Source organism: Magnolia sinica, chromosome 18, assembly GCF_029962835.1.
Source record: "Magnolia sinica isolate HGM2019 chromosome 18, MsV1, whole genome shotgun sequence".
NCBI classification, from domain to species: domain Eukaryota; kingdom Viridiplantae; phylum Streptophyta; class Magnoliopsida; order Magnoliales; family Magnoliaceae; genus Magnolia; species Magnolia sinica.
This window is the reverse complement of record NC_080590.1, coordinates 48,938,677-49,010,765: the sequence shown is the minus strand read 5'-3', so window position 1 is coordinate 49,010,765 and position 72,089 is coordinate 48,938,677. Positions and strand designations below refer to the sequence as shown.

Sequence of the window (72,089 nt, the reverse complement as noted above, 5' to 3'; positions counted from 1 at the left end):
AGGGATTTCATTTCTATGGATTTCATCTTAGGGTTACTGAAGACGAGGAAGGGGCATGACTCCATTTGGGTGATCGTGGATCGGTTGACGAAATCGGCTCATTTCCTCCCGATTAGAGTCTTAAACTCTGCAGACGAGTTGGCCAGGCTGTACATCAAGGACATAGTATGTCTGCATGCAATGCCTATTGAGATCGTGTCGGATCGAGACACATGATTCACATCTATCTTCTAGACTCGTATCTAGGAAACAATAGGTGTGAAACTGAAGTTCAGTACCACGTTCCACCCATAGACGGATGGGCAGACGGAACGGGTGAATCAGGTGTTGGAAGAAATGCTGCGAGCTTGTGTGCTTGATTTTAAGGACAGTTGAGATGACTGTCTTCCTTATGCTGAGTTCGCTTATAACAATAACTTTCAGGCGAGTATTGGCATGGCCCCCTACGAAGCACCGTATGGGCGTCCATGTAGAACACTGCATTACTGGGCAGAGGTTGACGAGAAGAGTTTGATTGGCCCCGAGTTAGTGCAGGCGACCTCAAAGAAGATCGACATTATCAGGCGTCGACTCCTAGCAGCAAAGAGCAGACAGAAGAGTTACGCCGATACGAGGCGGTGACCGCTAAAGTTTGAGGTTGGGGACCACGTATTCCTGAAGGTTTCTCTAATGAAGGGAGTCCTCCTATTTGAAAAGAAAGGGAAGCTCACACCGAGATTCATACGCTCATTCTAGATGCTAGATCGAGTGAGTGTGGTAGCGTACCACTTTGCCCACACCACTTGCAGGTGTGCACAACGTATTTCATGTATCGATGCTGAAGAAATACGTTCTTGACCCTTCCCACATTATCAAATTAGAGCAGGTACAGTTGAGTGAGGATGCTACTTATATACTATGACCGACGTGTATCCTAGACAGGAAGGAACAGGTGCTGCGCAGTAAGTTTATCCCACTTGTGAAGGTACTGTGGACACATCACACTGAGGAATAGGCTACTTGGGAAACAGAAGCCGAGGTCCATAAGAATTACCCTCAAATTCTCAAGGAGTATGAAAAGGTAATAATTTCAAGGATGAAATTTTTCTTTAAGGGGGGTAGATTGTAACGTCTCGGAAAAATCTGTACAAAGACCTGAGTACCACATCAGGTAGAAATCACTAAAGATCAAATTCTTTAGAAATTAAATGAAAATTAATTAAGTACTAAACTGAATTGATCAGCGAATTAGCTCGAATCACTTTCTATATGAACTGCAAGACCCAAAACCATTAGAATCGCTAATTCAACATTACCTAGAAACCTAGGATCAATCTAAAACCCAGTTGCTCTCGGGAGTATCTTGAAACTCCGTATCGGACCTGGACCGTGAGTCGAAAGTCCGATTACCACGAAAATATATGGTTATGACTGCCTTACTGTGCTTGAAAATCATCTCGGAAATCAAGTCCAAATAGTATCTAGAAATGCACAATTTGAGCCCGGAGCGAAGTGTGTGACAAACACGAATATCCTTAGAAAATAGACTCAAACTTAAGTGAATTAGGTCATTCGCTTGTAGGCCAAATATAAGGTTTCAGACCGTTAGATTCTAACCCAACTACACCCTTAGATCAGGAAAATTTTCCTTCACATGTCAGTGTACTTGTGGCCCTGATCGAGTGACGATGCCTGTTGAACTGAAACTGGTCCCCCGCGGTCGATCTACAAACCCGATCGGACCGAAACTTTAACCTGACATTGATCCATTGTCAGGGAACTTTCTTCAGACTGTATGCAGGAAATGAACTTCCATATAAGCTCCGTTGGCCTAAAACATACAACTTTTGGCTATAACCTAAGTATACCATAGCCCTGGGGCCATTGACATCAGTTATGGGCCTATATAAGTGCCTTAACCCACCCCTCTCTCATTCCATACGAAATTCCTAACCCTAGGAGAGAGAAGAGAGAAAAGAGAAGGAAAGAGTGAGGAGAAGAGAGATAGTGAGAGATAGTTACTGGGATTCGTTCCCACTACTCCACATGTTGAATCATCTTACCTGTATCGCTGCTCCGTCGAATACAAAACCATTTTTGGGTAAGAAATCCTAACCCTAATCTGCTTTAGCTATCCAAATAAGTAGATCGGTAAAATAGCTAACCTATTTCATAATTTAGGTAGTCGTCGTGCCGTAGACAAAGGCGTAGTGTTTGAACTGAGTTCGATACGAGTATACCGATGAAAAGTGTAGACTATAAACGTTTAGGTTATGGTTTTCAAGGCTTTTAATGTCAGTAATGATTTATGACTGACTTGATTATTATCACATATGCTTAGATGCAATGTTTTCCGCATATTACATATATATATATGAACTGTGTTGAAATTAATGCATTCCATGTGTTTGTTGAAATGTTTGTATGATTGTTGTTTGGGAATACATGATTGTTGTACATGTGGCAACTTCCTTGCGAAAGGATTTGCTATAATATACGTTATAACTAATTTATTATATGTATGTTGATATGTGTAGTCTAAGTGTTTGATAAAATACCTGAATGAGAAAATGTTTGTTGAAATGTATTTAATGAGGGTATTGAGATAGGATTCTCAATTACCTTATCTATAGCTACAGTTTCCTTTATGTAATCTCTCATACTACTATGTGATTTATGGATGAAATATCTATGTATAATAACATATGCATTATGTGTTTGTTGAAAGGCTCAAATGAGATTTATGTTTAAATTGGTTGTCACATGCTACTTGAACTATCACATATGAATGCCTATTATGTTTGAGTACAATTAGGACAGCACATAGTCCAGACAATCGGTAATGGTTTACGATTAGTAGCCGAACTAGTTTCGCCACGACGGATACGTTCGATGAATCCGAGCCGTATGGTGGTTAAGCCACGCGAAGTGCTTACGCGGTCCATGTCAATTAATTCAACGTACACTCGTACCAGTTGAGCTTGTCAAGTAACCCAATTAGCCTAATGTATGTTCACCATATATGGACGCTACTGTTTGAATCTAAGGTACCGCTTACCATTGAAAAACCCGTTTAACCTTGGTACCACGATCCGCTAAGACTCATGAACCGAGCATGGTGGTATGGGACACTGTGGTCGAGCTGTCGACCTACGCTGGGGTGACGAGCCTCTCCGTAGTGTCCAGTGAGCAAACCAAACTCATGAGCCAAATATGGTAATATGGGACACTATTTTTGAGCTATCGGCCTACGCTAATGTCACACCCCAAACTCGAAAAACTGGCTCATAAAATTCCAGATCACCGAATCCGTTGCCGACAGCCTCCGTAGTGCCCCATTCTCGGCTCCCGGCACTCATGTGATAGATTCTGATCCTGAGATTTTACAATGAGGATTTTCAGTATGAATTTTTTTTGTAATAGAGCATAACCAAATCACAAAACAACATCACCACATATCCACTAATAAACATTTGAATACAATGCTAAAAGGGAAATATATATGTATCAAAATCAAAGCTTCAAAAGTCCGCTGCACGCTCTAAGTTCAACGTTACTGCGACCTAACGCCACTTGCATACATCTATCATGCATAAGCTTATAGAAAACTTAGAGGGTGGTGAAAGTGTGTGTAAGATAAGTGCCAAGTATATAATAAAGCCCATAAATCATACATTATCGGAATAAACGAAAATACTGACAAGATCATAAATCATATGATATCAGAGTAAGCGAAAATATACTGGTAAGTCTATGAGTACTATCAGCCATACCAAGGCTATGTGATGCAAGGCATGAATGCTATCGGCCATACCAAGGCCATGCGATGGAGGCTTATATAGTCAAATGTCGTATGCAAGATGCAAAGCAAGCATGTCAAGTCCTTCTAAGCCATATAAGTGCAGAAACATAGCAATTCAAAATGCCATATGTCGTAGATGAAATATAATATGCGATGCGAATGAAACGACCAAGCTGGAGTGAAGTCGGGATGATAGTGCGTAGTATCGCAGGCTATGAGGTCCATCATAAGGGAATTTTATCCAAACCAGTCCCATACCTAAATTTGGATAGTCAAACATAATGTGGTAAACTCCTAATCTCGGTTAGTCGCGCGCCCAACCGAAATCCTGGCCATGCGAAGGTACACAACAATTAATTACGCACTACCAGCCCAAGTGGATAATGAATAGATGAATGAATGAGTATGCAACTCCTGCACAGTAGCCTGCTAGGACAGTAGCCTGCCAACCATTGGTAGCTCGCACAGTGTGATAGCTCGCCCAGGCCTCAGCCCCGCCCACATCACACCTGCCCACATCAGCGTCCGCCTACATGCGCCCGCCTACATGTACAACAGTGACGAGGTGTTATAATATCATGTCAGTCCTCATATCAAGTCCACATATCAGTACAGTTCCTCTCTGGGGGAATCACCGGGGTCTATTACACTCCACAAGGACTGCCGCCTCCCTAGCCACACAACCCAGTGAGTGAAAGAGACAACACTATCCGCCTGACCAGTACTCTGCCAATACCTACCCGACTCATCGATAGCGGACTTATTTGTGAGCTGGTCAAACTCAACCTAGCTTATAACCCTCTCACTTGGGCGGATAAGGCCACACCCCCTCCCAACCGACCACGACACAGTGGGAGACATGGCCTACTAGTATTAGGCACTCAGGTGCTCATAAATCCACTCGGTCTAGACGTTGGGGGCGTCTCTTAGCCTCGGAGGTTCTAGGACTTTCACTCAAGGACATTCTAAGTGCCCACAGTGCTAAAACTAAGTATTTTCGGTATACCATCTGGCCATCCATAATGTGCCTATAGAGGCCATGGCCCTGATGTCGCTAGGGCGTATAATAATTATGTCACACAAATGAGAGATGCATGAGTCACACAGACCAATCATGCATCAATCTTGTGCATACCGTGCGCTTATGTAGGGCAACTCTGTCTATCAGGGAGCCTCATGAACAACCTGCCCTATGACATATGCAATGGTCAATCACATCTCATAACAAACATGCAGATGATGCGTATGGGCATGTATCATGATGCTATGCTGTCACATACTCATAATCAGTATCAATAACCGGCATCAACAATTGGCCTCGACAATGTGGACATTTAACCAACATTGCCCCCAAGAGATGGCCCACATAGAGCCTAACATATAGTGGACCCATCGCCTCACAAGGGGCCTGATATACAACACCATGGGCCTCACTCAAGAGCTTAGTACACATTAAGATGGGCCTTTCTCATGGGCCCAACATACATCACAATGGGCCTCATCACATAGGCCTCATATACATCACATTGGGTCTTAATCACGGGCTTAATACACATCATAATAGGCCTCAAATGCAGGTTGCATATACATCATATAGGTCTCAATAATTGGCCTTAGCAATCGAAATTGTCATTGACAATCGGAATCGATATTCGGCCTCGACAATCGGAATCAACCTCGACAATCAGGATCGGCCTATACAATCGGAATCAGCCTCGACAAAAGGAATCGGCCTCGATAATCGAAATCGGCCTCGATACTCGTCCTCGACAATCGGAATCGGCCTATACAATCGGCCTCGACAAATCAGAATCGGCCTTGACAAATCAGAATCGGCCTCGATACTTGGCATCGACAATTGGAATCAACCTATACAATCGGCCTTGACAATCGGAATCGGCCTCGATACTCGGCCTCGACAATCAGAATCGGCCTATACAGTCGGCCTCGACAATCAGAATCGATACTCGGCCTCAACAATCGAAATCAGCCTCGACAATCGGAATAGGCCTCGATACTCATCCTCGACAATCGAAATCGGCCTATACAATCAGCCTCGACAAATCAGAATTGGCCTCGATACTCGACAATCGAAATCGGCCTATATAGGCCTATCAAAGGACCCTAGGGAAAGTTACAATGCGGACATTTAACCAACATTATTCTACAATGTGGACGTCAAACCATCATTGCTCCCAAGGCATAGCCCGGCATAAACATCATTACATAAACCATGGTGGAATTACACATTGCAATGGACCTTATGTACATCCCATTGGGCCTCGATCCATGGGCTTAGATACATCGAATGGGCCTCATAACATGGGTCTCATATATATCAAGGTGGGCCTCAACGAATGGGCCATAACTACATCAAGATAGGCCTAATCATATGGGCCTCAAATATATACCAAGGTGGGCCTCAATGGACGACCATAAATAAATTAAGATGGGCCTAATCGTACATCCTAAAAAAAATCATATTGGAGGATCATTTAGACCATACCACAAATAGCAACGGAGATAATAATTTTCACAGTTAAATAAACCACAGGGCCCACTATAAAGTTTATTTGCTAAACAATCCAATCATAAGGTCATAAAGACCTAGATTAAGAGGGGAAGACAAATATCATATGGGTCCAAACCCTATAGCCCAAGGGTTTTAATGGTGGACATTCAAACCCACTATTTCCTGTAATGTGGTCCACCTGATCAATAGCTGGATGGTGTGGCCCACCATGATGTATTTTGAGATCCAACCTATTCATAATTAACATAGTGATAGATGAAGTGAAAATAAATATCAGCTTTATTGAAAACTACTGTGGCCCTTAGGAGTTTGAACGGTGGATATCACTGTCCTCATTGATGGTGGGGTCCACTTGAACCTTAGATTTGACTTATTCTTAGTCTCAAGTCTGTAAGACAGCTTGCCAAATGGTGGACAGTTTGGATGCAACACAGGCATCATAGTGGGTCCCACCGTCCAAGGTTTGGACAGTGTGGATCAAACCCACCCAGCTGCTGACACCATACAGCAGCTATGTAGCTGGTGAGCGATAGACCAGCCAATCAGTTTCCAAAGAGGTGGGTCCCACGTAGGCCCACCATTAAATATAATATATTATATTATATTAATATATTAATATTGTTATTATTATTATATCCAACCCAAGGTCCAGACCTTGGACGCTTGGACGGACAACATAGATATAACATATGCATTATGATGGGATTCACACACGTGGAAGGTGTGGAATACATACATCAATGGGTCCCATGTGGGGCCCACCATAATGTTTATTTTCCACCCAATCTGTTGGTAAGGTCACACAGACCTAGGTAAAGAGGAAAAATAAACTTCATAATGATCCAAAACTTCTGCAACTCAAAAGGGTTAAAATGGCAGACGGTCAATCACATTGTTCCCTATGATGTGGGCCACCTGAGCACCACATATGACTAATTTGGGGTGGCCCACGGTCTCAGAAGGAGGCCTACCAAATGTACGGTGTTGATGTCAACACACATCAGGGTGGGGCCCACAGTAGGGACCATGGGTCCTTGCCTGTTCGTCCGTCACTAAACGCAGTAGGTGCTGCCTACGCGCCCTCTGGCATCAACAACGTCCTACTGCATATATATATATATATATATATATATATATATATATATGGATTTTTCCGAGTGGGGCTCGCATCGTGGGGATCCACCCCACCCAATGGCTCCTATGGCTCAAGACAAGCCAAACAAGCCCAATATTGAGCATGTTTCGGTGTATAGAAACATCGGAGTGGCTTTCAATGGTAACAATACTGTTTTCTATACTATGGCCCACCAGATAGTCAGATCAGCTTCATTTTTCGGCTCAACGCCTAAAATGAGTTAGGAAATAGGATGGACGACGCGGATTGAATTCATACATCAAGGTGGGGCCTGCGTGAGCAGCCTTCCCCAAAGCTTTGAATCAATTTAATATTTATATTATTTATTTTTTGTCTCTTTCTGTTGCTGCCTACACACCCCACTGTCTGCCCTTGCTCCCTGAACACGTCTAACGTCCAGGGACACTGGACGGATGGTGTGTATACACATTTCATCACTGTGGGTCCCACATGGACGTGGCCCACGTGATTTGGGTCAATCTGATATTTGTGCTTTCCCATCATCCCAAGGCAGGGCCCACATGGCTTGGATGGTTAGATAATACATACATTAAGGTGGGGTACATCCGGGTGGGCCACACAACCACATCACACACAAAAAAATGAAAGAAAACAGAGGGAGAGAGAGAAAGAGAGAGGGACACGTGTGATGGAGGGCTCCGCCACTATGAGCCCTCCCTTGTATTCAATCATACATCAAATGGGTCCCAATACATGTGGGCCCACCAAATCAAAGATCAATGGTGGAGATTCCTTCTACACTAAAATGGAAGATCTATATGACCTCTATTCATGCAAGGAAAATAAATATCATGATGGGGTCCATGGAGAATGGCCCCATCATGGAATGATCATGAGAATCAAGGTGGGCCATCGGCTACACATAGGGTCCAAAGTGAGATCCATACCATCAATCGGTAGGCCTCACTTGGCCCATCACCAAAACATAAAAATCTAGCCTATAAAGCACCCACCGTTCGATCTTCTTGGTCCGATGGAACGCCGATCTCCTTGTGTCTCACTTTTATGGAAGGTGATGAGAAGTGAATGGCTAGGATGAAGGATTTCAGGGTGGGAAGTGGGCCACACTCATCTCACTTTCTCTCTTGAAAAACCATGGACGTCCACCACTTTACTTGCTTGGAATTTGTGAAGAGAAAGAGAGAGAGAGGGTTGTAAGGAGAGAGTGATGGGTGATGGATGTGAGGTGAGTGATGGGTGAGGTGAGAGACTTGTTGACTTTTGGGGTAGATTGCTTGACTTGTGGAGAAAGAAAGCATGGGTTGCTCTTGTACTTGACATGAGGTGATTCATTGATTGATTGAGTGATTGATTAATTGATTGATGGGACATATTGTAAAGATTCTCTTGCGATTTACAACATGTGGCGTTTTCTTTAAAATAAACACGGGCCCACATCTCCTGGCTTGGGTATCGAATCAGTGCGCGAGTCCCAGCGTTGAAACCGCGGTGACGGTGCGGTCGTAATAGTACAAGTCTCGGATTAAGCTGACTCAAATCTACAGAATATGACTTAGGATCTTGCGCAAACGTAGATTATACGTCATGGGTTACCAGAATTCGATGGGAAGGATCGCGGCAGTAGACGGAACAGTACAGACTAGGATACGGGCCTTACAGCTAAGGTGATGAGCCTTTCCCGTTGTGACCTCAAGTATAAAATAGGCCTACAATCGGGTGACGAACCCCTCGTAGTGACCTTAAGTGTGAATTAAGCTTACACTGAGGTGACGAGCCTCTCATAGCAACCTATAGTATAAACTCGCGAACTTGCCTATCGTATGTGATTAACTAAGATTGACGACCCTAGATGGATCATTGTTTCGGTAAATGATATAAAGGGAGGTACCTTAGCTTTTTGAATCTGCTGTATGAATGGGTCTAATTAAGAACTTGGCTAACATGACCATGTACCTTATTACATGTGCCTTTGGAGTGGGTGTTGAGTACAGTGGGAGTTTAGCATGCGCAACCATGAGATGATGTCACAGAGGGAGTGCAGGCGAGGGCATGCATCATTAATACATATCATCCTTGCATTAACCAGAGTACTTAGGAATATTTGTTGTATTGCTTTATCATTACTACTTGACTGAATTAATAACATGTTAACCTTTGCCTTATAGCTCCACTGAGTTGATCACTCACTCCCACTCTGGGAAAGTGTTTTAAAACACTAACCAGACTCTATTGTAATTTCAGATGATGACGAGGCTTACAAGTTGGAGCCAGCCTTTTTCGACGATGAGGAGGAGTTCTCCTACATGCAACTCTCTGGCGGGTCTATGTAGACCTTGAGTTGCATCAACGGAGCTACAGGGATATGGATTAGATGACATTACACTTTATTATTTTGTACATTTTGGAACTATACATGTAATTATTTAACCTGGTATAATATTCATACTCTGGGGACCTACAACCACTTATATGCTTTATATACTTATCATAGTCTTCCGCTTGCGTAATCTAATTGTCTCTGGAGTATGATATGCTGATTTGGTATAATCTCATTCATGTTTAATGCACTAATACGAACAACATTTAATCATCATTATCTATGTTGCATAAGTGATACGTTGGAACTAGAGAGTTGCGAGTCTGCTCGACCCTCGATTTTCAGAGCGTTACATCCATCATCCAAACTTCATCATCCACCATCAAAGGTTGAGCATAAGAGCTAAAGAAGCCAAGGGACCAAGAAAAAGGCCAATCGGTGGGTGATCGTAGCGTAAGATCTTGATTTTTTTATGTAAGGCCCACTTGTGTTGGGACCTATCTTGATGTTTGTGTTGTATCTAAGAGGGGCCCATAGTGGCGAGGTCCCTCCAATATGTCGTCTCTCTCTCTCTCTCTCTCTCCCTTTCTTTCATTTTATGGTGATGTAAAGGCCGTGTGGCCCACCCGAATGGACCCCACCATGATGCATGTATTATATCCATGCCATCCATATGTTGGACCCACCCTGCTGGACTGTCCAGCGGCAGGCCGCTGACCTGTTTGTCTGAACAGGTTCAGATGAAGGGAAAACTCAAATATCAGATTAATCAGTAGGGTGGCCCACACCCACCCTATATGAGTTGTATGTGCACCGTCCAACAACAGGCGCTGCTGGACATAGGCAAAACACAAACTTCAGTTGATCCAAATCTCTGATGGGCCACACCACGTGGACCCACCCTGCTGTATGAGAAATCCAGCTATCCGTTATCAGGACGTGCGAACTCCCCACCATGATGACAATGTTTTATCCACCCTGTCCGTCATTAGACATTGGACAACCCTGATGAAGGGAAATACAAATATCAATTTGATTTTTAATCGAGTGGGCCACGTGTACGTGGACCCCACCTAAGGTACGCATTTCATCCATGTTATCCACCATTTGGCTATGGACAGTGGAGGATTCAAATCTTTGGTGGGCCATGTACGTGGACCCACCCATCATGTATATGTTATATCCATACCATCCAGATAGCTTGGACAGTAGGGGCCTCTAACGTTTGAGTTTTATACTCACCGTCCATCTGTGGGACCCTCATGAGGTATATGTTATATCCCTACTGTCCATCCATTGGACGTGGACCCCACCATGGCAGTGTGTAGGGCCCACCCTGATACCATGTGTTACATCCACACCATCCAATCCATGGATGATGGATGTGGACTGGCTGGAATACCTCACGCATCAATAGCTGTTATACTGCATGTCAGCAGTTTTGTGGCCCATCATATTATATGTGTTATATCTGAGCCGTCCATCTGCTGGACGCTGCAACATTGACATTAACAAGTTTTGTGGATTTCATTCCTACCGTTTGCTCACTGGACGGGTGGGACCCACATTGATTTACGTATTTTATATATGCACCATCCATTTCTAGACGATGCCATGTGGGACCAACCATGATGTATCTGTTCCGTCCAGCCATCCAACTAAACGTTTTGCTGGGTGGGGCCCTCCTCGATGTATGTGTTGTATTTGTACACCATCCATCTGGACGGTGCTGCATGGGCCACCTCATGATATATGCGTTGATCCACACCGTCTATCAGGTGGACCACACCGTAAAATAGTGGAGGATTAAACGTCTACCATTAAAACCCGTTTGGGGTCACAAAAGTTCTAAATCAACATGGAAATTGTTTTTCCTCTTAATACAAGTGCTTGTGACCTTATGATCAGATTGAATGGAAAATGAACGCTATGGTAGGTCCTGTGATTATTTAACAGTGAAAATCATTATCTTCACTGTTATTCGTGGTATGGTCCAGATGATCTTCTGATGTGATTCAATTTTGGGTAATGCTCTAAAAAGATCTCTAAAATAGATGAATGGTGTATATGGCGAGGCCCATTGGTGCAACTCATGGATGTGGCCCACTTGATGTATACGAGGCCCATTAGTGTGACCCATGTGATGAGACCCACCTTGATGTATTTATGGTCATCCACGAGGCCCACCTTGATGTATTTATAGCACATCCATGAGGCCCACCTTGATGAATTTGTGGCCCATTCGTTAAGGCCTACCTTGATGCAATTGCGGCCAATTTAATGAGGCCCGATGTGATATATATTGGCTCATATGATGAAGCCCACTTGATGTATATGAGGCCCATTGTGATGTATTTGAGGCCCATGAGTTGAGGCCCAATGTGATGTATATAAGGACCATGAGTGAGGCCCAATGAGACGTATGTGAGGCCTTTGTGTGGGATCGAATGTGATGTATATAAGATCCATTGTGATGTATAATTCCACCATGATGTATGTAATGATGTTTATGGCGGGCCATGCCTTGGGAGCAATGATGGTTTGACGTCCACATTGTAAGAGCAATGATGGTTAAATATCCACATTGCAACTCTCCCTAGGGCCCATTGTTAGGCCCATACTTGTGTGTAGACCGTCTAGGCCCATGTTCGTTATGAAGATAGTTCATCACCATGTAACATGCTTAGTATAACTCCATGATTCATGCCCATACGCATCATATGTATGCTTACTATGAGGAGTGACTGATCATAGCATATGCCATTGGGCATATTGTTTATGGGACTCACTAATAGGAGTTGCAAACATGAGCGTGTGGTACGCGCAGGATTGCTACATGACTGGACAGTGTAATTCATGCATCTCGCATTTGTGTGATATGATTACTGTACGCACTAGCGACATCAGGGCTGTGGCCTCCACAGACATGTTGTAGATGACATGTTCAAACATCAAAAATACTGTTACTAGCATCGAGGAGCCATAGATGTCCTTGGGTGAAAATATCTAAACCCGATGGTATCAAAGGATGACTCCAACATCGAGACCGAGTGGATACATGAGGCATGAGGGGGCCAAATACAAGGAGGCCGCATCTCCCATTGTGTCATGGTCAGTTAGAAGGGGGTGTGGCCTTACCTGCCTAAGGGTAGGGGGCAATTGCTAGGCTGAGTATGACTAGCTTATAAATATGTCCGTTATCGACGTACTAGATAGGTATTGACAAACTATTGGTCAGGCAGATAGTGAGGTTTCTTACGCTCACTTGGACTACATGCCTAGGAAAGGAGCAATCTCATTTGGAGTGTAATAAACCCTGGTGATTGTCTAGCTTGAAAACTGTACTGATATTTGATGCTTTAGTGATGAGTTACATTGATATGTGAATTCAGATGAGGACTATATGCTTGAGTTGCATCTCGCATCGCATGGCCTTGGTATGACCGACATTATTCACGCCTTGCATCGCATGGCCTTGATATGGCCGATAGCATCCATGCCTTGCATCACACAGCCTTGGTACGGCTGATAGTATTCATAGATTCGCCAACATATTCTGCATTACTCTGATTTTGTATTCTGAGCATACTTATATTGTGCACACACTCTCACCACCTTCTAAGCTTTCTATAAGTTTTATGCATGATTGATGGGTGCAGGTGACGCCATACCGTAGCTGAGCAGGACTAGGAGTTGCTACAAAGTTTTAGGAGTTTCCGTTATTATTATCATTGTATTTTCCTTTATGCTCATTGTACTTTAAAGTTTTTTTTTATTATAGTAGATTTTCTGATGGTGTCTTGGTTATTGTTCGTGGGTTATGCTTATTGCAAATCAAATTCATGCTAAAAAAATCCTCCTCGTAAGATCTCAGGATCGGGACCTGTGTATGGGTGCTAGGAGCCGAGAATGGGGTATTATGGAAGCTGTCAGCGCCAGATTTGGTGATCAGGAATTTTGTGAGCCCAGTTTCCGAGTTTGGTGCGTGACAGTATGTGAGGCCCATGAGTGAGGCCCAATCTAATGTGTATGAGGCCTTTGTGTAAGGTCATGGGCCCACTATATGTTTGGCTCTATGTGGGTCATCCCTTGGGAGCAATGTTGGTTAAATGTCCACATTGATGGACAATGATGGTTAAATGTCCACATTGTGACCTTCCTTTAGGCATTTGTTAGGTCCATTCTCATCATTCTCTAAGTAAGTTGACCTAAATCGTTGGGCCCCATTGATGTCTGCACGGTCCATCTATTCATATTGGGATAACCCAAGATGTTGGGCCCCCATTGGTTGCTTGTAGGATTTCTTCTTTTAATCTTGGAGTCCATCTAGGACTCATTTGGGCCCCCTAGGGCATCTAGCGGGCCATATAATAGTATGAAGAAGGAATCATTTTCGGATCCTTAGGCTTATAAGTAGGTCATCTGGGCCCAACCTTGGTATGAGGAGAGTTCATCATCGCCATAGACGGATGGATCCGTGCTTGCGGATTTGGTATATCCACAATTGAGGGTCGATTGGCTGCTCACCTATGGACCCCGCCTTGCATATAGGCTGATTATCGATGTCGATTATGAGTATGTGATAGCATAACATCATGATTCATGCCCATATGCATCATCTGTATGATTGTTATGAGATGTGAATGACCATTACATATATTATAGGGCAGGTTGTTTATGGGACTCCCTAATAGGCGGAGCCGTCCCCCATGAGTGCACGATATGCGCAGGATTGATGCATGATTGGACTGTGTGATTCATGCATCTTGCATTGTGTGTTGTGATTACTGTACACCCTAACAATATTAGGGCCATAGGCTCCACAGGCATATCGTGGATGACAGGTTTGGACACTGAAAATTTTCTTTTTACATGGGGCGCGAAGGATGTCCCTGGGTGAAAGTCCCTAAACCTGACAGTACTGGAAAATACTCCAAGGTTAAGACCGAGTGGATGTATGAGCGCACGAGTGTTGTATACCAGTAAGCCGCGTCTCTCATTGTATCATGGTCGATTAGAAGGGGATGTGGCCTTATCCGCCCGAGTGAGGGGGCTTTAAGCTAGGCTGAGTCTGACCAGCTCGCAAGTGGGTCCGCTACTGATGAGCCAGGCCGATATTGGTAGGCGGGTAGTGAGGGCTCTTTCACTCACTTGGTTGCGCAGCTAGGAAGGCGGCAGCCAGTGTGGAGTGTACTAGACCTTAGTGATATACATATTCCAGAGATGAGTTGTACTGATATGTGGTCCTTAAGGAGGACTGGTATGCTTGAGTTACATCTCGCATATGACCTTAGCCATGTAGGTCTTACATCGCATAGCCTTGGTATGGCCAATAACATTCATGCCCTGTATCACATAGCCTTGGTACGGTTGATCGCATTCATGGACTCATTAGCATGTTTCTGTATTATTCTGATATTATATTTTTGCATTGCTACCTTGCGCACACACTTTCACCACCCTCTAAGCTTTCTATGAGCTTATGCATGATTGATGCGTGTAGGTGACATCAGGACGTAGTCATAGCTTAGCAGGAGTAGGAGCGTGCAGTTGAGCTTAAGGAGATTTGTTATTGTTATCATTGTATTTTCCTTTATACACATTATACTTTAAAGTTTTTGATCATAGTGGATTTTATGATAGAATTCTGGTTATTGTTCGTGGGTCATGCCTTTGGTTATCTTATTACGAGACAAATGTACATTGAAAATCCTCCTTGTATGATCCTAGGATCAGAACCTCGTATATGGGTGCCGGGAGCCGAGAATGAGGTACTACGGAGGCTGTCGGCATCAGATTCGGTGATCGGAAATTTTGTGAGCCCGGTTTCCGAGTTTGGGGCATGACAACATGTATCTTCGAAGCACACCACGGTGAATCTCGCAGAATTTGAGTACAATACTCTATACTAGAAGTTATTGCGAATTGCAAATTGGCTCAAAACATACTAGCACTGACTTTTGTCTTTAAACATTTGCCCTACGACTATCTCCACTTGTTCACCCAACGAATCCATATATTCTAGCATTTTCGCATTGGTGAATGTCACATCATCAAACGACATGGAAACTTGATGAGTGATGAAGTTTGATATTTTGGAAAGTTCTAGAAGTGGAACGTCGCTTTCACATTTGATGTATCTTCGGGTGGTGGATGATGACTGCAGATCTATTGTTGTTGTTAAAGGCGGTGCCATGTAATCATAAATGAAGTCAAGGTCACGTGCATTGCTGACTTGGCTACTCACAAAGTTTGATGTTTGGGGAGGCTCAGGCAGTTGATCATTTGTTCCTCCCACTTATAATGGACTTGGCTTATATTCAAATTCCACGTTATGCTCCTCAGCTACACTGCCCATGTGTGTTGTCATATTAATGTGTTGCATTGTCTCGATGACTAAAGGGATGAATTTTTCCAAATGCTTCAACTGTGTTCTCAGGAACTCTCTCACGTCATCGTCGTTTTTGTTTTTGGTTGGAGGGATTGATTCATTGGAGCAATGATACAATACTTTCATCCTAATATCACAATTTGTTGGTCTACTCTTAATAATCATGTACATTCTGGATAGAAGCTCCTCGTACGTAGTATCGACACATAGCATAATAGTTTTCGTACTTCTACTCATGTACGTCCATCGCTTGTTTTCACATTCTAACTCTCTGCCATAACAGTAGATGATTCTCGTAGCCATTATTTGAAAACCAATACAATGACAATTTATCAATGAATCATTAAACAACAGAAGCTTGCCATAAGACAAAACTCAATTAAATAATAGAAGACCGATAACTCGCTTTCCCTTATAGATGAGAATAATATAAAGCTTAAGGAAATAAAGAGTAAGCAACTCGTTAAAATTTTAAGTAAATAACCAGAGCTTATATGGATTACGCCTTCAAAGGTATGAATGATTTCATGTGGTATTTTATTAAATTGAGGCTATCTATCATGACATAGAGCGGGGCAAACTGAAAAAATGAGCGAGGTAACCTAGAAATTGAGTGGGGCAAACATGAAATTGAGCGGGGCAAACATGAAATTGAGCGGGGTGAACTGAAAATTGAGCGGGGCAAACATGAAATTGAGCGGGGTGAACTGAAAATTGAGCGGGGTGAACTGAAATTTGAGCGGGGTAAACATGAAATTAAGCGGGGCAAACATGAAATTGAGTGGGGCAAACTGAAAATTGAGCGGGGTAAACATGAAATTAAACGGGGCAAACATGAAATTGAGCAGGGCAAACTAGAAATTTAGTGGGGCAAACTGAAAATTGAGCGGGCAAACATGAAATTGAGCAGGGCAAACTGAAAACAGAGCGAGCCTAGCATGAAATTGAGCAAGACAAACATCAAATAGAAGAATCTTAGCATGAAATTGAGCTCGGCAAACATAAAATTGAGTGATCCTAATATAAAATTGAGCTGGGCAAACATTAAATTGAGCGATCCTAGCATGAAATTGAGTGAGCCCTAACATGAAATTGAGTGAGCTTCAAATGGAATTGAACGAGTTTCACATGAATTTGAATGATCAACGCATAAAATTGACTAAGCCTAACAAATGAAATTGTACGAGCCTGACATGAAATTCACAGAACCTAACATGAAATTGATCGAACTTTACATGAAATTGAACGAGTAGTCGATCAATTGTCATCGACTTGGGCTCATCTCAATTTCTGTGAGTTCTTCTTCAAATTCGAGCGTGTAATAACTAAGTTTGACCAAGTACCCTCGGTAAATTGCTAGCTGAATTTCCACAGGTAGTCACTGAATTGTCACTGCACTATCATTCAATACTAAAAAGGAAAGTAACTATAAACCCCACTAGTGTTTTTTTTAAAGATCTGTACCTTCAACAACCATAGTACCGATTAAATGCAAATTGAGGAAGGGTGTTTTGGGGTGAGGGAATATTTGAACCTTCTCAAAGATTTCGGTTGCAACCAGTTTGAAGGATTTCACATAACCCTAACCAAAATGGAAAATGGTAAATGTAAAATGATAATATGTAGATGATAAATGGAGATTTTAGTAAAGAAAATGAGAAGAAAAACATGCTTACAAGTATTTTTGGTTGAAATGGGGTAAGAAAGGCATGTGTTTTGAATATGCATGGAGTCTGTTTAAGAGAGAAAAAGCATCGACACTAAAGAGCAAAGGTATTTTCGTTGTCAAATGCTCTGGCCGTACATATAAAGTCTAAGCGGAGAAGTTAAGGGCCCATTTGGCCGGTCGGATTGGAAGGGATTAGAAGTTATATCCTGGGATTGGCCGTGTGTGCCAAACAGAGTCAGTGATCCAATCCCAATCCCATGGGTCTTAAGATAATCCACTGACAACACCATCATTACCTTTAAATCCCATCCAATCCACCTTAATCCATTCAAATTTGCGAGAGACGAGTTTGGTTCGAGGGATTGGATGGGATGGGAAGGTTTAATCACAAGATTGCCCGGGCGTGCCAAACAGACTAGATATAGCAATCGAGGGATATAGCAATCCCATGTATCTCAAGACAATCCACTGACAACACCATCATTACCTAGAAATCCATGCCATCCACCTTAATACCGTACAATCCCTTTCCATCCACCTGGCCAAACGGGCCCTAAGGTTTGTATCTTTTGTAAAAGACACTGAATAAAATGTGAGGTCTACAGTGATAATTTTCTCCAATGTAAGTATAGAAAATACACCGTATTAAAGACTCATGTGGTCTCCAACAACGTGGACAGTGTAAATTTACTCCCCAAAACACTAGCGTAAGTTTTCTACATTCTGTTTATACACACACACACACCCTTTATCCTGGTGAGTTATTTGGTGGATTTGATAGAAGATACACTTTTGATGGCTCCACACAAACCTATGGTTTGCATCCCATATCCGTTGATCTATAAGGCGTGGCCCATCTGAGCTATTGATTTATCTGACTTTTCTCCTTAGGTCTAAAGTTAAGGATAGAATCTTATAGCTGGACTAGATTTTAAATACAGAACATGATCAGCTCCACGGAGTTCGGTGCATTACGCACTATCTAAAACAGCTGTTTGCATCAGATCGCCGAGCGCGGCCATTTGTCAACTGGAATTTCCTGCTACAGCCGTTTTATGCGGCGCGTAGAGCCCCAAGCTCTCTGAGGTCCACCATCTTGTATACGTAACATCTAATCCGTTCATCAGGTTATTTCCTCGTTTTTAGTTTGTTGAGCTAAAAAATAAGCTAAATCCACAGCTAAGGTGGGCCAATCACAAGGAAACAACGGGGATGTAATGCCAACCATGTGTTTATGCATGGGGCCACCACGCTGTACGTGTTCTGTATCTTTTTGCAATCCCGTTAATCACGTGTAATCCATCACGATTAAGTGGATATATATTTTTAGGAGAAAAAATTTAATTATTACCATTTTGTTGCTCATATAAATTTTATTTCCGTCTGATACTTTGTATGTATGGTTCAAATAGTAATTCTCGTCTGATGGACGGAGCAGATTTACATAGAACATAGTGAGCCCCACAGATCTTCGGCATTTTATGCACTGCGCGCAAACCAAGTGTTGTAATTGACTCCTGCCATATTTGTTATATGTGCCCCAACACGTATTTAACGGGCGGAACTCGAAATCGGCAGCATTAATAGACAGCCCAGGAGATTTGGGTCCTTACTCTTACCCAGGTGGTAGAGTCCCTGGCGTTTCAACACCGGGACAAGGGTTCAAGTACCCATGGTGGTGAAATCCCACTGTATGTAAAAATTAAAAAGGCCAGTAGATTTGTTCGAATGGATACCGGGAATTCCAATATTTTCGGGCAAAGCTTATATTTCAATACACTTATTATAATCATTGTATTAAATATATTATATATACATGCTTTTGAATAACATTGAATTCTCAATTTGTGCCAAACAAAAAATGCATAATAAGAAGATTTTAAATATCATGGTTTCAAATTCACGTGCAGGAATAAGCGTTTATTGTTGGAAGCTTCTTCCGGCCACAAAAGTTTCGGATCAAATTGATACTTGTATTTACATTCGTAAAGAATGCGTGCGTGATATTATAAACAAGTGGGATAACAAATAGACAAGAAGGGATGACAAATAGACCGGAAGGTTTTAACCGCAGACATCATTATCCCTGCTGTTTTCTTGTGCTGAACATTCGATCTGCCTCATGACTTAAAATGAGCTGTCAAATTAGATGGACGGCGTGGATAAAACACAAACATCACGTTGGGGCCCACAGAGCTTTGACATCAGCTAGCTGGCTGATGTTGGGTCACTAGCCAAACCGACAATGGGAACACGTTTCTGGTCCAACCATTTTCCAAACTGACGCGTTTGATGGGGCACTAGATTCCATGGATTGAGGCCCACGGCCTGTACGGTCAGATGATCTGGCTTGAAATAGGACAGAGATCAAAGTGTTAGGATTTTCTGATCTACTAAATAAGCAAGCCGTCCCTCGTAGGTACTGGGCCCCATCACATCAACGGTACGGATCCAAAAATCAAGGGCCTTGGGCGCACGAAACCATGCGCTTGTTAGTCCTTCAATATGTGATGCGGTAATCGCGCGATTAAAGCCGGTTGGTGCCGGACGCGAGTCCGGAAATTCTAATCCAGTTCTGAGTGCCCAACTTTCAATTCCCTCCGTTTCCGTCACGCCGTTCAAAGGGCGAGAGACAAGCATGGAGAGAAAACGGTGAATGAGGAGTTCTTTTTTACATACTCTGTGAACACGAAAGATGTACACGTGGCATACATCAAACCGTTTAAATAGTGCGATCCACTTTAGATGACAACCTCAGAACTGTATCCATTGTACATTCTTCACATCAGATTGATAGAGTTTGTTCACTGAACATGGACCAAGATTTTTTTTTTCTTTTATAGACGTCCATTAGGTGTCTACCAATCAGTAACTTAAAAATCAGAAAAACAAGTAATATTTTTGGTTATATCAATATATAGTATCACCAACTAATTGGACGGTTTAATTTGAGTTCCGTTTATGCCAAGGTACAAATATTAGGTACACGTGCATGGAGTAGCATAGGGTGCCAGAGTATCGAAGTTTTGTTTTCTGTTATTTATATCCACTGCCTTTACATTTTCCTGAAAACTTTCATTTCATTTCATTTGGCAGCAGCAGAGCAGAGAGCGGGAACTTCTCCAAGCTCGCGAAAACTCGAAAAAAATGGCGTCCGAGACCTCACCAGACATGGGAGAAAACGCCGCTGCTGAGAAGCAGCAGCAATCTCAGGCAGAAATTCGAGCTGACGTCGTCTCCGTTGATCTTCCTGCGCCTAAAGGCTGGAAGAAGAAGGTCCAATTCATCTCCTTTCCCTGCATTTCTATTCGTTTTCCATCCCCTAACGTCTCCGAAACGGTGAATTGTCCCGCTTCCCCGCTTTCTGCAGCTTTCTCTTATGGTGGCGTTTTCTTCAGGATGACTGATCTTTTGCTCTTTTTTGTACTATAGGCGAGAAATTGGCGTTTTATCTCGAAAATATGGCAGGAGAGGGTTGAATTAGGGTTAAGGTTTTTGAATTTGTGTTTAATATCGGTTCGGTTTGAGTTTTCACGTTTTTTTGTGGTTTGATTAGGTAGGGAGTGGATTTTCCCCCCTTTTTATTAGTTAGGTTTTCTTGACTTGAATTGGACATGGGTAGGGGGCTTGACTCGTAGAAATTGCAAAATTAGGGTATAATTTTTTAAAATTTCAGTGCGGTATTTCACTTGGAGGAAGACCATGGAATGTCAGTTGTTAGGAACGAGAAGTGAATTTGTTAGGTTTTTGTTGAGTTGCTTCTCTCTCTCTCTATATATATATGCTATGCGCTTTGTCTGTTATGTTGATTTCCTATTTTGTGTTTCTTTCGTTGTCTGGTGTTAGATCTGTTTTTCTTTCTTTTTTTAGGAGATGGGGTTTAGCTTCTTGTTGAATTAAGTTAAATGGCTATTGAATGTTTTCGAAGCCTGCGGTCGGTTTTTAAGAGTGAAGCTGTGGCCAGTTTAGTTTATAACTATCTGCTGAATGCGATTGGAGGTTTTAACCAGTCAACAACTAATGATGTTTACAATTCAAGCCATCTTTCTTTCAGTTTTAATCTAGAAGCGTTTTCTGAATGTTAGTCAACTCAGTTGATATATATATATATATATATATATATATATATATATATATATATATATATCGAGGTATGATGTTCTACTCTATCATGCATTTGAATAAGTTAATTTATGGCCTGGTCTTGAAATGAGTTTAACTGTCCCTGCACTTGAATTGTGATATTTGTAATCCATCAATTCAAAGTGCTGTTGTATAACCTGAAAAAGGATGGTAGGCTGTATTAGTCTACCCTTTTTCTTCTTCATTTTTAATATTTGGACACTTCCACATGTTGTTTTTGATGTGATCAGCAGGATCAATTGAGCAAGAGATACTGTTGTTTTTCCCTTCTTGTTTCAAGTGTCGCTTAAATTTTTATGCCTCTTTTCTCTTGTTGGGTTGGTGTTGAGGGTGAAAACTGCAGTTATTTTTGTTTGTTTTATGATTGATGATGAATTAGTTCTGTTTTGTATATTGGCAGTTGTTAGCCTCAATCAGGCACTGTAAATTGTGAAGATTCTGTTGTGGTATAAATCCATATGGAAGCTTCTTTTTTACCTAATGACATGTGATGGTAGTGCATGCTCTCATAAAGGTGGAAACTGATTGATACTTTGAACCTGTTAGTCTATTACATGTAAGTTTGTTTTACTGTTGCATGGAATGATCCGAGCGTGGAATCATCCAGGTGAGCTATCCTTTTACGTGCTTAAATGCTTTCTTTGGGGCAGGATGGAGGGAAATATACATGTTTGAACAAGTGAAATTCTATTATAGTTGATGTGAAATATTGAGATATGACAAAACAATTACAAATAAGAAATTAATTGTACAAACCTTGTATCTAGGTGCCACTCCTGCTTGTGTCATGCTTTGGACTCCCGCTTCTGTGTCCTAGGCTATTTATACTTACTAACATTTTGAAGCAGGAACTCTCTTATTCTTGCTCTCATATCTCTTAATGCTAAGCTATGCGTTTTGTGCATCTATAAACCAAAACGACTTCCATTTTCTTTAATGAGATCAGTTGCAATTTCTTCTTTATCATGGAATACGTGGCATTCCTAGCTTCATATATGTGGGATATGCTTGACAAGATAGCTGGGTATCAGTGTTCCAATTATGACCACATTGAAAATTCATGTATTTTCTAACATGCTTTACTGCCTCGCAGTATGAAATGGCATTATGGTGAACTAGCATATAGATTTCAGAATTCAGATATGTGGAAGTCACAAAATATGCAAAGAATGCATAATGTAATGTACTGTGTAAGTCTTATCTTATTAATGTGACCATGTTAAGTACCACATCACATGCATTTACGATAATATTGACATAATTCTTAGGGTGACTCTAGTTCAAGCTGGAATTGGTCGTTCTTCAGGGTTGCAATATTTTGGTTCAATTTGGTTTTTGGGATGTGTGCATTAAGTTTCTTGTACTAGTTTTCTGCTGAAAGAGGAACACTAATTGCTATATTCAATGCTTTGAGTGGGGTCATGTTGGCCTTGGCAAACCCTCTATTCCATTATTCTAAGAGAATTCTGGAGTTGTTCCTATCTTGGCACAATCTTTTCAAAGTTCAAACCATGCTGATTACTTCCTATAGTCTTTATAGCGAGGTTAATCATAAGCTCTCTACATGAGGGAGTTTTTCTTTTATTTTCTTTATGTTTCTCAAGTGAGAATCCTCATAAAAATAGCAGTTCATAATGTTTTTATCATTTTTTCCCCTGTGGCCCATAGCTTTTGGATGGATGAGTCGACAAATGCCTAGTCTATTAACTGTCCAGTTGGTCTTTGTATTTAGAGGAGCACAACCTATGTCAAGTTAACCATGAGATTTGTGATTTTGATTTGTGGCTCAAGACTTTCCTGACTTTTAAAAACCTGAGATTTCAATTTGGACTCTTCTTCAAGTTTTTTTTTTCTTTTTCCCTAGAGCTTGCTTGAAGACCAAATAGGGAGTAAAAGCAAATGTATATTAACATGTTTTAACAATAATTCTGCCCTTTCCCTTATTTTCATTGTAAAATGGTGGTTGATCATTCACCATTTATTTGATAAATGCTGACACTACAAGCCTCAAGGTTTAATGGACTGCAAGAAGTGGGAGTGGAATTGGGAGTAGATTCAATTCAAGTGAGCGAGCTGGGAAATGACATTTATGAGAACTGTATTTCAAGTGAAGTGGCTGTAGAAGCTATTGTACAGTAGTTTAGGTCGAATTTGTTTGGGTGCAAGTCCTTTGCCGTGTTACTCTAGCAGGATCCTTAGAGATAATCACCTCCAATATGAGGATATCAGTTTTCAATGTCTTTCTTTTGGGAGGATATGATGGCCACGTCCTGATTCATGGTTCTTTCACTAAACGTGCATTTGCTCTTTTGCATTGCTTGATTATGTCTTGTATGAAAAAAAGAGTGTTTGCATAATGTGTTCTTTTGCTCTTTGGTTAGAAGGATAAGGCTCCTTTAGCACATTTGTTATTTGGTAGTGCTTTGGGGTGGTTGGAGGGAGTGGAAAACCAAAAAAGGGTTCTTTGACTTTGCACCCTAACAAGTAAATGCCATTGTGGGATTTTTAGAAGAAATAATTGATTTCATTGCCAATGTTGATGCTTATGGCTTTCTTTCCTACTCCACAATTCTAATTCAAGTTCAAGAAAAATAAAGATAATAATAAGAGTAAATCCTAGTAATCAAAGGAAATCCATTGCCATATTGAGTAGGAATTACTAGAAGAATGACTCATCCAACTCATGCTTGTATTAAGCGTGAATCTAATGCTAGGCCCAATAGAGATAGAGTGGTGCCTATTAAAGGAAGGTATAAGTGTTGCAACTTTGCAAAGTTAAGTGGTGAACATCTGACTAGTTTGGTTCATTGTGTTGAACAAAATTTCAAGTTTAGAACATGCCGGAGGATTAGAGGTTTTATTAGCATCCTTCCATTCAGATGGAGATGTTAAAAAAATGTGAGTGAAAGATCCTACTGAATTGAATTTGGTCCATGAATCTAAGAAATAGTGAGAATTCTTGATCTCTCTCAATATCTCTCTCAATTCGAAGATCTAGGATTTGAATTGATGTCATTTCATTGATTCTGCCCTCATCCAAAAATTGCACATAGTTCCTTATGTTGTTGCCATTGAATTGCAATTTCTCAATTATTATATGATGATTTCTTAACTTTCCATATATAGAAACAAATATATTAGAAATGACATCTCTTATGTCAATGATATTGATACCATCTTCTTCGATTGAATGACATCTCTTATGTCAATGACACCAAAGGGATATTAAATGAATGGAATTGGGATATGCATGGAATATAATGAAATAGAGCCATTTTGAGGTTCCCTACGGCCTCATAAGGGGGATATGGCAAAAGTGGTAGACGCTACGGACTTGATTGTATTGAGCCTTGGTATGGAAACCTACTAAGTGGTAACTTCCAAATTCAGAGAAACCCTGGAATTAAAAATGGGCAATCTTGAACCAAATCCTGTGTTCAGAAAACAAGGGTTCAGAAAGCGAGAATAAAAAAAGGATTGGTGTAGAGACTCAATGGAAGCTATTCTAACAAATGGAGTTGACTGCATTGGTAGAGGAATCGAATCCGGCTCTATCTGGAGGCACGCTCTTCATGAAACGATGTATTTCTTCCATTGATAGCGATTTTGTAAGCATTTGATTATCCTCCTTTGATACAAGGATGCACGTTTGGCTTTTCTTGAATGAATCCCATTATTCTCTGTCGATTCTTCCTCATTTTCTTCCTCCTGTTCTTCCAAATGGTCAGTCAATTTGTATGACCATCGAGGAACTTTTTACCAATTTCTTCTATTCGAATAGATTTATTTTGAATTGTTTGATCATTTGGATCAGTTGTAACTACATCGGATAGAAATGTGACGCCGGCTCTTGTTGCATCACAAATCTCCAAGTGTGCAATGTATCAACGATATGGGAAAATGCAAGTGACCTTGCCATGGGTTGATTTCACAAAGGCCTTGTGCATCCCTTTTGGACCTACTAAATCCAAAGATTTTGAACCTACACTCCTGTAATTATAACAGACGGATGATGCAAGACAATTAACCACTTGCTTTAAAAGCTCAAACTGTTAGAGCATGGCGAATTAATCCCTTTATCTCATAACCCAGGTCCCACATCTCATGGGTTAGGACCTCGGCCGAACCCCCCTCGTTGGCCCCAAATCACATGGGTACTGCCTCAAACGAGCCACCTACCTTAAACGGGTGGGGCCCGCCTCACACAAGCCACCCGCCTCACATGGGCCGCCCACCCCAAGTGTACCCCTACATACCAAGACCTCCCCCGTGGGCCTTGCCCACCCTGAGTGTGCCCCTACATCCCACAGGCGACCCCACTTGAGCCCGGTGTGAAAATGTCCATGCATTAATCACTCCCGGCGAGGAGTCTCAAACACGAGACCTCCCGCTTTGATACCAATTTGATGTATGACAATTAACCACTTGTTCTACAAGCTCGAACTGTTAGAGCATGGCGAATTAATCCCTTTATCTTATAGCTCAGGCTCCACATCTCATGGGTTAGGACTTCGGCCGAGCCCCCCTCACGGGCCCCAAATCACATGGGTACTGCTTCACATGGGCTGCCCACCTCGAGTGTGTCCCCGCATCCCACAGGCTACCCCACTCGAGCCTAGTATGAAATGTGCATTAATCACCCCCGGTGAGGAGTCTTGAACACGAGACCTTCCCCGTGGGCCTCGCCCACCCCAAGTGTGCCCCTGCATCCCACAGGCGACCCCACTCGAGCCCGGTGTGAAAATGCCTTTGCATTAATGGAGCTTGCGACTACCAAACTAATTTCAAGTGGCTTGAAAATCGGTTTGAAGGATGGATGAAGAAGGCACTTGTATGTTGCTTCATCGGATGGCTAAGGGAAGAGACTGAGGTCGATATTCGAATGTTTCTACCCATTACTTTGGTGGGCACTTGGGTTAATATGCATTTAAGAAAAACTCTTATAGCTTCATTACATTGAGCGACAAGGTATTCAATAATGGTAACAATGATTGTAAGAACCATCACCATTACTGTTACAATATAGGCTATAGCGGCCCTTATGGCAAAAAGAAAAGAAGAAAAAGAAAAGAAGAAAAAGAGAAGAAGACTCGTAATGGCTATTATGGGCTTACAGCCTTGTAACGTGGAATGCTGTCAATTGTCATCATCACGTAACGGCCGTTATGTAATTGTTTTTTCACACAATGTCAAGCAATGTGACAAATATTGACGAGATTTTGAAAATCTCGCATTAATATTATTAAAGATAGAGGATATTATTGTGAGGTCTATAAAATCTCGGCAGGTTTTAAAATGTTGTGATAATATCGCACAATTTACTCGAAAATAACAAAAAGCTTAATACTATGTTATTTAAAGAGTTATTTCACAATATGTTATATAAAAGGGGCTCTTTTCTCTCTCTTTCCTCTTTTATTTCGAAAAACTCTCCTCTCCTCTCTTTCTTCATTCTCTTTATGTTCTACATGGTATCAGAGCTGTCTTGATCCTGATCCATCCTTTCTTGATTTCTTTTCTTCTCTCCTCTCCTCCAACTTCTTCTTCATCTTCTTTTTCTTATTTTTATTTTTATTTCTTGTTAAGTCTTGTGCTAAAATTATCTTAAGAAACCCAGGGTTTCTTTGTGGGTAATGGCTTCTGTGTGAGGGGTGTTTGAGATTTATTTGGTCATCGCTCCTCGTGTGGTGTGAAGACGTGGGTTGATTCTCCAAGGTGTGGTGTTCACTCTATGGGAATCGTTCAAGTATTTGTGACTCGCGCTAGGTCGGCTTGTGTTTGTGCAAGGCGTGTGGTACTCCTCTTTCCCATTTTTTTAGTGGAGGTGAGAAGTGATTTGAGAACTAGATTCCTGAATCCATCCTATTTTTTAAGGGCCCAAATAACCTCTATTAAATTGAATGGAACAAATTATCTTCAATGGTCCAAGTCAATTTGAATGTTTTTAAGAGGCAGTTGTGTTGGGCACGGTGATAGAGGTAATTAAGGAAGCCGTGGTGAAGTGGGAGGAGGTTGTGGACCTCAGAAATGCAATTCAGTTGAGAAGTGTTGGGATCTTTGTAGAAAGGCAACATGGGTGAATCAAGCATCTCATATTGTACACAATGGATCTTAATCAACTAGTTCCATTTTTACAGTGGAATTGCTATGCACACTTGAGGAGATGGTTAGTCTTACACAAGAAGAGTATTCATAGTTGATGTAGATTTGCATAGAGATGAAAAAGAGAAGAAAAATGTTGGGATCTTTGCGGAAAGCCAGCATAGGCGAATCAAGCATCTCATATTGTAGGCAATGGATCGTAATTAGCTAGTTTCATTTCTATAGTGGAGCTGCTATGCACACTTGAAGAGATGGTTAGTCTTACACAAGAAGAGTATTCAAAGCAAGGTATCCCAAATCGGTTATGATACGGCCGTATTGGCCGATACGTAACGGTAACGGCCAACACCGTTATGCGATACGGGGTCAAAACGGTCGTTACGAAATTCTGTGACCGTAACGGTCGTTACGGACCCGTAATGGCTGTTACAGGCCCTGGAAAAAAAAAAAAAAAACTTACCTTTTTTTCCTTTCTTTTCTTTTTCTTCTCTTTCTTCTTCTTCTTCTTTTTCTTCTCCTTTTTCTCGTGCAGCTGCGGCTGCGGCATTCTTCTTCTTCTCTCTCTCTCTCTCTATTCTTTCCCTCTTTTTTCTCCTCTCTTCTTTCCCTCTTTTTTCTTTCCGGTTTCCCTTCCCCCCCCTTTTTTTTTTCCGCATGTGTCACGCTAAGACGAGCGCTTAGCTGCTGCTGTAGGTATGTGTCATGCTAAGACGAGCGCTGACACTCCTTGATCTCCGAGTTGTACGAACGGTTCAAAGGAGATCAAAGTTACGTGGGCTCCACAATGATGTATTTATTATATCTACACCGTTCATCTATTTTTAAATATCATTTTAGAGCATTACCCAAAAAATGAACCGTATCTAAAGATCGTTTGGACCACACAAAAAATAGCAGCAGAGATGATAATTTTCACCGTTAAAAATTTCTTAGGATCCACTGTGATGTTTATTTTTCATCTAACCTATTAATTGGGTCACATTGATGTGGATGAAGGGAAAACACACATGTCAACTTGATTTAAAACTTTTGTACCCCCCCAATAAAATTTTAATGGTGAATGTTTAATTATTGTTGTTTCTTATGGTGCAGTCCACCTGAGCTTTGGATGTGCCTCATTTTTGGGCTCATGCCCTAAAATTATTTGGCAAAATGGATGGACGGTGTGGATATAACACATTCATCATGGGTGGGGCCCAAAAAACTTTGACATGTGTGCTACACTTCACAATTCGAGTCCCGCCTAATTCGAGCCCTTAAAAAATTGTACACTAGACATATATTAACTTAAAATTTACCAATTAAATTATGGACTGCAATTGCTAACTCATAATGTCAAAATCAAATTGTTTGAATAGTTTTAATTGTTAATTTGTGGACTTTTATTTTTTAAAATAAGGCCTTTTGATTTTTTTTCACGATTCACTATCCAATAAATGTCCACCAATTCATAAGTGGGATAATGGCAATAAATTGCATGAATTTGAGGCTAATTTGGGGCATGGATTGGTCCTCCAAGTCAGCCCCAAATTGGCAACGCCATCTACCTAAATTTAATTTCATTTTTTTAAAGAACTATTGGGAGAAATGATATCAAATTGTTAAGTATATAAATTAAATATTTAGAAAATTAAATATATGAATTTTGTAGTCAAATTCAGGTTACCTGGTTCAAAAATTAATCAGACAGTCCGATACAACTTCTCACCAAAGAGTGGACCGTTACACCACCATAAACATGTTCCAATTTATAAATGAATGCATATTTGGAATGCTTAGAATATTGTGGATTTAATCCATATTTTTTTGGCAAAAAATTTTTTTTGCGCCGTTACGCCCCCGTATTCGTATCGGTTTTGGAGGGCACCGTTACGCCAACCGATACCGATACGAGATACCTTGATTCAAAGTTGATGTAGATTTGCATAGATGTGAAAAAGAGAAGAAAAGATGGGTTATGGTTGCACCTTCCCACTCCCTTTCTCTTATATTTAAGTGATAAAAAAGCAAATATGACAAAAATGGCCTTGATACACTAAATATTTTGTCTAGCATATCCCAAGACAAAACACTAGCAATAAGTGGCTCATAGGCCCATAACCAAATCCAAGTGGGCAATAGGTGCATACCCATAATTGTTAACTCTCCCCTTCAAGCAGGAGCATAGATGTCTTGCTTGTCCACCTTGGAAACAAGTTTGTCAAAGTGAGATTTTCCAAGAGCCTTGGTGAATAAATTTGTGATTTGATCATGAGATAAAATATAAGGTGGGTAGCTCTATCCCTAAGATATCTTGTCTCGAATGAAATGCCAATAAACTTCTATATGCTTCATTCTCTCATGAAACACATGGTTATTGGCGATATGTATCGCAGCTTGATTGTCGCAATGTAAAGACATCAGAACTTGAATGTCGAATCCCAATTCCTTGAGAAGAGATTTCAACCATATAAGTTGACAATTTGTATGGGTCATTGAGATATATTCAACTTCAACACTTGACTTGGCAACCAAATTCTGTTTCTTACTTTTCCAAGCAACTACAGTTCCATCGAGGAAGGTGTAGTAATCCGAAGTTGACTTTTTATTGTATCTTGACTCTGCATAATCTGCATCTGAATAACTGACCATTTAAAGATGACTATGAGCTCTATAAAGGATATCATTCTTAGGGGAACATTTCAAATGCATAAGGATCTTCGTAATTGTTGTTAGGTGTGGTCTCCTTAGACTTCGCATGAACTGGCTCACCACACTAACTGAAAAGGCAATATCAGGTCTGGTGATGGTCAAATAGATGAGTTTGCCAACAAGTCTCTTGACATATTAGGGTCTTTTAACGATTCTCTTTCTTTAGCTTTTAATTTGAGATAACGGTCCATAGGTGCATCAACTGGTTTGGCACTCAACATCCTTATCTCTTTTAACAAGTCACAAGTATATGTTTTCTAAATAGATTTATTCTAACTTTTGATCTTGCCACTTCAATGCCCAAAAAATATTGAAGAAAACCAAGATCTTTGATTTGAAACTGAGTTTTAAGATATGCCTTTAGTTTTTCAATACCCTTGAAGTCATCACCAATCACTATAATGTCATTGACATACACAGCCAGTGGTATGTAGCCAAAGATTGAGTGCTTTGAAAAGATTGAGTGATCTATTTTACTCCTTTTTAATCCAAAAGATACAACCACGCTATTAAACTTCTCAAACCAAGCCCTTGGTGATTGCTTCAACTCATATATAGATTTGTCACTTGCATACTTTAGACGACTCCCCCTATGCAACATATCTAGAAGGTTGCTCTATGTAGTCTTCTTCGTGTAGGTCTCCATGCAGGAATGTGTTCTTCATATCCAACTAAAAGAGAGCCCAATCATGATTTGTAGCTAGTGATACCACAATTTGAACTCAATTAAGCTTAGCTAGTGGGTTAAATGTATCTAGATAATTTGCCCAATAAACTTGAGTATATCTCTTACCGAACTACTTGGCTTTGTAATGATCAAATGATCCATCATGTAGGAACTTAACTGTATACGCTCATCTATACTTGATTGGACTCGTTCTTATATGGAGATCAGTCAGCTTTCAAGTATCATTGGAGTACATGGCTTCCATCTCTTCATCCATAGTTCGTTTCTAATTTTCATTTGATAATGCCTCTTGGATTGAGTTAGGAATGGATGCAAAAGATAAGGTAATGGAAAACTTATGATAATTTGTGGACAAATGGGTAAAGGTGGCATAGATGGAAATAAGATGAGTAACACAAGAACGTTGCCTTTTTGAACTGCAATAGGAAGTCATTAGCAACCTCAGGAGACCCAAAGGAACTAAGAACATCAATTAGTGCAGTAGTTGATTGTGTGGACTGAAGAGGAATAGTCTATAATGCCTGATATTTTCTCATTTTGCTGTAACAAGTCTATGTGAAATTCTTTTGAGGTGACGATGGCGGTGGCATCTCAACATCAAATTTTGAAGGAAATACTTTTGACAATGGAGCTTTCATAGATGTCGCTTTAGCAATATGCTTATCTTTAACATAGAATGGAGCACTTTTAGAGAAGGTTATATTAACAATCACAAAATGCTTTTTAAGAGTGGGGGAATATTGTCGATAACCCTTTTTTAGTACTAGAATATTTTAGAATAATACACTTAACGGAACAAGCGAAGTGTTTATCCCAACTGGACCCAAATATGTGAGCAAAGTACAACCAACCACTTCAGGAGGAACATGAAAAGCTGGTTGATCAGGAAACAATATAGAGAATAGTGTTTTGACATCTAAAATTGATGAAGGCATTCTTTTGATCAAATAACATATAGTAAGAATTGCATCACCCTAAAAGATCCACAGAATGCTCATTCCTAGTAACAAGGCTCAAGTCACTTCCACCAAATGTCTGTTCTTGTGCCCATCCACCTCATTTTGTTGGGGTGTAGAAGCATAAGAGGTTTCATAAGAGAATAGTGGATAATGCCCTGACTTTGTAAATATGTTTAAAATCCTTTGAAATGAATTTCATGGCATTATTTGACCTAAACTTATACAATTTTACCTTAAATTGATTCTTTATTTCATTATAAAAATTTTGAAACATGAAAGACTTATTGACTTATGATTTATCAAATATAACCATGTCATCCTAGAGTAATCATCAATATAGAGAACAAAGTATTTAAAATCTAATAAACTAGGGACTCGAGTTGGTCTCCACATATAACTATGGACTAATTTAAACAGAACATCACATCTTGAATCAATTGTAGATGGAAAATGAACTTCATGATGTATACTCAGCTCGCATGCTTTGCACTTCAACTTTGACATCTTGGTAAGCGATGGGATGGGAGTTTGTAGATTCTAGTGACAAGGATCTCCTAAACAACAATGCCATTGAATTGTCGAATATGAAGGAAGCGTTGCCTCCCTTACTGGTTCTCTCACATAGTAGTACATTCCATTTCTCTTACAACCTCCACCAATTGTCATACCCATCTTGAGGTCCTAAAACATACAATAAGAAGGAAAGAAGGACACGAAACTTTTCAAGGCCTTTGTAAGTTTACTTACAAATAAAATGCTAAATGAGAACTTAGGTGCATATAGATTTGATGACACGAAGACTCGTGTATTGGGCTGGGCAGTACCAACTCCAATAACATTAGATAATGTACCATCAGCTAAAGAAAATGATGTATTTGACAAAATACAAGCAAAAGAAAAAAAAGAGATTATGATTACCAGAGATATTGTCGGACACCTCAGAGTTTATGATCTAAGAGGAGGCATGATAAAAGACACGCTTTACCTTATTGAGCCAAAGTGGTTGTAGAGCCACTAAAAAATAAATTAAAAAAAAAAAAAAAAAAACCCATGCATGTTCCTCTTTGTGATAATGAAAACCAATTTGATCACTGCTAGGATTGGATGAAGCACGAGTAGTGAACCTACTATCGGAAGAAGCATCCTCTACTACAAGGGCTTGATTATTTTTTGTGAGTTTTCCATGAAGATCCTAACAAAAGTCACGGTATGATTTGCTAGGCGACAATGAGTACATTTACGGTTTTCTTGACCACCATGACTGCCTCTAATTCCTATCAAAAATCTACCAACTTTGCGACCATGAAAAGCACCATGCTCAACACGTCCACCACAACCTCCATGTGAATTGGACTAATTGGATGAAAAGGTCAATGCTGATTTATCATATGCCTTAACATGAACATTATTGAATTCGTTTACTAAGGAGACTATCTGGAGTCTTGCAATCTCTCCTAAACTCCTTCAAAATCTGATCCTTTGCCGATTGGTACACTTTTGGTAGTCTAGACAAAAGTTTCGCTATTTTTATTTCCCACTGCTTCTCGTAAGGACGATGTCTAACGGTATAGGATGATATATGGAACTCTCTTCACACATTCCAGTCAATTTTGTGAAGTACTCACCAAGGGGCTCATCCTCCTTTTGAAAAGTGAAGATCTCATATAATTGATACACATGAGAAATATTTTGTTTTTAGGAGTACATCTTCATGGTATCTAAGACCTCTTTTGTCATGTTTAGGAATACTAGATTAGAGCTTGTTTCAGACTCCATGCTATTCCATAACCAAGATTGAATTTGGCATCCTCATGCATCTTTTAGATTCCTCCAGTTTAGGATCCGTAGGGTATTTATCCTTTTTGCGAGCTAAAGAGGAAAACCTCGATAGACTTGACCCATAGTTGATACTTCTTCCCACTCAACTTAACAAAGGTTATTGACACATTGAAGAAGGGTCTTTCGATTTCCCTAAGAGATGAGGAACCACCAATTATATCTTTAGGTTAGGTAGACATTCCACAATAAACTTCAACACCAATTAAAAATGATAGTTTTTTGAGGAAGATCCACACAACAACACATCCAAAATCACAAAACACAAATTTATGGCCTAGAATAACTGTAAATCATGCTAAAACAATTCTCACGTCGCACATGACTTTATGGGTAGGAATATTCAACCAAAAACTACTACACAATGCAACCAACATAAAAAACAACTTTAAACATCACCTCTTGAAAAATTAGCAAGCTTTCATTATCCGTTAAGGCATTTACGCTCATTTTTTAGAGTGTTTCCCTTCTACTTGAAGAATGATGCAGAAAAGAACATGTTTGTTGCACAAAAAAAGTGTTTTCCCTTAAGGCCCGATTAGTCACCTGGATTTCTAGAAGATTGCCAAAGTTAAATCCAACCACCTGGGGTGGATTAGTGAAGATTATGGGGTTCCAATCACTTCTAACTGATCGTTGATGCCATGTAGATTTGCATAGAGATGAAAATGAGAAGAAAGAAAGAACAGAAAAGTTGGGTTAGGGTTGCATGTTCCCACCGCCTTGTATATTTAAGTAATAAAAAGCAAATATGATGTAAATGCCCCGGATACAATAAACATTATATCCAACATATCCCATGACTAAAAACACTAAGAAACAAGTGGGCTGTAGGCCCATAGCCAAATCCAAATGGGTTGGAGGCCCATACCTATAACCGTTAATAGTTGAAAAACCACCAAAGCAATCCACTCTTGCGGCTTCTATTGTGACTTCTACCATGTAGTCATGTTTGTGACCTTACGTATGGCTTATTTAGTATCCATGAGCATCAGACTATATGATCGGTGACGTTAATGCTTTTTCTTCTATTAGTACTGCGTTAACTGGTTCATTCATGATGAGGACATGGACAAACAAATGCTGATGGATTGGGTTGATTTATTTGCTGAGGAGTTTTGGGATTAGGTTAGAATGTGGAAAGAGGTTCAAATATCTTTTATAGTGGGCCAAATCTGTAGATTTATCAATGGACCACGCATTGTGGCACTCATGGTACACACTTTTGAGTCACAAAGTGGTCTTTGGTAGCATTTACCTTAAGTATGAATTTCATCTTATTTTTGGATGATTTTTTTTTTCCGCTTTACTTATGTCTCACTTAAGTAGATAAAGGTATGTTAGTCATTTTCTTTTAAATTAAGATGTAGGGATGAGATTATCACATCTAGCACATAGTTTATACTTAATGTAAAGCCTAGATTAGTGTTAGGGCTTTTCTGTTGTTTTCCTTCATATGATCAATAAAGAGAAAATGTCAAGCGACTTTTGGGACTTCTTCCTTCTCTACAAGCCTTGGTCGTGAACCCTTTTCTAGGGTTTGGGCAAGTGCTTGTTTTTACAAGTGGGGCGTGTGATTTAGGCCATCAAAACCAGCGAGAGCTTTGATTATTTGTTGGTTATTGAATTGTTTTTCCTTTCAAGTGGAAGAGTCTCTATTCTTGGATTGGGTGTGTTTGGGTATGATATGGTTGTAGGGTTTGATATAATTACATGCGGATTGAGGAATCTTATTTATTAGCTGTACCAATCCATCACCTCGGCAAATGGTACCTATTCCAAAGTGCATGGAATGGGAAGACTGCTCATTTGAACTCCTCTCTCATTATCATTTGTCCCGTGTCCCTAAATTTCTTTTAAATCTTCTATCAGTTAGCAAGCTCACAAAATCTTTTAACTACTCTATGACGGTCTGTCCTTCACATTGTGTTTTCCAGGATCTCAAGACGAAAGAGAAAATTAGTGGAGGGCATGAGCAAAACAGGTTGATACTATCTAAACCGTGAAGCTACTGATGTTGCATCGTAAAAAGACATCTCTCCCTATGAGTGGCACTGCCGTCTTGGTCATTCGTCCTTGAAAGTTCTTAAAAGTGTTATTGATTCTTTATCACTTGTGTTAGTTCTAGAGTGTGAAGTATGTGATCTAAGTAAACATCATCGTGCTACCTTTCTACCACGTGAGGAAAAACATAATCTATTTCCTTTTTCTCTAGTAAATTCAGATGTTTGGGGACCGATTAAAATTCTTAGTAGGATTGGGAATTAGTATTTTGTTACATTCGTTAATGATTTGTCATGTATTACTTGGATTTATTTAATGAAAGAATGATTTGAATTATTCTCTATTTTTAAAACCTTTCACATGGTGGTGTAAAATCAATTCAAATCAAAGGTGTTTATGTTTCGTTTCAATAATGCTAGGGAATATATGTTTGATTCTTTTTGTTTGTGTTTCTTTAAAACATGTATATTGCATCAAACATCGTGCGCAAATACCCCACAATAAAAAATGTAGCATAATGGAAAAATTGCCACTTGTTAGACGTAACTTGGCCTTATTATGACATGTTTTTTGATAAATCAAAAGCCCTTAATGGGTAAGTCACCTTATGACATCTTACTTCCATGCTCTCTACCATTTTCTTTACCTCCCAAAGTCTTTGGATGTGTATGTTTTATTCACCGGTTGGAGTCAGGTCATGATAAATTAAATCCTAGAGCCATCAAATGTGTCTCAAACACAGAGGTTATCATTGTTGCAACCATTCACTCGGAGAGTGCACATGTGCCACTTTCTTTGAATCCACTCCATTATTCTCAAATAGCAATAAATTTCTTGACATGGAGTTGTCCTTATACCTGTTACAGTTGACAAAGACAGAGGTCTATCTCCTACCGCTGTACCTCAATTGAAAGGTTACTCATGTTGAAATTGATAAACAGTGCAACCATTCACATGTGCCACGTACTTTATTTTCTTTTGAACCTTGTGATCCATCGGAGTCTCCAGGAAAGTTTGATATTCTTGTTTTCCTGAGGAAAGGTAAGTGTGCATGTATTGATCGTTCTATTTCTAAATGTGTGTTTCCAATGTTTGTCTTTCAATCTTCATAAATTCGCTCTATCCTTGTCCTCTCATTCTATTCCCATGTCATATCAGGAAGCATTATTAAATGAGTAATGAAAGCGGGTTATTGGTTGCAGATGGGTGTACACCATTAAATTCCAACCTAATGGTACGTTTGAGCGGTTAAAAATAAGGGATATGCTTAGACACATGGTGTTGATTCTACTGAAACATTCACTCCCGGTTGTCAAATTGAATTTAACTTGTGTTATTCTCTCTATGACCATAAATCATAGTTGGCCCCTCTTCCAACCAAATGTTAAAAGTCTCTTTCTTCATGATGATCTCACAAAAGAGGTATATGAAGCAACTACATGGATTTGTTGCTAAGGGGGAGTTGGACAATTTATGGTGTGAAGTTGTATCAAACAATGGCTTTGTTTGAAGCCATGTAGATCTTTGTCTTTGTACGAAGAGCCATGTTAGGCCTTATTGTGTTAGTAGTATATGTTGATGATATTTTTGTTATAGGAAGTGATGATAAATGAATAAAGGACCTAAAGAAGTATCTATAAAGACACTTTCTCCAAAATATTTAGGACATCTTCGATACTTCTTAGGCATAGAAATTGCCAGATTAAAGAAAAGGAATCAATTTGTCTCGATGAAAATATGTTTTGGATTTGCTTATAGAGACTGGTCTTCTTGGTGCTAAGGCAGTAGATACACCAAGGAGGTATCGAAGATCGGTTGCTAAACTCATCTATTTAACCATCATCTGGTCGGATATTTTTTACTCTATGAGTGGTGAGTTAGTTTATGAGCTCTTCGAGGGCATCAACATGGATGCAATCGTTCGAATTTTGTGATGCCTTAAAAGAGTATTGAGTCAAGGAATTCTATATAGATGAAATAATTATCTTCAAGTCATAGGATGCTTTGATGCAGATTGGATTGGATCCTTGGAAGATAGATGATCTACGACTGGATACTGTGCGTTTATGGGAGAAGATCTAGTCACATGGAAGACTAAAAAAGCAGAGTGTTGTAGCTAGATCGAGTGTCAAATCAAAATATAGAGCCATGGTTCATACTGCCAGTGAGTCGGAGTGGTCAAGAGATTGTTAGAAGAAATGAGGTTTGTAGTGAATCTATTATTGTAGTTATTTTGCAAATCAAGTTGCATCCTATATTGTCAATAATCCAATTTATTATGAAAGAACTAAACATATGGAGGTAGATGCCACTTCATATGTGAGAAGGTCTTCAGTGGCAAAATCTCTACACCATATGCCTGGTCACATGATCAACTTGCAGATGTATTCACTAAGGCTCTTCCTTATAGTTGGTCTATGTGTATATACAAGCTTGGTGTTGATAACATCTATGCTTCGGCTTGAGAGGAAGTGTTAATATATGGAATATCGGTTGTACAATTGTATGATCCATCTCAAGATGTGTGGATGTGGGCTATATATTTCGGCCCACTTGGAAGGTGGATATGGGCCTAGGCCTCCTTTTATCTCATTGTTTAGGGTTTTAGATTGATTCATTATTTATATTTGATTAGGATTCACTATTTATGTCCAGACTAAATCCTCTCTGTCTCTTTTCTTCTCAGAAACTCTCCTATCTTTTCTTCTTTCTCTTAGTATTCTACACCTCTTGTAGTTTACTATTTCCATTTTCCCTCCTATTTCCTGACAATGACCATTCTTCCTCCCAACCCCAATTATGACGATTGCCACGTGATTTGTTGATGAAGCATTTTTATGGATATGAAATGCCCAAAATGCCCTCTTTTGGTGAAATGCCCCCATTGACGAAACCTCCACTTGCCCTAAACCTGCCACCTACACCGCTCATTCCACCTCCATTGTCGATCCACCACCACTACTACCAAGTCCCCCATCGACTTTGGCACCATCATCAAAACTATTGTAGCACCCGCACCCATCACCTTGGGACATGAGTCTTGGGTATGAGCTTGTAAATATAAAAAAAAAAAACCCATCAAAGATAAGGAAATTAAAAAAAAAATGCATTAATGCAATGGATTTGAAAAAAAAAAAAAGCCATATGAGAAATCTTCTCATTTGATTGATTTTCTTGATTTAAAAAAAAAAAAGTTTTCTCTACCCTAAGACATGTCTTCCTCCTCTATGAAAAACTCCAGAAACCAGCCCCATCAACCCAATACTCCCACCTCCATACACTGAATCCACTTTCTTAAAAACGTGCATTTAGAAAAAAGATTACAAGAGAGGTGATATTTACCAGCTCTTTTTCGAGTTCCACAATATCATCCATGTAGTGGTTTCTCTTCCTAGTGTTGCTGGCATAGAAGACAAACCTTCTTGATTATGGATTTAATTGTCTTCTTCTCCCCTTCTTCTTACCCCTCTCCCTCTCATGTTGTTTTCCCTTTGTAAAATTGCAGTTTCTCTAGATGTTTCTACTCTATAGACTGAGGTGGTGGGTTTGGCAGGGCAACTAGTAGCGGTGTGGGTGCTACATTGCTTTCGGCAATGGCGCCGGAGTTGGCGGGGCACGTGGTGATGGTGGGATTGGCGGCCGCATAGGTGGTGGGATTAGGGCAAGTTCGAGTTTTGATCGCGGGGTTATTTTGGTCATTTCATATCCACAAAAACACGTCATCAACAAATAACGTGACAACCGTCACAGGAGGGCGGGTCAGGAAATAGTAGTGAAAGGATATGGAAAGTGCTTTTTTTTTTTGGGGGGGGGGGGGGGGGGTGGTTAGCTATATAAATAACTCATATTATATTGAAAAATTTGACTTTATTTATTAATTTAAAATAATATTTTTGAATTTATTATTTTCTATGAGCTTTTCTTGATAATCTCCTAAGAAAAACCTTAATTTCAAAATCTCTAAAGAAATTGCAGGGAATGAAATTTGTTATTATGGCATCGAGGAGACCTAAACAAAACCCAATCAACAACATTACTAAAATGATATCCAAAGCAGGAGCTGCTCCCATAAAAAAAATTGTCATGGGTAAGGGCTTGTGTTACAATTGTGGTGGAAAGTTTGCTCCAAGCCATCATTGCAAGTTGCAACAATTGTTCCCACCATATGGCAATCTTGAAGAGGAGATCGAGTAGGAAGAGGGATTGAAGGGAGATCCAAGGTACTCAATAATGGTAATGGTGGCTGGAACAATCAACTTAATGGTTGTTACGATATGGGCCATAATGGCCGTTACAACTCTGTAATGGTAATTTTTTTTAAGGAAGAAAAATGCATCGTCCCCTATTGGCATATAATGCCCGTCCGTTATGGGCATTACAAGTTACGGGCCATTTTTTCAAAAAGGGAATTACAACCCTGTATTGCACAACTCCCTCTGTTATTGTCGAGGTATTCAGTAACGGTAACGTTGGCCGTAATCATTATTGGTATGATCCGTGATTGTAGTATTTGTCTGATACTATCAACATCACATGTGGGCGATACGAAACTGAGCTTAAGTTCACTTTCTTCCTTGTATCATGTGATATGTTCCAAAATATTGCAATGTATCGATGATATACTGATACATTGCAATATTTTGAAAATCTCTCAGTTATAAATTCCTTTGTATCATCGCTGCCATTGATAGGTATCGTTGATATGAACGTCGGCCCCTACTGCAAAGAAAATTGAAAATTTGCTAAGATTCCCAAAAATCTTTTTTTTTTTTTAAATTTTTTTTTTATTTTTTATTTTTTATTTTTAACCTTTGATTTGGTTACCTTATTAAGGTGATTTGAACCATTCATTTTCAATTGTTTGGAGTGAAAGGAGATTTAGGTGTGAAAATCGAGATAGGAGCGTGTGGTATCGAAAATGAAATCAATAAGCTTTTTGGTATTTGAATAGTTTTTTCCTATTTAAATCACTTGGAACAAGTGGAATGAAATTCATAAATTTGCATGCTCAATCCAGGGTATCCCAAATCGGTTACGTATCGGCCGTAACGGCCGATACGTAACGGTAACGGTGGGACCCATTACGCGATACGGGGTCGAAACGGCCGTTATGGAATTCTGTGACCGTAACGGCCGTTACGGGCCATAACGGCCGTTACAGACCCGTAACGGCTGTTACGGGCCCTGGAAAAAAAAAAAAAACAAAAAACAAAAAACAAAAAACAAAAACCTTACCTTTTTTTTCCTTTCTTTTCTTCTTCTTCTCTTTCTTCTTCTTCTTCTTCTTCTCGAGCAGCTGCGGCTGCGGCTGCGGCTGTGGCTGCTTCTGTTATTCTTCTTCTTCTTCCTCTCTCTCTCACTCTCTCTCTGTCTCTCTCTCAATCTCTTCTTTCCTGTTTCCCTCTTTTTTTTCTTTTCGTTTCCCTCTCTCTGTTTTTTTTTTTTTTTATTTATTTGCCGCAGCTGACTGCGGTACGTGTCACGCAAAGACGAGCGCTGACAGTCCTCGAGCTCCGAGTTGTACGAACGGTTCAAAGGAGATCAAAGTTATATGGGCTCCACGGTGATGTATTTATTACATCTACACCGTTCACCTATTTTCAGAGATCATTTTAGAGCACCAGCCAAAAAATGAATTATATCCAGAGATCATCTGGACCACACCAAAAATAGCAGCAGGGATAATGATTTTCACGATTAAATAATTTTTAGGGCGCACGTAACGTTTATTTTCCATCCAATCATATCAGACCCGATTGGGCCTCACCATAATGTATATATTTTATCCATATCGTCCATCCATTTTGCAACGTCATTTTAAGTCAGGAGTCAAAAAATTAGTAATATCCAAATTTCAGGTGGACCACACCATAGGAAATAGTGGTTATAGAATGCTCACCATTAAAAATTTCCTAAAGTCCACTGTAATGTTTATTTTCAATCTAACCTGTTAATTGGGTCACATTGACGTGGATGAAGGGAAAACACCCATGTCAGCTTGATCTAAAACTTTTCTAGCCCTCAATAAATTTTTAATGGTGAACGTTTAATTATTATTGTTTCTTACAGTGCAATCCACCCGAGCTTTGGATGTGCCTCATTTTTGGGCTCATGCCCTAAAATTATTTGGCAAAATGGATGAATGGTGTAAATATAACACATTCATCACGGGTGAAGCCCAAAAAACTTTGACACGTGTGCTGCACTTTACATCCGAGTCCCTCCTAATTCAAACCTTAAAAAATTGTACACGAGACATATATTAACTTGAAATTTGACAATTAAATTATGGACTGCAATTGCTCACTCACAATGCCAAAATCAAATTATTTGAATAGTTTTAATTGTTAATTTGTGAACTTTTATTTTTTAAAATAGGGCCTTTTGATTTTTATTTTTTTTTTATGATTCACTATCCAATAAATGTCCACCAATTTATAAGTGGGATAATGACAATAAATGGCATGAATTTGAGGCTAATTTGGCGAATAAATTGGTCCTCCAAGTTAGCCCCAAATTGGCAACGCCATCTACCTGAATTTAATTTTATTTTTTTAAAGAACTATTGGGAGAAATGATCTCAAGATGTTAAGTATATAAATTACATATTTAAAAAATTAAATATATGAATTTTGTAGTCAAATTCAAGTTACCTGGTTAAAAAATTAATCAGACAGTTCGATACAACTTCTCACCAAAGAGTGGACCGTTACACCACCATAAACATGTTCCAATTTATAAATGAATGCATATTTGGAATGCTTAGAATATTCTGGATTTAATCTATATTTTTTCATATTTTTTTGGCAAAACAAAAAAAATTGCGCCGTTACGGGCCGTTACGCCCCGGTATCGCCGTTACGCCCCCGTATCCATATCGGTTTCGGAGGGCACCGTTATGCCAACCGATACCGATATGGGACACCTTGGCTCAATCATGAATTTTGGCCTTCGAATTTTTAATTTCGGGAAAGTGGAAAATATCTGATTTTTTTTTTTTTAAATAAAAATAAATTTGGCCTTCAATTTTCGACTTCCATGCATATCTTCCATGATCTATAAATCATATATGAACTGGTTTTGAATATAATTGCATCACTTCTCCTGGACAATTCCTAGTTTAGGCTTGTCTACAAAGGAAACCTCTTATGTATACTTGTTTTTTGTTATCTTTTGAGTTTTTAGTGTATAATAATGCCTTTTTCAACATCTCTTGAAGTTTCATTGAAAAATTCAACCAATTTCCCAATGTTTCCCCAAAACAGTGATACATTACACAATACATGCGATACCTGGTATGTTTTTGTATCCCAAGGGTGCGATAAATCCGTTGATACCAATACGGCCATTATGGCTCCATAACATGTTATGTATTTTTTTTTATTTTTTTTTGTGTTGTAAGAAAATTTGTATCGGCCCTATAATGGCCTTTACGGCTCCATAACATGTAATGGTTCCCATCATTACTGTTTAGTAACCATTTTTTAATACCACGGGAAGATTGAACCTAATAGGACCTAAGAGTAAAATAAAAGAAAAATATAAAACAAAATTCAAGTTCGATAGGAATTAGCATGATGGGGATTAGATTAGAGCAGGCAATATTTCATATTTACTGCTATCATTGGGATATCCAAATCTTGGATAAATCCAAAGTTTTTCTATTTATTTAGTTGTTATAAAATAATAAAGCAGAGATTAATTCCTGTAAACCATTCAATGTCTTATGCAGTAGGAGGTAGGTTCACTTCAGAGAGGATCAAGCACTTGTCCCTGCTCTTAGGGCAAGGACCATATCAACTGGTATCACAGCATCAAACATGGGGATGCCCAAACATGTGATTTGGGCCCAACAGATGGAGTTGATGGAGGCCAAGGTTGAAAAGTTGGAAGAACAAGTGCAACAAAATTCTAGATTGTTGTTGGATATGAGGTAGAATGTTCATTTGTGTACAATGTGCATTTGTGGGGCCCAACAATCTGATCTGATTGCCTGTGGGAGTTGTTTGCATCAAGGAATTGTGTTTGGGGTATTCACTTGCCTATGGGGGCTGTTTGCATCAATGGAGATTGTAGCTGGGGTTTTCACTTGGGTTCAAATGAAGAGTACCAGGGTGATGGAAGCTCAATGGCAATCTGGGTCCTCATTTTTCACATTTATTGGAAATCAGTTGAGGATGGCCCGTGCTGGCCTCTTAGGTGTCAAAAGCTCTAATGAGGCTGTGCTTTCTTAATTGCTGGAACGAGTTTTAGATTTTTTTTTTTTTTTTTTCCCATCTTCACTCCCTTCATGTTGAACATGTTGAAGGCAAATTGCTTTATTCCACTAGGTGAATGATGATGTCCTCTCTCATGTAGATTTGCAAAGGATGTCTGTGACAAATCTCTCATGGAGGTTTCCTTCCATTGTATACCCAGCAGCAAACAGGGTCAAGAACATAATGGGGGTGGTGTGACAAGACCTTTTTCTGGAGCAACCGTTCTTTCTCGTCATTAACTTTTAAGTGTTATTTTGTGTTTGCACGCGCGCGCTTTGCGCATCATCTAAGCCTGATCCCAACTAATTGGGATCGGATTATACGAATCCCGTTCTGGCATTCCACTTTATCAAGGACCTTACCCTCAGTTAACCACAGGTCATCAAACCCTTTCTTACTGCCTCCAACCATGTTCTTTTGGTCTGTGCCCTTGCCCCTTTGTAGCCTACAACTTCAACCAACTTATTATTTCCAGTCATGTACTTTCTATGTTCCCTTTTGGCTTTGCATTTACCCTCTTATTTCGTCAATCAAAACTATGTCATTTGCACTGATCCATAACCATTGAACTGTGGACTCAATGCTTTCCCCTAGTGTTTGTGTGTGTTGCTTTGCTTTTTTTCTTTTTTTTTGTTAAATAATAATAATTTTTTGTTTAAATTTAGTGAATCTCAGAAATCTGATCTTGTAATTACGTGTATGTATTGCTTTGCTAAATTTTTTTTTTATTACTAATAAAACTTAGTGTTTGTATTTAACAGAACACAGAGTCTGTCTTTGTAATGATTGGTGAAACATGATATGGCTGTGACAAGGCAATGATGATGACTGCGGTGATGATAGAGACAGCATAGTCTTTCAATAAAGAGTTTGATTTTAACTGTATCCTAAACAATAAGAACCCAAATAATACTAATTTGATGTTTGTAAAGGTGATCTAGTATGAATTTGAAGATTTTACTAGGCTTCTCCAACTTTTGGCAAAGGCTTCTCCGGTTTCTTCAAGCACGGATTCGCTAAGATGGTTAAAAAATAAAGTAGGAAAATTTTCAGTTAAATCGTTGTATCGATCTCTAACTGAGGGCGAGGGAAACATTTAGATATCTTCGACAACATATGTATGTCAATATGGGGCTCCGTTGAAGGTAGTGGTTTTTGGATGGCTAGTTGGAAGGAACAAGGTGCTAACAATTGATGATTTTCGTAAGAGAAATATGGTTCTTCCAAATGTATGTCTTCTTTGTCTCCAAGATGTGGAATCAGTGAATCATTTGTTCCTATTATGTCCTTTTGCAAGGGAGGTTTGGAACTGTTTCTTTCAGTTTTTTGGGGTACTATGGGTGCTCCCGGCCACTATAGACGATTTTCTGCTATCTTGGCATGGAGGGGTCATAGGGAATTCAGAGAAAAAGACATGGCGACTGACTTGTCTAGTGGGTCTTTGGGCACTATGGCTAGAAGGAAATGGCTGATGTTTCAAGAACAAGAGCGAGAAAGCGATTTATGTTTTTTAGGAGGGCTAAATCTATTGTTATAGAATGGGAGGTAGGGTCGAATAGTTTGATTCAACTTCTGTTGGGGTGCAAGTAGTGTTTTGTTTACTGGTTTCTAATATTCTTTTGTACATATTGGCCTTTTGCCTTTTAATGAAATTATCGCTTCTCAAAAAGAAGAAGAAGAAGATTTTGGATGAAATCATTGTTGCAGTAGCTGGTGGTCTGGATTTATTATACATCAATCCTTGCCAATCTTGTGAGACTTGATGGACAGATCGATTATCTTTAAATGTCTGGAAAAGCAAATGTTACCTTTGACCATGAAGATGTGAGGAATGCTTTTTAAACAAGAGGGTTTCAAAAGTGCAGCTGTAAGGGTTATATATATATATATATATATATAAGATAGTATCCAGATTTGTAAAGATTAGTTGATTGTATTTCCGAACAAAGGATATTGGGAAGATGCAAGGGGTACTTTACTATTCCTTCCTATTGTTATCCTTGAATCTGTATTCACAGTATTTCTTGTGAAGAAGTCTTTGGTCATTTTGGATAAACTGTGTAGGCTGAGCTGGATCTTTTTCTACACTTGGGTCTGCATGTTGGGATGAAACTATTAGATAACTTCACATGAGCTTGACAAATAGAAAACCCAGAGGCGGTGTGGTGGCAAATGGCAGTTGGGATGACTAGTGTTTCATATACAAGTGCTCTTGTTATGTTTTGCATAATTTTTGTTATTTTGGGTTTCACATATTATGCAAGCACATAGTGGTGTAGTGACCTAGCTATAGTTTTAAGCTTGAACCAGTTAAGTTAGCATGTGTGTCATTGCCTTGTATAAGATTCGGGTTGCAGACCATTGTCAGGCTGGAATAGCAGCCTTTTGCAGTCAGGGACCATCGTTCTTGAGTTGTTCAAGACTTCAAGGTTTAAGTTTTTGTCGTGGCTTACTGCAGTGATGTTAGACAGTGGCCATGTTATATTGAAAACATTTTTAAAAAAATTACTTTAAGATGGAAAAGTGAAGGTCCTGTTTGTTGAAGTTTTCAGTAGTTTCACATCAATGGAAAAATACCCACAAACTAAGCTCAGTGCATGGAGTCTATGGACTCCATCCTAGGTGTGCTGTAACGGCCGTAACGTAATGGTAATGGTGGCAACTGTTATGCGTTACGGGGTCGTAAACGGTCCATTGCGTGGCCGATACAGTTTTTTTTTTTTTCAAAAAGAAAGGGGAAAAAATAACAATGTAACAGGCGGTACGGTCCATATTGTAACGATAATGGTGGTTGCCTTTGTGGTCACCGTGACTGTCATGGAATACCATGACTCCATGAGCCAAAGAACCCAATCAGTCTCCCAGCAAGATGGGACAAAACGACCTGTCTCCGGCACATTCCCTGGTTCAATCAGTTGGCAAATTTCCTAGTGGAGACTCCACTGTAGCTTATGCATTGGCCCACGATGGCAGAGTTGCCTACTAAAATGCATTAAGACCATACATTTCTCATTAGTGAAAATTCCACAATCCATTAAATTGGTTACAAGTGTTCATATAAGAGAAACGTAAGCCTGCTGTTGACTCAGAACTTCCATACACGTTGCTATTATCTTGTGGATATGATTTGTACATGAGCTATACTTTTACAACAAGCACTGCTGTGGTTACTTTTTTTTTTTTTTTTTGTGTTTCTTTTCTTTTTCCCATGTTCACTTATTTTCTGCAAGGACTCCTGGATATGTACATGTTTTACCCACCTGCCATAAAAGAAAATCACATGTAGCTTTTCTGAATCGGGCTTTGCCTAACCATAAAAGCATGAAGTTTGGCCTGTATTGTTAAAGAACGTAGCATCTCAACCTGTATCCTTTGTGTGTGTGTGTGCGCGTGTTTTAATTTTTTTTAAAGTTTTGTTTCATATCTTGTATCCCCTTTTCGTGGTTGAATGACCAAAGTTTATTTTCTTCTGTAATGATTTCTGTTAGAATTCTTGTCACTGTAACATAATGTTTTGCTTGTACAAACCTTCTTAAATCAGACATCTTACATAGAAAGGACAAGATTAATGAATGAGCTGATAAAAAATAAGTAAATTCTGCACAAGCTAATGGTAAACAGGAATGAACTGACCAGGAAAGTTTCTGAATTTTGTAATCTGATAGTGTTCTAAATCTTTTAACCATGCACATAAATAGGCTTTTAAGCATGCTAAAGTGTAAAGAAACAAGTTCTTGACGCATTCTGTATCTTTTTTTATGCCTTATATCTACTGCTGTTCCTGTGTCTAATGTTGTCTTATACCGCCTCTATAAAAATGTCTATTATAATCCAGTTCAAACATCAAATTTTAAAATACTGTGCAGCATGTGTTTTGGGTTTTGCTAGTGATAAACGACCACTAACATCTTATTTCACTCGTTTGATATGCATCATTAATGAAAGATATGCATCTGTATCAGAATTATTTCAGATCGAGATCTGTTTTATAGGATGACTATCAACTTCTTCTAGGGTTAAAAAAAATCACACATTAACTTGGAAGTCAACCTATTTGAATCTGTTTAGACCGGCCTTCTTTGGAGGTGATAAATTTAGCACTGATAGGAAAGTGGGTTTGGAGCTGAAGAGGGTGGTTTGTGGAGAGAAGTGGTAGGTAGGAAATATGGGGTGGAAGAAGGGGGAAGATGGATGAGATCTTCATTTTTGTATAGGGCATCGTTTCTTTGGAAATCAGTGGCTTCGATAAGGAATAAGGTTTAGGAAGGGGTAGGTTTCTCTTTGGGAAATGGCTAAAAGATTAGGTTTTGGGAGGATGTATGGTTGGGAGAGCAAAAACTGCGTGAAGTATTTCCCTGTTTAGGGGGGATCTTGGTAGAGAAACCTAACGGTTGCAAATTGTTTTAGCATTCAAGGTGAGCAAGTTGTTTGGACTCCACTATGTAGAAGAACTTTATATGATGAAGAGGTGGAGTTGGTCTCTCTTCTGGATATGCTCTCCAAGTTACATCCCATGATCTCATAAAGGTTTCGATGCAGTGGTTAAATGAAAAGTCTGGCTTATTTTCAGTTAAGTCCTTTTACAATATGATTAGTGGCAGGCTTGGTAGTGATGCAGGCAGTCAGGCGGCTTTTGTTTGGTGATATGGTCTTCTCTAAAGGTGATCGCCCTTGCTTGGTTGGTGGGAAGGAACAAGGTGTCAATGGTTGACAATCTTTGCAAAAGAAATATGATTATTCCAAACATATTCTTATTGTGTTATCAAGATGAGGAATTGGTGGATCAACTTATTCTTCATTGTTCATTGTTCATTCCCTCGAAGGGTTTGGAATAGGAAAGATTGGGAAAAAAGTTTGGCGTCTCTGTTTATTGGCTGGAATCTAGATTCTTTGGTTAGAAAGGAGTGATAGATGTTTCAGAAATTAGAAGGGGAAAGCTTCAGAGGTTTTAAAACACTATATAGAACTGTCCCTATGAACAATTTATATATCTGGTATGCTTTCCCTTGTAAAATTAGCAAGTTCTTTTTTGACTTGTTGAGTCTGATTCTGCAATTGAAAGTTGATTTGCATGTCATCTGCAAGTTTTTTGAGATTATTTTCAAGCATGCCTCCTGCTGTTGCGGATCCTGTGATTGCCAGTGGGTTTCAAGTTTAATAACTGGGCTGTAAAATGGACCAAACAAGTGCTGATCTGTAGACGCTTTCATTTGTTTCAAAATCAGAATAATATTAATTTTCTGGAAGGGTCTTAAACTAATGGCTGAAGCTGACACCTTATTTCTGAACTGTAATTATTTGTAATAAGCTTAGCCGCCTGTGTACTGCATGGGATTCATGGATGGAGCTTGATAATTCTTCTTTTCATCTCTAATTTGCTGGAAATTGCTCTGGAAATGACTCTCATTGCTTCTGCATAGTGCGGCGTTATTTTAGTGGCCTAGCAGTATCTCAACAACCAGTGATTTCTTGTGAATGTGGATGAATATGTTTGTGATGGATTGTAGATGGCATCTGTTCATGTGTCTGCATTCATAACCCGAAGATCAGAACATTTGATTTTGGAAATTATAATGCTCTTACATGCCTGGCATTTTCTTTGCCATCTGGTGTTCATGTGTGATCTTTTCTTTTCTTGCTGTGTTAATTACAGTTCACTCCAAAGAAGGGGAGTGGGGGTACTCCCAGAAGGAACGAGATAGTTTTTATATCACCGACAGGTGAGGAGATCAGGAGCAAGAGGCAGTTGGAGCAGTACATTAAATCCCACCCTGGTGGACCTTCTTCCTCTGAATTCGACTGGGGCACTGGTACTCTTTCTCTCTCTCTCTCACACGCGCACGCGCGTGCACACATTGTACAATGCTAATGCAATGCATTGGGCCTTGCCTGGTGATCAGTTTGGCCTAATTTTCTCAGGCCATTCAGCATGCACAGCACATGTTTCTCTCTTTCTCATGGGGTTGGTTTTTGTTTGAATGGCTGACAAACAGGTGACACGCCGAGGCGTTCTGCGAGAATAAGTGAAAAGGTGAAATCAACAGAGTCACCCGAAGGGGAGCCCCTGAAGAAACGAGGTAGGGAATCGGGCCCAAAAAAGGGAGCGACAGAGAAAACTGACAGTGGAGATGGAGAAACTGAAGCTCCGGAAGAAGCAGAAGCTGCAGAAGAAGTACAAAAAGGGAGCCTTGATACTGACATGAAGGAAGATGAGGACGGAGGAGACAAGGTTGAAGAAGGAGAAGAAGTTGCTACCAAAGAAGCTGAGGCAAATAAGAACACTGTGGAGCAGAAAGGCGACAAGGATCAGGCTGAGGAGAACAATGAGAACCAGGAAGATGTTGGAAAGACTGATTCTGATGCCAACAAGGCAGCAGAGGAAAAGACCGACTCACCGCCCACATCGCAGACTGAGGAACAGAAAGTGAAGGCAGACAAAGGACATGCCACGGCATCTGAGCCCAACATCGAGGCAGCATCCCAGGAGGTCAAGGAAGACCACAAGGACAATGAGGGGTCGAAAAATACTGAGGTGCATGCTCCTGTAAACTGCGAGGGTGGACAGCATCCGCCCAAGGCATCTCCTGTTAGCTGTTAAAGAAACCCCATCTCCCCGATAGGATCTATCACACGTGTTTTTCTTTCCTTTTGTTGTTTTCCTTTTGTGACAGTTAGACAGGACCTCCAGGCAAAAATGACATGGATCTGGATCACGATTTTCGGTTGGTTTATTTTGCGAGGCCCCTTGGGTGCAACTCTGCGGGAAGCTGGCTGATCGTGTTATCATCATTGTAGTTGTGTAGTTTAGGGAACTTTTTGTAACCTCAGTCCTAACTTGTAAGCTTACAATTCTTGGCATTTTTCTACTCCTAAAGGATAAGTCAATGCACTGCCTCCGTTTGTGTTCGGAGATCCGTGTCCTCATGGAATTCGATCCCATCTTTACAGCAAATGGGCCTTTGGAGCTCTTTCAGACAACTTAGCTTCCATATGCATCCAGCGTTTGCTTTTCTGAAAGCCAGGTGAGGAATCAAGCATCCATGTTGCCTTTTTTTTTCCCCTTCCTCATATCCTTTTGGTTGCAGTTTGGATCGACAAGTATGTTTCATTTCAGGTGTATGTACTTAAGTGCATTGTTCGCATGGTGTTGATATCTTTTGCAGGAGATTCTTTCTTTGCTCTCTAGTAGTGTAAAGCGATTGAAAAATTAGAGAGGATGAAATGGACATTTGTAGGAACATGAACATGCAAGCCTTTGCATGCAAATCCACAGCATTGATCTCATGCAGTTTGGGTCTTTGCTCAGTTTAGAAAGTCGACAATTGATTGAGCTTTGTGGCAGACATGAAGATCTTCTGCTATTTCTGGATTGCAATTATTGGTGATCGAGTCGCCAGCATATTCAAAGGGTTTTTTTTTAAAATTTTTTTTGGGGACCGAGCACCCCTTGATTACCCCTGGCCTCTTAACCCTCTGTGATTGCAAGAGCCGCTAAGGGCCCATTTGGCCGGTCGGATTGGAAGGGATTGGAAGTTAAATCCCGGGATTGGCCGGGCGTGCCAAACAGAGTCAGTGATCTGATCCCAATCCATCGATCTTAAGACAATCCACTGACAACACCGTCATTACCTTTAAATCCCATCCAATCCACCCTAATCCGTTCAAATTTGCCTAGGACATGTTTGGTTCGAGGGATTGGAAGGGATGGGAAAGTTTAATCCTGGGATTGGCCGGGCATGCCAAACAGACTGGATATAGCAATCCACGGATAGAGTAATCCCATGCATCTCAAGACAATCTACTGACAACACCATCATTACCTAGAAATCCATGCCATCCACTCTAGTACCATTCAATCCCTTCCAATCCACCCGGCCAAACGGGCCCTAAGCTTGCTTGGTGAACAGGTGGGGCCATGGCTTGTGTGGACAAGGGCATGTGCACTATGGTACTGCCCCCGATGCATGGCATGGATCTCCTGTGTGCCAGCTGGGTATAGTATGGGCAATGGTCACTAGGGACTCGTCTTTTAGTGCTGCAAAAGCTTTATGTCTGTTTGAAAATTGGCCATTTCTAGAGAATCTCAACGTCTGTTCTTTATTTGGCGTATGGCTTTGCCGTATTCATGGCATAGCCTTGTTGATGAGCGAAATGCGAGCCTTATCCAATGGGCTAGATGCAAGAGAGGTCGTGCATGAAAGGTTGCATCTGATTTATTATTGAGGCGTTAAATAGTCTTCTGGATGAAAGCTTGTACTCTTTTAACTGTCTGAATTCGGTTTGTACCAGTATTTAAAATCCAGACCAGACCCGATTTGCTTTTGTTGATGGACAGATCATGCAATGAATGCTTGAGAGAGAGAGAGAGAGAGAGAGAGAGAGAGAGAGAGAGAGTGAACGGTTGTGATGGCTTATTTTCAAGATTGGGTTTCTGAATGAGGTGACGGCCAACAGCTGGGGTACTTGAAACGAAACGGGGTTTCTGAATGAGCTAATGACCAAACGTTGACTGGTTGGTAGAAGTGGGTTCCATGGTTCACTGATACGAACTGTTGTTGCGGACCTCACTCTGCAGATGGCTTTTTTGTTCACAATTTCGCAGCATCTTATTTCTCGAATGTCCATTTATTGTCCAACTGTGATCAGGATCTTCCAATTATGGGGATTTTTCAGTACATATGCCATCAAAGAGGTTCCCATGACGTTATTGATTTGGATCACTGGACCTTTGGGTCCACTTGTGTCCAAGACAGCAGCGTACCCACAGCATTTCATCATACTCGTATTTGTCAGTTGCCAGACAGATTTAGAACACCCGCTGAGAATACCTCCTCTGGTCTTTATGGTTGGCTAGATGCGTCTTTAGGGATGCAACTCGGGCAGGTTGGGTCAGGTTTGAGGATAAACCCCAACCCGACCTTACCTCAAGAGGACAACCTGCGACCCCATTCCCACCAAGTATATGTGATTATTCCTAACCCAACCTGATTTCAAGCTGATGCCATTTTCCAACCTGAGTCTGACCTGAACTCTGGTTTGGTCAACCAGGTTTGGGTTGACCTGAACCCAAGTTGCAGCCCTCGTAGAGTTCACAGATGTTAACCTGAAAAAAAAAAAAAAAACAGCCATTCCATCAGCCAACCTCTTCCTGTTCCATACCTACTGTTGGCAAAATCTTATTATTAACCCTCCAATTGCCGGCTAAAAATATAATGGCCTAGGGCTGTCCAATTGGAGTGGTTTCATAGCATCACCAATCATGCGATCACTGGATAAATGAGCCTAGATTGAATCATTGACCCACCTGTATGAACTGCAGGTGCGAACAAAAAATACCTGCTTGTTCTTGCAAGCACGAGGCCCAAAGTCTACTGCAGTATCATACAACCCACAAAATCTGAATGAAGATCGGGATTTCTTGCCAATATTTATGTATCTTTTTTTCATACACATACAATGGTGGGCAACATAGTTTGCAGAAACCCGATATGCACTTCAATCCCAGCAATGAGGTTGCTCGAATTGTTCTGGGACTCTAGCCATTGAATTTGCATCTTTTTCAACCCATTGATTATACAATGATTATGATGGCCCTTCATGTTCAAAGCAAAATCAAAGGGTTGAAAGTAATCCAATTCATGTATTCTATTTGTCATTTTTCCATTGTACAAAATGAGGTTTGTCATGTAACGTTTTGGATCATTGGAAGATGACCCAGATTCAAAGTACATCTGCCAGGATGTACTCAAACAAACCTCCCCCAGCATTGATATCATTGCGTAAGCAGGAGATTCAAGATTCATTCCTTCAGCACACTTTGTGTGGAGGACAATTTTATGATTAGGAATAAAACATTTACATCTCTTAGCTGTATTGCAATACAGGCTGTCTACCAACTGTTTGGGTGGAGCATAACTGAGAAAAACCACACTTATGTTGATAACATTGACCATCTAATTTTTCTCTTTGAATTTGGATCACTCACAATTTTACTCATAATCATTGGATGATTAAGATTGCTTGATCAATGTGGCTTCAAAGATTTTCTCCATAAGGGGACCCACAATTTCAATGGTCTGGATAGCTGGACATCACTTCCACATGTGAGGATGAGTTCGCACTCGTCACCACTCACGAGAAGGAGATGTAACATTTGCTCACATTTTTTGAATTCAGAAATATTCGTACAGACAGGTATTAGGTTCTACTGGCAAGATCATATACAGCACTAGAGGTATGAAAAGAAAAAGAAAAAGAAAAAGAAAAAGAAAAAACAACTGTCCATGCAGGTCTTCAGACTCCTGCAGAATAGGTGATTAAAACATGTACTGTTCATATGCAAATTGGACCCACTTAACTATCTGCGATGGATGAGCCAGCCCGGATATTGAAACCAAAACTGATGCATGTCAACTGATGCCCGGTCCCGTCCACCATTTTCATCTTAAGTCTATATGAACCCTGCATGTTGAGCATCACAGCAAAATGAAATTAATGAAAATAACATCTGCCCAAGATGGATAAATGGTCCAAAAACCACCCATGCACAATGAGGATGAGAAACCTAATGGCAAGATTAATATTCTGACTGATAGTAATGTACTTCCATTGAAAATCAAGTGTAGAGTGGTGATGCCTGATGGTTTTAAGAGGCAAAATTTACGGAAAATTCAGTAACAATGGATCAGGCCAGCTCATCCTACCTGGCCTAGCATTAAGACTGCAACTAGAATATGGGTCAACCTGAAAGGAATTGACCAAACCCAAGTTCGGCTTTGGTTGGGTCGGGTTGCTAGGGACCACTGGTTGGGTTAGGGTTGGAAGCTCCCACCCGATGTGAAATCAGATTGGGTTCTGGTTCAGCAAATTCATGTCAGGTTGGGAATAATCACATGTATTTGGGTCAAGCCAGTGTAGGCCATAGGGTTGAGTATAGAGGACTTCCGGTTTGGTTCAGGTTAGGCATCTCGAGTTGGAATTCGAGTCGGGTCAGGTTGCAGGTTAGGTCCTCCTGAGGTTTGATAATGCTCAGGCTGACCCTCAACCCACCCCACCCGAGTTGCACCCCTACCTTTTATGGGTCTTATTTAGGCCAAATTCCTAGGCCGAGTGATCCAACAATACCACATCTGACTTGGTAATGGAATGCTTAGGTTAGGGTTGAGTTCCCTCAGCCCAACGGGTTGGGTCGCTTGGTTGAGATAAGCCATCATATATCTCCACTGTATATAACGCCAATAACTTTTGGACATTTTTGCCCTTGCAATTACTCTTCACAGCATTAGTTAAAAGAGTGAATTCATCGTAAAAATGTAGCCGCTTGGCAAGGGACTTGATATTCTGCGCCAGGGATGGGCTTAAACCTGCTTCTTGCACTTCTTTCAACGCATCTAGCCTGCATGAACACGACTTCCTCTTGCATATGGTCAGTACGAAGAGGAGACTGTGCAAAGCTCCTTGAGGTCTACCATGTTGTGTATGTAAAATACATTCCGTCCATCTGGTGAGAACCATTATTTGAAGATAACTGTTTGAAAACTCACATGGGTCATGCCAATGGGAACAATGTAAAATGCTCCAAAGATTTCTAAGTACATATAGGGCTGTCAATGGGCCGGGCCTGGGTAGGTCTCAGCCCGGATTTTGAACTGTTTCAGGCTGGGCCGTCGGGCCGGCCCTAATCAAAATTCTGATTTTCAGGCCTGAGCCCGGCCCACTGACACCGCCAAGTACGCATGATGTGGCCCATCTGAGTTTTTTTTTTTTATCGGGCTGATTTGTGTATCTTCTCTTCATCCATGTTAATTATATCAGGTTAACGGGTTCGATGAAAGATACAACACATGGTGGCCCACACACAAACTTATGGTCAGCATCCCATTGCACAATTCCATGTGGTGTGGCCCATCTGAGTTCCGGATCTAGCTGATTTTTTACATCAGTACCTAAAATCAAGAATAGAACCTGATGAACAGATTGGTTTTGCATTTAAAACATGGTGGGTTCAGCAGACTCGGGAGTTTTACATGTTGTGTGAAACAGGTTTTGTAGAGAACTGTGGTCACTCCACTTCTCTCCTATTGTCTCTTGCACCTCTAAATCTCTCTCCCTTTTATCTCCATCCCTTCCTTGTTCCACGTGCATCGCATGTGCCATAACCCTAGTATGATATATTAATCACATATGTTGTCTACAATTAACTTATATGGAAATGGCACACCATGGCAGGTGGAGCGTGGGCATAACAGCTAAACATCATGCAATGGGTCATGCCTGGATGGGAATCATGCCATAGCTTCTCTTGGGTTGGACATGCCTGCAGGAAACTTGGTCCCTGTCCAGCTCAGGTGGGGCTCAAGCACTGTCTTTGCAGCTAGAATGGGGCTTGAACCAAACCCAGCCATTTGACAACCCCAAACAGGGGTAGGCAGGCTAAAAGTTTGTATTCTGCAGCAATGGAAGTTTAAGAAGTGGGGAAGAAAGAATGGCTTACTGGTGGAGTGAATCCTGGCAAAGACTGGGTGTGAGACAGCACAAAATCGCCTGTTGCGATTGGGCAAGGCGTCTTCCCACAAAGGTCATGCGTTTCGGTGTGGATGTGCGCACCAAAATATGAAACCTCGATCACCACTTTCCCTCCAGAGATGGCTTCATCTGCATCACAATACCAGGAAAATCTAATTAGTCTAGGCTGTAGCACATCAATCACCTGCTCCTGAACATATCTATTCCTAGATGATTTGGACAATTGGATATCCTAAAATAGCTTTCTCCATTTCCTACCTATTCACAGACCCTCTTACTTACCCCTCACTTAAAGAGTAACTAAGGTGATGGTTACCCTTACACAAATAGTAGTGATCACCCAGAACTGGCTGTAGCTTAGCTTAACACAAAGCTTGTCTCACATGTTCCAATGCTTCACATGTGCCGGACATTTGAGACAAGGTGGGCCCACCATGAAGATCATCAGGCCCAAAAATAAGGCCTGTCTTAATAATTAGGCAGGCTACATGAGTGAGTCAATTCAAACCATTGGCATGTACGAGTTAAACCCTCTAGCTATCGAACAGAGCAGGCCCATCTGATGAATGCATTGGCCTATTCTTGCTCCAGGTGATGTTCATGAGGGGCCCAACTTACTGCAGGGCTCAGATGTCCAAAACAGGTGACACATTGTTATGTGGATTGAGTTGTATCTTAAGCTAACGTGGTTGTAGGTGATCATTACTATTTAAGTATATAAAATTCCAGAATTTGCATAAGCAGTGGACAACCACACGTGCATGTGTCTGAAATCATTACATAAGAGAGTCCAATCACATCAATGTTCTTATATCCAACTCTAACCATGCCTTATGAGAGTCGAAATTCAACACATCAGTGGTCTTAAAATGGAAAAAAGAACAGTACCCTTGCGAGAGTACTACTCCTCACCTCGCATTGGTGATAGAACTCAAAATAAATAAATAAATAAATAAAAATTGTGATGGGACTCCATGTTTTGTGGAGGCGCCTATTTCAGCAGCAGCCAATGGAAGACCATAAAAAGCAAGAACTATAGTTCCTACAGAATAACAAATCGGGCTGGTTATTAAAAATGTAAAGAGGAGAACAACATAAGGCAAGAAACCAAGATGATTTGCTCATATCATGACCAGATACAACTGTGTTATGGAAAGGCCTATTTCAAAATGTAATCTATGCTAATCTTGAAAGGAAGAGTTTTTGCACACTAAAAAGTAAATTGTGGCACCATTGGATTGAACTCACTATTAATGCGATCAAGTTCAATCGTACACACTCGTGAATGGGGTCGCAAACAGGTCAGATTCAAGCTGGGCCATAGCATGTTCGAGCCCAGCCCATGAGGTAAGGACCTGAGACCAGGCCAGGCCCATCCCATCCCATCCCATCCCATCCCATCCCATCCCATGCCTCTAGAGAGCTGAAATCGGGCCAAGCAATATCCAGTCATATAATGTTAAATAATTCGAGGTGGGCCAGGCATGCTTGTCAGGCCTTTTGATAGATGCAAGCCAGGTTGAGCCAAATTACTTACCAGGCCTAGTACTCAGGCTCAGTGACACCTCAAAGGACTTGAGGTTCAGCACATCTATACCCTACTATGGCTGGCTTGGGCCAGCGCAGCCGAGTTGCTACCCTACTCGCATGTAGAATGCATAAATCCTCACACATGCACACACACACCCCTTTTAAGAAAGATCTAAAAGAAAAACCTAGCAAGCACTAGAACAAGTAACAGCAACTGGTGTAGATTGTAATTTTTCAAGTGCTCCATGAAAATATCTGAATGCTCCAAAATCTTCTCCACGCCCATATACAGAACATCTTTAATATTTCCATGTGAAGTTTGCAAAACCCAACACATGTATGTATGGCAGCTCATCTACACACCATCACATACTCACATGTGCTGATGTGGCACATGGTGGGACATCCAAGCCATCCCTAAGGTGCCCCCACTGTGCAGATGCCTTGGTCAATTAGAAGCAAATTGATCAGCGGACTGATATTTTTTTGGCAAAGGGCGTTTCCATGGTGGGGACCGACTGATGGATGGCTAGGATCTTGAGCCCATGTGATGCACTGGCAAATGTGGTGGCATGGAGTTTGCCTGCCTCATACAGCCATAGGGGCTTGGCAAACCTGTTGCAATATTATTGTATGGACATATCATTGTGCCAGGTTTCACAGGGTTACCTTGATTAAAATCCCATATGTCGTAGTTATAAAGAAACCAACCAATAGCACCTACTAAAACTCAGAGTGAGATAAAGGAGATGAAGACATTAGAGAGAAAATTCCAAGATGAAATGAGGGGCATATCCTTGTACACATAACATATATTTGAATATTCTTTCTGCGCTGGAAAGAGTTCTAAGACAGACTCTCTAATGCTACAAGACAAATTGAATTCAAACCACCACTCCAGTTAGCAGAACTGTTATAATCACAAGTAAAATACTGAACTTTGACTGTTTCTACTCATATTGCATACGTCTATATAGAATGCTTGGGCCCTAAGTTCCTACAAATGAGGTGCACTGATTGGCCACACAGCTGTGATCTGATGGGCCCACCAAGGATAGATGAGTATTAAAGATTTCGTAAGTTGGAAGATCCTGACCATCCTATCATAACCTAATCTGCTCACTATCTACTACCAATCAATGAATGGTCCAGATTGTTGAACCAAGGTCCGCTTGTACAGATTCGGTCTCCTGGATACTATACCTGACCTCTCTCCAGGCCGAGGATCATACAATTTCTCCCGCAGAATTATTCTATACCATCAGATCCGTAACAATAACCGATTAGCTATCGATTTTGGAATCTGGCCTCCATATTCAGATCAAATGCTTGAATAAATTTTAGTGTGTCCTTTTTTCTTTTGCTAGACAAGCTCATTAGGGCACTGTTCAACTAGGCATTGGGGATGAGCATAATGATGACTTTTATTTGTCAATGGCAACAACCAATCAATCACTGGTATTATGTAAAACAGTGAAGTGCTAGGCAGCTCCTTGTCTCATTAGTTTTTAATGTTTAAACTCGAGTGCTCAGTTCATATTACCAAAAGAGGAACAGAAACGCGGGAAGGAAGAAGCTCTAAGAGAAATTCACATTTCATTTGGAAGTACAATTGGATCATCGTCTAACACAGTTCACATGTTGAAACAGAAAAATTCAAGCCCAAAAAGAAAAGCAATATAGGGAACATGTAAAATATGAATGTACCAGTAGATGCAGAGATGCTGAAAGTAGCTGGCTTTCCTCTCACCACCGGATCTGGAGACATCTCTACTCCCTTGACCTCAACAGCATAGTCACCCTTTTTATCTGCAATAGCATAAAAACCCTATAGAATGAAAGAACTAGCAAACCATCCCACCAGCAACTAATCACACTGGAATTAATTCCTACTGCATCAGAATGCCCTACAAAAAATTCATGCAGATTTCTAACATAACCAGCTAGATTTTAGCAAAAGTTCCCACAAGAAAAGCTTCATTTGAACCTTTTTTTTTTTTTCAAACGTCAATGAAAAAGCACTATAATCAAAATCAACAACTCCCAACTTCCTCTGGAGCATTTCCAAAATTAATTTCAAACAGAGACAACCAAACCATAACAAAACATGACAAGCCCGCTACATTTGAACACGGTTCTTTAATAACACCAACCAAACAAAAAGAAAGAACATCATGCTCATTAACTCTTACCCTCCAAAACTGTCACAAAATTGATTTTAAACTGAAGCAAACCATTAAAAAAGAAAAAGAAAAGAACAAAGGTGTCCATGAGAAAGCTTCACCTATCCCAAAATTCTTCAAAACATCAACAAAAATGCTAATATTAAGTCCCACAAAAATCCCTCCAATACCAGCAAGAAAACTAACATCCATTCCCTGGTCTCATGACTAGACACAATTGTTTAGACCCAGCTCACTTTCAAAGGTCACAAATACAAGACACTGATCTACCTGCCTACTCATCTCCAACCCATACTACTCGGCCAATATATTTTCATGTACCAACTATGCCAATTGATATTTATCCATGACACAACTTGACCTTTACAAACACGGCATGTAACAAGTTTCAAAATTTCCCCTTCTCCGTTTTCCTCTACAGAACCCAGTTACGTCATACCCAACTTGACCCTATGCATCAGTTCAAGTAATGGCTGGACGCGCATCAATACCAAACCCTAAAACCCTTGATTTAGACATCTTTTTTTTTTTTTTTTTTTTTTCACTTCTTCCTTTTCTTAAAACGAAATTATAAGAATCATCAATTCTGCCAAATAGCAATTGCAACTGCTGGTCCTCGGCTAGGGTAGAGGAGGGTTGATGTCAGGTGGCAGCTGGTTGTCAAACTTTTGATGAACTACTGTAAGAATGAATTCTGTTTCCATCTTGATCAATCTGGGGCATTCCCTGGAAGTGACATGCGAAAATTTGTAAGCTGTGGTGGAAAGTGAGCAAGGATGTGTTACATTGTTCCCTAGAAGGGACACCACAATTTGTAAACTCGGTGTGGTACAAAGTATGCAAGGGTGCCTAGGGACTAGGGTGCTCAAACCCCGGACCATTGGTAGCTTTCATTTTGATAGTCCATTAAATATCCACCAATCAGCCATTTATGAAATAAAAAACAAGGTATTTTGGGATGATAGCCATCTAAATCAGGGCCCAAGATTTGTACAGTTTAACCTGAGTTCAGTCTATGCCATATGTACAATTTCTTAGTGCTTGCATATCGACCATCATACCCTGCTAGAGTATCAACGCCTTTCTCACTATAAATGTTGGAGATTGTCTACTCGGATGGCTTCCTTAAAAATTACTTAAATGTCTTTGCTTTTGGTGTGAAACCCTTCCATTGGCCGTCAATAATGAGAGGTTTAAGCCATTCCAAAACTAATTGTGAGGAAAAATCTCCCTTTAATAATGAAAGGTTTGAGAAGATAATATAGCTCCCCTATACAAATTACATATCTCTTTGAAATTAGTGCTTTCATTAACAAGAATATTGGAGATGTGAGACAAATCACACAAATCACTATATCAAAGTGACCATGCTTCATTGTTCTCTCCCTGTATCTATGCACCGCTCCAATCATAGACAGAACTCAATTTAGTTCTTATATATCTATTCAAACTATAGTGGTCCAATAAATTAGCTATCCAAGATTGTCGTAGCACACATACTATGTGCCTTCATGATGTCCTCATATTCAAATTTCAAGCAATTACATTTTGCTCATTGCACTTCTATCTCAAATTTAACTCGTCGTTCATGGGTTATTTCTTCTATCCTTCTAACATTTTAAATACAAAGGATTTCCATCTTTTCCACAAGACTTGTGGCATAAACAGTGATTTCATGCAACTTTCTTTGAAATCTATTAAACATAGTGTATGTCTCTCCAAGCTTCTCTCCATGGCAAATAGAGTTTTCAACTTTGGCATGCTACTAATTGTTTCATAATCGGCAACTAACTCGTTGTGTTGTTGTACTACCGCACGATCAAAATAACAATGAAATTCATTAATGGGTTGTTCTTCGACACATATGATAGAACGTATTTGCACCTTCACTTTGTTAGTTACTATACATACGAAAAATAAAAATAAAAAAATAAAAAAATAAAGAAATAAAAAAATCGTCCTATATACGTGCCAGTGGCTGTTTAAAACGAATGTTGAATTAAAAAACAAATCAATCATTGTCTTCCAACCCATTGTCTTCCATAACTTTCTTCCATTTTACTTCAAACTCTTGGAGCTTCTTGGAATTTCATATGTCATCACAAAAATGGCCATTAAATTCATCCTTAAAAGCAACGGGTCCTAACTTTTTAGGATCCTTCTACAAGATGTGCCAAATACAATATCAATAAAAAGCATTTGGAAACATAGTAGCAATGGCTTTTGTCGTAGCTAGATCCTATTTTTGTTATGATCGCCTTCAACAACTGCCTTAGCGTTGCCTCATGCCATTTCTCAAACAACTAAATGAATGACTCAGTGGTCTCATTAACCACAATCCAATATGATCATCTAACCAGGGTAATTAACCCTTATGAACGGCACGAAGATCAACTTATAACGCTTTGTATTGTATGTGGTGTTTAATACCAACTTGCCCAAGTAATGATACACCTTGTGTGAACTAGGTCAGCCCAAAAACAATGTGTTAATCCACCCTCATCTACCTTCACAACATATGAAAAGGATAGATTCAACCTCATTTCACAAAAATGCTCATTCAATAGTTGAACATCATGTCCCTTGGTCTCTTTTCTTTTTTCTCTTATAAAATCTCTCGTGTCCAAGGTATTCCATATCGGTAACGGTGGCCGTAATGGTCACTACCATTACCGTTACGGGTATTGGTTGTAATGGCTGATACGGGGGGCGTAACGACTGTTACAACCACTGTAATGGTTGAAAATTTTCTTTTGCCTAAAAAATTCTGAAAAAATATTTAGAAAATAAAAAATAATGTAAATATTCCAAATATGCATTCATTTTTTATTTTTTTTTGAACATGTTTATGGTGGTGTAAGGGTCCACTCTTTGGTGAGAGTGTTGTATCGGGTTGTCTAGTAAATTTGTAAACATAATTATATGTATCTAATGTTTACACATCACAATCAAGCATTAAAACTAGAAATTAGAAAATTTGCATAAATACTACTTTTTCAATTTAACCAAAAAAAAAAAAAAAGGCCATCAGAGCTTCTATTTGCTGAAATCACTTCAATCTACGATTTTAATATTAAAAACTATAGTAAGAGTGATCTAGTAGAGTTTTTTGGAATGAGAAAAGTAAAAAATCAACTGCCCCGTTTCACCCCCGTATCACGTAACGGTCATGGTCGTTATATATACGTATCAGCCTTTATGGGTGTATCATAACGGATACGGAACACCTTGCTCATGTCTTGCTCCAAGCATCCAATATTTTCGAAACCACCTGATTTGATTCTATAAACCGTCACAGTTTGCACAATGGCTATGTTTGCTTGATTGAACTTTTTTTTTCAAATTCTTCTACGCTTTTAACATCCCATGATGTGATCGAAGGTGTTGCGTCCAAGGAGTTACTAACAAGGTATTCCGTAACGGTAATGGTGGCTGTAATGGCCACCATTGTTACCTTTACGATACGGGTTGTAACGGCCGTTACGTACGGTATCTCTTTTTTTCTATTAAAAAAACCCGAAAAACTTGTATCGGCCTTATAACGGGCCGTTACGGATCCATTACAACCTTTATGGGGGACGTAACGGGGGCTGTAACGGCCTTTATAGGTCATTTTATCCGTAATGGCCATTACGACCTTTACGACCCCATAACGTGTAACGGTTGCCACCATTGCCTTTACGTAACGGCCTTTACGGAACACCATGGTTACTAACTCATGACTATGCACCCCAATAAAACTTTTCACTACATAATTTGGTCTCTCATCCTCTTTTTAAATTGTCAAAAGTGTTCTACAACTCTCTCGTATAATACCCTATTGCCTCTTTACTTTACCATGCTTCATCTCTACCTTACAAGTTACCGTCCCCTCTTTCAAACATACAATCAACTTTAAGATCTCTCATTTCTCCTTATTGTATTTATTCAAACATGTACGAACACCGAAGCCCTCTTTCCTTGCATATTGATTGTAGAAGTCAAATGGAATATCAATAAAAGAAAAAGTAGTCTTTCCAATTATTGGTTCCAGCCTTTCTTCTACCTTTAGAATTCAATCTCGAACAGAAAAATTGTCTATTTCACTTACATTCTCAAGCATTTCTACTTTTACATTCATCTGTGACTCTTCTACCATAACCTATTTTAACAAATAAAAAACTGTAAAACGTTTTATTTAGTTTACAATGGAATTGTGCAATAGTGAGGAAAGGAACACAACTTATAGCCCAAATCAACAGTTCAATTTCATATTTAAAGAAAGAAATTGAATGATGTGTTAGATTTTTGTATAAGCAAAGCTGATTTATACCACTGCAAACTCTATTAAACATTGAAGACAAAATTGCTTTGTAACATCCATAACCAAAATCAAATTCCGATGACAATTACAGATTGGAGATTTCTGTATTATATTGCCTAATCAGAGATTCAGGATTTCTATATTAATAATCTGGCAAATTAGGGATTTTTGGATATAAAAAAATCTCTAATCAGGGATATGTAGATTAAAAAACCCTAATTAAGGATTTGGGGATTTTTTAAATCAAATTCTCAATTAGAGAAAATTTCCAATTAGAGCTTTGGTATCCGTTACACCCAAATGCTACACTCAAACTAGGGATTTCAAGTATTCTAATTGGGCACCAATTAGGATTGGGGATTTATGGATTAAACCTGTTCATTTAAAAAAAAAAAAAAAAAAGGTATTAAACATGTCAATTAGAGATTGTGAAATTCTGGATAACATTAGGGATTAGCAAGCTGATCGATTTTGCATAGCTAGCTGCCTAATTAGGAGGTTTGGGCCTGAGCCTGGCCCATGGATCTTGGGCTTAGTTCAGCCTACACCAACCTACACATGCACACACGCAGGGGCGCACAAATACACATACAAGTGCGCGCGCGCGCGCACACACACACAGAGTTGACCGATATAATGGCCGTAACGGCTCGTGAGGTTTGGTCCCAAGCCGTTTTAACAGGACTTTAAAACATGGAATGGACCCAAGGCCCAGGAATGTTATTACTATCATCCCAACCATCATGTTGAGGAAGATAATCCTCATGGTCAGAATTGTAGAGTAGAAATTCCATCTAATTATCAAGGAATAGGATGCAGTCTGAGATATTGATTAAAATACTTGGCAATTCATACTGACTCATCCAGTCTCGAGCTGAGTCGAGGATGAATCAGCCCAAGTCGGGGTGCTTGTCATGGTGTTGAATTGGATTGGGTCTGACCGAATCCGAGTCGACTCGGACGAGTCGCACGAGACTCATACGAATCTTAAAACCATATTTGCACAAGATGATCAGGATTCCGGTTTGTGCCCATGGTTCAATGATCCGGACTGTTCGTCTGGTACAATCCACCGTGGACAGACGTCGCCGCAAGAAAATCCCCCAGGTTGGAAGATCCTAGTAATGAATCTTGTCTCAGTGGAGAGCGGACCGTTGCTGGATCCCTCTTCTCAGCCATCTATTTTCAGGCCACGATTTTGAAAGGAAATGGATATAGTATCAAGAAAATTTTTGAGGCATGGTCCATCCACGCTGAGGCCCAACTAGCAGACGGTGTGGATCATTGAAACGTGGGCCCCACTTGTACAAAGAAAAAAGAAGCCTCCATTAAAGATAAGATAAGAGAAAGATCGAGAAAGAAGAAGAACTAACCGCAGTACTGGATTTCTTTGGCTTGGATTGAAGGATGGAGGAGAAGAAGAGCGGTGAGAATGAGAAGAGGAGAAGCGAGATCAACGGCCATGATGGCTTCTGCAAAATCTGTTTTACTTTGGAAAGGAAGGAGGGAAGGGATCCCGGATATTTATAAGAAATCTGGAACTCGCGTCTCGAGCATTTGAATAACGTACGCAGGTTTTCGACTCCGACACGTGGGGGCAGTGTTAAGTAATCCGAACCGTTCATCTCTCAGATTGGCATTTGGGTTTCTCTTCCCAGATTGCATTTCTCTTCTTAAGCGACTGATGATCTCGATTACTGTAAGATGGCACACTTGGGATATGTACGGTGTACTCGGGTTTTGGACCCGTTTGCCTGCAAAAGCCTTTAAAAGGAGCTTCCCGTGACAAGTGGGGCCCACCGTGATATTAGTGAGAATCCACCCGTCCATCCGTTTTGCCCAGATCATGTTGGAACACGGCCCAAAAATCGGGCAGATACATAACTCAAGTAGGCCGCACGACGACAGGAAAGAGTGAAGATTGAACGTCCACCGTTGAAACATCCACATCCACAGAAGTTTTAGATCTGGTTAATACTCTCGTGTTTTCAGTTCATCTAACTAAGAACGACCTAATGAATGGAATGGATGGCATGTAAACATTACGGTGGACGTAGGTGGTTTCGACGGTAGGCATTTCTCTACGTAGGTGGTTTCGACGGTAGGCATTTCTCTATCTACTTTTTCCTGTCGTGCGGCCCACTTTAAATCAGACTTAAATTTCAGCCCCTTAACGTGATATGATAAATCGGATGGATGAGATGGATTTCTCGGCCTTGCCTAGGAAGCTGTCGCAGGAAGGAACCGCAAAGAGCTTTCGTAGGAAACGGGCGACCTGTTTTCAGTTCCGTACAGGTTGGATTAGGTACGGCGCTCCGTCTCACCAACACGTGTGCTAGCCGTGGGGCCACATTCTATATCCACACCGTCCATTCGTTTTTCCAGGCATGAACCCAAAAATCAAGTGGTTCCAAATCTTACGTGTATCATACTATAGGAAACAGTTGTGATTGAACACCACCGTTAAAAACTTCATAAGGTCCACCTTAAAGTTTCCTTTATTTTTATTTGCCATCAAAAAATGTTAAATAAGGTGGACGAAGTAAAACAAAAAAAAAAAAAAAAAAAAAAACAAAAAGAACCAAATGTCATCTTTGATCCGAAACTTTTGTGCCCCCACATTAAGGTTTTAATGGTTAATCATCACTGTTTCCTGTATTATGGTCCACCTAAGATTCTGATCTGTTTCATTTCAGGGTTCATGCCCTAAAATGATCTGGAAAAACGTATGGACCGCATGGATATATAATAAACACATCAAGCTGAGCCCCACAGTAGGGGATGCACTGTCTTTGGTTAGGTAAGTTGGATCCGAGGTGATATACATATCCTCGACAGCGGATCAATAATTTCGATTTTTTTAGGGATATGATTGCTCTTAATAAAGCGGGTATACGCATCAGAAGTTCCAATGCAGCCCTTTTCTTTCCTACCAACATGACGCATGTGTATAATATCCAAGCCGGAAAAAATGGTGAGAACATGATCAAGATCACTTGAGGTGAAAATCAGGTAGATCCACTCATCTAGTGGGACACAATATCAAAAACAATGTACAACCAATGGTGTGACTAATTGTGATGGTGTGGCCCACGTAATGAGTAGATCGGCCTCATTTTCCTAAATGTACTCTGACCATTTTGACGAATTGGATTTTATACGTACCTGAAATTTGGACGGTGAGAAATGGGCTGTGTCAGAAGTATTGTTACAGCCGCTGTATTGGGGTTTAGACAACGAAGCTTCCTTTGGTTGAGATGGGGGGACAAAGAAGCCTAAAAAAGAGAGACGAGACAAAGTAAACTAACCACTCCCTTTGTTTATTAGGTGGAGTTGTTTGATACTCTAACAGAATATGATAGTTGATACGCAGGCACTCTCAGATTGTACGCGTGGCATATCAAAGTAAATTTGTTGAATTGTCGAATGTACTGCACCTAACTCACAGTACCAAAATCAGATTGTTTGAACTACATTAACGTCTGATTTGTGGAGTGGCCACTGTGATGTATGGGAATTATTTACGCCACCCAACCCTTTTTTTTTTTACCTTTCCGTATCATATTTTAGAGTATAAGCTCAAAAATGAGGCAGATCTAAGGCTCAACCGGACTATCCAACGTGGATTAAATTTTCAGGGCGTGTTTGGATGAACGGCCCAATCGTATAGCATTATTTTTATAATAAATATTATGTTATTGTGGAAAATTTTACCACCGTACGACCCATTTACCTCCTCAGGCCCACTTCTTTTTACCTCAACGGAAGAAGGCCCATATGTACGGACGACTTCGCAAAAGGTCAAAAATGTCCCTGCTTTTTCCTTCAAGCGGATCGGCTGGTGCTCGAAGACGAGCGCTGACGCTCCTCGAACACCGAGTTGTTCAAAAGGTTAAAAAGAAATCAAATTTACGTGGCCGCATAGTCACGTATTTATTATATCCACCACGATTCGTCCATATTTCAAGATCATTTCGGAGCATTATCCCAAAAATATTCATATCCAAAGAGCAGCGGGAAGATTGATTCTCATTGTCAAAAATTTTGTTGGGCCCACCATAACATTTATTTCCCATGAATCTATCCATAAGGTCACAAAGACATAGATAAAGAGGAAAAACAAATTTCATAATGATCCAAAACTTCTGTAACCCCTAAAAAGGTGTAGTCCACTTGATAATTAGTTCTGTTTTATTTTTTATCTCAAGCCTTAATATGAGATCGCCAAATAGATGGACGGTTTAGATATAACACAGACCTCATGAGGGGACCCACAAAAGCAATAAGGATTCTGCGGCAAAAAAAAAAAGCCTTGGCATATTATTATTATTATTATTTTACAAGGAGAACTTTTTCCCCTTAAATTTTTCTCTAAAACATGATTATGTAAATATGTATATATAAGTATATAAAAATATTTTTCTATCTTTTAATTCATTTATTTAACAAGCATGTCTCCTAAACTAGAATGAGTTACTTAACGTACCACATATGATTTTGGGGTAGGAGAAGCTAATTTAGCCAACCAACCTAGTTACTTTCCAAGATTCCATCGGGTCGATGGTCGAAAATCTATTTCATTCACTTCGCGGTCAATTTCATTCAGTTCGCGACAAATTTCATTAACTTCGTGATCAATTCCATGTATTTTGCGGTGAATTTTGGTGAATTCCCTTCCCTTCATGATCAATTCCATGCATTTCGAGGTCAATTCCCTTCACTTCATGGTCAATTCCATGCATTTCACGGTCAATCCCAACGATTCCCCATCACTTCATGGTCAATTCCATGCATTTCATAGTTAATTCCCTTCACTGCATGGTCAATTCCCTTCATTTCATGGTCAATTCCTATGGTTCCCCGTCACTTCACGGTCAATTCCCTTCACTTCACCGTCAATTCCGTGCATTTTATGGTCAATTCCCTTCATTCCACGGTCAATTTCATGCATTCACGGTCAATTTCAACGATTTCCCTTTACTTCTCAGTCAATTCCATGCATTTCACGGTCAATCACCGGAATTGACTGTGAAATGCATTGAATTGACTGTGAAGTGAAAGGGAATTGCCGAGATTAACCATGAAATGAATGGAAATGAACGTGAAGTGAAGGGAATTGATAGTGAAATGCATGGAATTGACTGTGAAGGGGATTGACCATGAAATGAATTGAATTGACCGTGAAGTGAAGGGGAATCGTTGGAATTGACCGTGAAATGCATTGAATTGACCATGAAGTGAAAGGGAATCGTCGGGATTGACTGTGAAATGAATGGAAATGATTGTGAAGTGAAGGGAATCGACCGTGAAATGAACGAAATTGACCGTGAAATGAATGGAAATGACCGTGAAGTGAAGGGAATTGACCATGAAATGCATGGAATTGACCGTGAAGTGAAGGGGATTGACCGTGAAATGAATTGAATTGACCGTGAAGAGAAGGGGAATCGCCGGAATTGACCGTGAAATACATGGAACTGACCATGAAATGCACATAATTGACCATGAAGTGAAGGGGAATCGTCGGGATAAACCATGAAGTGAAGAGAATTGACTGTGAAATGCACGGAATTGACCATGAAATGAAGAGAATTAACCATGAATGCATTTCATGGTCAATTCCGGCAATTCCCCTTCACTTCACGGTCAATTCAATTCATTTCACAATCAATTCCCTTCACTTCACGGTTAATCATGACGATTCCTCTTTACTTCATGGTCAATTCCATGCATTTCACGGTCAATTCCCTTCATTTTACGGTCAATTCCATGCATTTCACGGTCAATCCCGACGATTCCCCTTCTCTTCATGGTCAATTCCTTGCATTTCATGGTCAATTCCCTTCACTTCACGGTCAATTCTGTGCATTTCACGATCAATTCCCTTCATTTCACGGTCAATTCCATGCAGTTCACGGTCAATCCCGATGATTCCCCTTCTCTACACGGTCAATTTCATGCATTTCACGGTCAATTCCCTTCACTTCATGATCATTTCCATTCATTTCATGGTCAATTCCCTTCACTTCACGGTCATTTCCATTCATTTCAGGATCAATTTCCTTCACTTCACGGTCATTTCCATGCACTTCACGGTCAATTCCCTTCACTTCACGGTCAATTCAATGCATTTCACGGTCATTTCCATTCATTTCACGGTCAATTCCCTTCATTTCACGGTCATTTCCATGCATTTCATGGTCAATTCCCTTTAGTTCACGGTCATTTTCATGTATTTCACGGTCAATTCCAGTGAGTCCGCTTCACTTCACAGTCATTTCTATTCATTTCACGGACAATTCCCTTAACTTCATGGTTAATTCCATGCATTTCACGGTCAATTTCAGTGATTCTGCTTCACTTCACGGTCATTTCCATTCATTTCACGATCAATTCCTTTTAGTTCACGGTCATTTCCATGCATTTCACGGTCAATTCCCTTCACTTCACGGTCAATTCCATTCATTTCACGGTTAATTCCGGTGATTCCGCTTCACTTCATGGTCATTTCCATTCATTTCACAGTCAATTCCCTTCACTTCATGGTCATTTCCATGCATTTCACGGTCAATTCCCTTCACTTCATAGTCATTTCCATGCATTTCACGGTCAATTCCGGTGATTCCACTTCACTTCACAGTCATTTCCATTCATTTCATGGACAATTCCCTTCACTTCACGGTCATTTCCATGCATTTCACGGTCAATTCCCTTCACTTCACGGTCAATTCCATGCATTTCATGGTCAATTCCGGCAATTCTGCTTCACTTCACAGTCATTTCCATGCATTTCACGATCAATTTCGGCGATTCCCTTTCACTTCACTATTAATCCATACATTTCACGGTCAATTTGCTTCACTTCACGGTCATTTCCATTCCTTTCACGGTCAATTTGCTTCACTTCACGGTCATTTTCATTCATTGTACGGTCAATTCCGGCGATTCGCTTTCACTTCACGGTCAATTCCTTCACTTCATGGTCATTTCCATGCATTTTACGGTCAATTCTGGCAATTCCCTTTCACTTCACGGTCAATTCCATCCATTTCATAGTCA

At 40.1% G+C, this 72,089-nt stretch overlaps 2 protein-coding genes across 2 annotated transcripts; one reads left to right on the top strand and one right to left on the bottom strand.

Moving 5' to 3' along the window:
* Window positions 1–20,882: 20,882 nt before the first annotated feature.
* LOC131233482 (methyl-CpG-binding domain-containing protein 11-like) lies at window positions 20,883–51,383 on the top strand. The gene is made up of 3 exons (XM_058230198.1): window positions 20,883–21,084; window positions 50,143–50,299; window positions 50,483–51,383. The coding sequence occupies exons 1-3, from the start codon at window positions 20,956–20,958 to the stop codon at window positions 51,085–51,087; spliced, it is 891 nt and encodes a 296-aa protein (XP_058086181.1). The 5' UTR covers window positions 20,883–20,955; the 3' UTR covers window positions 51,088–51,383.
* Window positions 51,384–54,836: 3,453 nt separating this feature from the next.
* Window positions 54,837–66,565, bottom strand: LOC131232712 (uncharacterized). The gene is made up of 4 exons (XM_058229135.1): window positions 66,404–66,565; window positions 60,252–60,353; window positions 56,983–57,143; window positions 54,837–54,950 (listed from the first exon to the last, which is right to left on the bottom strand). The coding sequence occupies exons 1-4, from the start codon at window positions 66,492–66,494 to the stop codon at window positions 54,843–54,845; spliced, it is 462 nt and encodes a 153-aa protein (XP_058085118.1). The 5' UTR covers window positions 66,495–66,565; the 3' UTR covers window positions 54,837–54,842.
* Window positions 66,566–72,089: the final 5,524 nt, after the last annotated feature.

What these genes read in the sequence shown, in the direction of transcription:
- LOC131233482 (XM_058230198.1), top strand. Translation starts at nt 20,956, where the DNA reads ATGGCGTCCGAGACCTCACCAGACATGGGAGAAAACGCCGCTGCTGAG. An exon ending in CTAAAGGCTGGAAGAAGAAG is followed by an intron (nt 21,085 to 50,142) that starts GTCCAATTCATC and finishes TGTTAATTACAG; the next exon opens with TTCACTCCAAAGAAGGGGAG. An exon ending in TGAATTCGACTGGGGCACTG is followed by an intron (nt 50,300 to 50,482) that starts GTACTCTTTCTC and finishes GCTGACAAACAG; the next exon opens with GTGACACGCCGAGGCGTTCT.
- LOC131232712 (XM_058229135.1), bottom strand. Translation starts at nt 66,494, where the DNA reads ATGGCCGTTGATCTCGCTTCTCCTCTTCTCATTCTCACCGCTCTTCTT. An exon ending in CAGCATCTCTGCATCTACTG is followed by an intron (nt 57,144 to 60,251) that starts GTACATTCATAT and finishes ATTGTGATGCAG; the next exon opens with ATGAAGCCATCTCTGGAGGG. An exon ending in TGCCAGGATTCACTCCACCA is followed by an intron (nt 54,951 to 56,982) that starts GTAAGCCATTCT and finishes CTCAACATGCAG; the next exon opens with GGTTCATATAGACTTAAGAT.